This window comes from Bos indicus, chromosome 4 (assembly GCF_029378745.1).
Source record: "Bos indicus isolate NIAB-ARS_2022 breed Sahiwal x Tharparkar chromosome 4, NIAB-ARS_B.indTharparkar_mat_pri_1.0, whole genome shotgun sequence".
Classification (NCBI taxonomy): Eukaryota; Metazoa; Chordata; class Mammalia; order Artiodactyla; family Bovidae; genus Bos; species Bos indicus.
The window spans coordinates 106560079-106621026 of record NC_091763.1 but is presented as its reverse complement, the minus strand read 5'-3'; the positions used below and the strand labels follow the sequence as shown (position 1 = coordinate 106621026).

At 50.0% G+C, this 60948-nt stretch overlaps 2 protein-coding genes across 3 annotated transcripts; one reads left to right on the top strand and one right to left on the bottom strand.

Annotated features, from left to right (window-relative positions):
* Window positions 1-6611: 6611 nt before the first annotated feature.
* TRPV6 (transient receptor potential cation channel subfamily V member 6) lies at window positions 6612-23559 on the top strand. The gene is made up of 15 exons (XM_019959214.2): window positions 6612-6962; window positions 16002-16099; window positions 16262-16384; window positions 17214-17351; window positions 17637-17735; window positions 17902-18077; window positions 18571-18717; window positions 18819-19031; window positions 19348-19434; window positions 19533-19609; window positions 19849-20014; window positions 20537-20603; window positions 20937-21205; window positions 22513-22619; window positions 22921-23559. Exons 1-15 carry the CDS (start codon window positions 6835-6837, stop codon window positions 23189-23191), a joined length of 2166 nt encoding a protein of 721 aa, XP_019814773.1. The 5' UTR covers window positions 6612-6834; the 3' UTR covers window positions 23192-23559.
* An 85-nt stretch (window positions 23560-23644) lies between these two features.
* Window positions 23645-40167, bottom strand: EPHB6 (EPH receptor B6). 2 transcript variants are annotated; one of them, XM_070788291.1, is made up of 17 exons: window positions 39877-40167; window positions 30622-30815; window positions 30287-30351; window positions 29292-30045; window positions 28429-28584; window positions 27811-28152; window positions 27579-27703; window positions 27226-27388; window positions 26875-26989; window positions 26586-26638; window positions 26196-26315; window positions 25829-26076; window positions 25401-25574; window positions 24744-24893; window positions 24331-24524; window positions 24051-24206; window positions 23645-23943 (listed from the first exon to the last, which is right to left on the bottom strand). In XM_070788291.1, the coding sequence occupies exons 2-17, from the start codon at window positions 30719-30721 to the stop codon at window positions 23835-23837; spliced, it is 3024 nt and encodes a 1007-aa protein (XP_070644392.1). In that variant the 5' UTR covers window positions 30722-30815; window positions 39877-40167; the 3' UTR covers window positions 23645-23834. The 2 variants fall into 2 exon arrangements, with proteins under 2 accessions (XP_070644392.1, XP_019814771.2); XM_019959212.2 differs by having other exon boundaries at window positions 30622-30812; window positions 39877-40166.
* Between the last annotated feature and the right edge of the window lie 20781 nt (window positions 40168-60948).

The following is a 60948-nucleotide window of genomic DNA, read 5'->3' as shown; positions in this document are numbered from 1 at the left end:
TGGGTGGGGTCTTCAGCCACTGGTCCCCAGGGCTCCATACCTGTCCCGACTCAGACAACAGAGTGCCCGCCTGCTCCCACTGTTCCTCCCCCGTCTTCAACTGCGGTCCCTACTTTTACAACCAGTCTGGCATTTCGCTTGGTTTTTCTGACAGATGGAGAAGGAAATGGCAACCCACGCCAATCCTCTTGCCTAGAAAATTCCATGGATGGAGGAACCTGGTGGGCCACAGTCCATGGGGTTGCAAAGAGTTGGACATGATGGAACAACTTCACTTTCATGAAAGTGAAAAAGATACAGGTGGTAGGGTGTTTGGGTGCGTGATCACGCTAAAAAAATAGAATCTGAGAGTTCTTATCATCACTGTATTTGCTGTTTCCCTGGGTTTGCTTTTGGGTGGGGAGAGAAAGAGACCAAAAAGTGCAGGTGGGGACAAGTTGGGGGAAGGTTGCCAATAAAATGTGCCCCTGAAGGACTGTGGGAAAAGGCTACTGTTTCTGGTAAAGGAAAGGGTTTTGCTTTAGGCTTGGGTTTTTATTGTCTTTTTAAACAATTTTTATTGAAATATAGTTGATTTACAGTGTTGTGTTTGTTTCTGTTGTACAGCAAAGTGAATCGGCTATACGTGTGTGTGCTCCATTGCTTGTCGTGTACAACTCGGCGACCCTGTGGACTGCACGCTGCCAGGCTCCTCTGTCCATGGGATTTTCCAGGCAAGAATACTGGAGTGTGTCACCATGCCCTTCCCCAGAGGATCTTCCCAACCCAGGGATCCAACTTGCGACTCTTGTGGCTCCTGCATTGAAGGCAGATTCTTTGCCCACTGAACCACCTGGGAAGCCCATAGATATACATATATCCACTGTTTTTTAGCTTCTTTTCCACGTAGGTCATTACAGAGTATTGAGTAGAGTTCCCTGTGCTATACAGTAGGTTCTTATTCATTATCTATTTTATACGTAGTAGCAACTTTCCTGGTGGCTCAGATGGTAAAGCGTCTGCCTACAATGCGGGAGACCTGGGTTCAATCCCTGCGTCGTGAAGATCTCCTGGAGAAGGAAATGGCAATCCACTCTAGTACTCTTGCCTGGAAAATCCCATGGATGGAGGAGCCTGGTAGGCTACAGTCCATGGGGTGACAAAGAGTTGGACATGACTGAGCGACTTCACTCACTCAATGCGTTGTGTCAATCTCAATCACTCATGGGCTTGGGTTTTTAATAGCAATGATCTGATCAGAGATATTGGCTAGATACCACCTTTTGGGCCCCAAACAAGAGCTGTTTCCTCGAAACTTATTGGTTTCGTGGCTCCTTTTCCCATACACCCCGAGCCCAGCATCTCTGGGACTCTGCTCAGAGCAGAGAGGTCAGAAGAACCATACACCTGGCCCCCAGCCCCACCTCTGGCTGTCCACAGCCCTGTGAGTCCTGGAGTTGGGAGAGCTTCACCTTCTCCCCGCTCAAGACCACAGACTCCTGCCACAGATCAGGCTAAGGGTGATCAGAAGCCATGTGTCCCCATGTTCTGCCTCCCTCTCCTCTCTGCTCTCTGCTCAGTGGAGCATCTGGCCCTGGGATTCAGAGTCAGATCTCACCTGAGACACAAGAGCCTTTTCTGAAAAGGGGTCCCTTCTGACTTCTATTCTCTCTGCATGTGGAAGTTGAGAGGGGTTTCCTGGGGTAGCAGAGAGGGTTGAAAGGAACAGGAGATCTTAAAAACTCAAGTGCTTAGTTTTGCAGATCAGGACACTAAGAAGGTTAAGTGACTTGGCCGAGGTCCCACCGTGATTTCTGGTCGAACAGGAGCTGGAGCACAGCTGTTCTGATTACACATCAGCTTCTCTTCCAGAAGCCAGGCGTTCTCGGGCACATTTGGAAGGTCCTTTGCGAGAGGCACACACTTCAGTGGCTTCGTTCCTGGGTGACTTCTGGGTCTGCAGGCAGGGTAACCCTGATCAGGTAAGGTGGGTGAGAACAGATAGAGGGAGAAGACAGAGCAGAGGGTTCTGGCTGTGGAGGGCAGAGGCCTTGGGGTCTGGATAAGAAGAGAGGGAGGAAAAAAAGGCTCCAGGAAACCAGGCCAGCAGGACCAGAGGCATTGCCGCAGGAAGGCTCTGGACACACTTCTGCATCCTTCTCAATTTCCAGAGGAGCCACACTGGGACTATGAGTCCTGACTCCAGCCTGCAGAGACCTCCAGAGAGAGCTGGGTTTGGGTCAGAGCTCTGCAGGGCTCCCTCTAAAGCTCCAGACCTCTTACAAACCATGAGAGCTAGAACCTACTTCTCCCCAAACTAGCACCCACTTCCTGGATGGGTGGTTTAGGAAACAAGACATTCAGAATCACTGAGGGGCAGGAGGAGGTTGCAAATCAGGTGAGAACTTTCAAGACTGAACAATCTTCCTGCAGAGGTGGGCAGGAAGGAAGAGAACTGACCCATGCTGGAGGGAAATAGAAAGGAGAGGAGAGCAGGCTTATGTCCATGTCGCCACCTATGCTTTTTGGGCACCTTCTGCAAAGGGGTGGGAGTCCAGGAGGATCAATGCCTGTGAATTTTTAAATCTACAATTTCAAGGAAGCCAGGAAACAGACATATCAGTTCAGTTCAGTCCAGTCACTCAGTTGCGTCCGACTCTTTGCTACCCCATGGACTGCAGCACGCCAGGCCTCCCTGTTCATCATCAACTCCTGGAGCTTGCTCAAAATCATGTCCATTGAGTCAGTGATGCCACCCAACCACTTCATCCTCTGCCGTCCCCTTCTCCTCCTGCCCTAAATCTTTCCCAGCATCAGGGTCTTTTCCAATGAGTCAGTTCTTCGCAGCAGGTGGCCAAAGTATTGGAGTTTCAGCTTCAGCATCCGGGACATGTGCACATGTGCACACATGAATGACTGTTGTGAAACATGCTGTGACATACTGATTTAGTTAATGTATGACACGGGCTTCCCGGGTGGTGCTAGTGGTAAAGGATCTGCCTGCCAATGCAGGAGACCTGGGTTTGATCCCTGGAAGAGGGCATGCAACCCACTCCAGTGTTCTTGCCTGGAGAATCCCCATGGACAGAGAGGCCTGGCGGGGTACTGTCCATAGGATTGCAAAGAGTCAGACATGACTGAAGAGACTTAGTACACATGCACACACGCACGCACGCAAGCATGTAAAACATGTCCTGCAGAAACGTGTCAAATAATGTGCACATGCCTATCCGGGAAGGTGGGACCAGCTGCAAAAGAGCAGATGGTCAGCAGGTCCTACATGATGACCCCATGGTATGAGCACGCAGGTGGCTCTGAGGAGGGAGGGGTTGTGAGAGGGACACGCAAAGAGATGGAGCCACAATCAGCAACTTGAATGAAAAGAGAGCACCAGGGATTAAGGTCACTAAGTGGGGAAAAGTGCATAAGGGCTCTGCCGCAATTCAGACCCCTTAACCTGTGGAGGCCAAAGTGGCCGTGTGTACACGCCGAAGCCCTCTTGATTCACTTTTCTTCAGAATCACAGGATGTTTGAATTGAAAAGGACCTTGGAGGGTTATTAGCACAAACTACCATCCAGGCGGCCAGAGAGGTTCAGCACTAGAGCCCAGCTCACCTGGTTCTCAGTTAAGACATTGGATCTGAACACCATCCTGGCCTGGGTGGAGTTTCTGACGTGTGTGCGTATGTGTGTGTGTATGTGTTCACCTGCTGACATGTCATCTGCTGCCGGTTTTATGAGCTGGCACACAGCGGGGGCTTGTGAACCCAGTGACTGGAACAAACTCCAAGCTGAGCGAGCGGTGGCTTTGATCTCCATGCCCCAGCCGGGCTCCATCCTCGCAGCCTCTTGGTCTGCCCTGCCAGCCTCCCGCTGGACAACTCAGCTAAGGAGACGCCCCTGAAAGGACTCAGGGGGCAAGGATGCGCTGACGCAGTAAGCTGGACGGGGAAACAAACACAGGAGCAGAGGTTGAGAGAAAGAGAAAGAAACCAAGGGTCCCACAGAGAGATCACTCAGGGTCACGGCCACAGACACACACACCCCGTAGCATCCACCACAACCCCCCTACCCCCCCCCCCCCACACACACACAAGCACACAACCCCCACACTCACCAGCACAGAGATGGAGGGAGCAGAGCCAATTGCAGAAAGAACAAGAGCAGCAAGAGAGGGAAAACCAGACGGAAACACAGAAAATAAAATGCTATGTAGACATTTTGGGGCCCTAAATCAGCTGTTCTCAAGGGAACATGACTTTGCTTCCCGCCGGGGGGGCCTCAGGCAACACCTAGAGACGCTCTTGAGGGTCACAGCTCAGCAGAGCCGTTCTGCTATCGGCCCGTGCACGGACCCTATGACAGGCGGGACAGCCCCCACACGAAAGGATTAGTTGTTCCAAAATATCAGTCGTGCCAGTCTGAGGACCTGTGTGCCCAAGAGAGAGCCCCTCACCCACATTGCCCATGCTCCCACTCAGGTCAGGTCAGGGCTGGGCCACAGCCTTCCACACCTGTTTAGAGTCTGTGCTGGAGTCCCATTGGCCCTGGTGACCCTACAGAGTTGGCACTGGGTGGCGGGAGGTGAGAAAGGAAAGGAAAGTTGGTAACTGCAGCCACGTCTTCCTGCAACCCCCCCAACCCCGCCCCCGCTCCATCCTATGAGACAAATACCTCAATGCCTTATCGTGAATGAGGGTCTCTGCTTGGAGCCTGGTGGGACAGAGAAGGTGGGTGGGTCAGCAGGCAGGCAAACACTGGCTTAATGGGCACAAAGGTCCAGGGTTCAAGGTTTGGGTTCCAGCGTCTTCCCCCGCCACCCAGCCTGAAACTGCTGACCCCGGGGTGGGTGGGGAACTCAACTAATCAGCTGTACTGTTTGCTCAGGCACGGCCGCCTGGCGCAACTGCTTTCTCTCGAGATTTGAGGGTGGCCCTCCTCCACTCCTCTCCATGGAGACACCCCAGACCTGCACCCGAGCTTGCCTTCTCCCCTACACATAGCACGCGTGTGCACACGCAGTGCACAGACAACACACACACACCCCCTCTTTGCTGCTCCCTCCAGCTCTCTGAATCAGAGACAGGTAAGGAAAGACTCCAAAGCCTGGGAGGGATCCACACATACCTCTCCATCTCCGAGCCTGCCACCCATGCCCCAGGCCACTGGGTCCTGGCTCGATGTGGGCTGGGCTGAGGCCAGGGCCTCCGTTCCTCTTCTGTGGGAAGAGGATCTTCCCAGGGCACTCAGCTTGCTCTGGTCAGAGTTCTGGCAGGACCAAGGGGGGCTGGGCTTCCTGTCACCACTCTCCAGTGCGACTGTGCAGCTCCCTTCCTTCTGGAACATTCTTTGCCGGCTGTGGTCGGAAAGAAAGACAGGGGGCTCTGGGGTCAGGGGAGTGGGCTTGAATCTGGCCTTGGCTATAAAGTTGGCTCTATGACCTTGGGGAACTTACTTTACCACTTTGAGCTTTTTTTTTTTTTTTTTTCCTTCCTTTGGTAAAATGCAGATGCTAATGCTTGCCTCACAGGTCTGATGTGAGGTGATGTGGGAAGATTTGGTTAAGGGCCCCTGCCAGGCAGTAGTGGGTAAATAAGTGCTGTCTCCACTGGAGGCTGCCAGGGAAAATATTTGTGACATAATTATCCTAAAAAAATGTTTGCTGTTTATCTGAAACTCAAATTGAATCAAGCATCCTGTCTTCTACTTGGCAATCCACTCCTGGCGAGTGTGCTAAGTAGTTTCAGTCGTGTCCAGCTCTTTGCCACCCCATGGACTGTAGCCCGCCAGGCTCCTCTGTCCATGGGATTCTCCAGGCAAGAGGACTGGAGTGGGTAGCCATTCCCTTCTCGAGGGGATCTTCCCAACACCGGGACTGAACCCGAGTTGCCTGTGTTGCAGGCAGATTCTTTACCGCTGAGCCACCAGTGTGGTGTTGGGGACAGTCTCTAGAATTCTGGAGTAGGGGTCTGAGAACTGTGTTCAGGGGGGCCACACACGGTCCGGGGGTGCCATTTTATGCTCTAGTTTGTGAGTTCAGAATGGATTTTTCACCTCTTAAGGGCTATAAAAGCAAGCAAAGAAGAATGTATATCAGATGCTGTATGCCCGTGTGCAGCTTGCAAAGGCCAGAATATTTGCATTTACTATCTGGCCTTTTATAGGAGAAGTTGCTGACCCACAGTTGCTGAGGGGGCTGAGAGTTTTCAATATTTATGCACCTGTCATGGGCCAGGGGAGAGACGAAGCAAAATCACGCCTGCGGGGCAGAGAGGTCCAGAGACACCCTGCGAGGAAGGTGGGCATCCTGGCCCTTCAGACCCAGCGCCCTGCCCAGCTCCTCCCCCTTCTCCCACACTGACTGGAGTACCTGAAACTCAACTGACCGGTCCAGGCCTTTCTATAAAAGATCACCAGGTGTCCCAAAGTCCAGGGAGTCCTGTCCCTTCTCTCAGAAGGCCTCCCCTCCCTGGACTGGCTGTGGGGAAGCTGAGAGAGGGAGCTTTCCCAGGCCCCCACAGCTGCTGGCCTGTCTCTTTAAATCGCAGGTAATTTGGGAGGAGTAAGGGAGTGTCTTCAGGGCTCCTGCGTCTCCCAGGAGGAGAGATCCTGCCCAGGGAGCTTAGTGGCGGAGTCCCAGCTCTGCCAAGTGTAACGAACTCCTCCGAGGGAGGCCTCTTGTGTCTGGCTGCTTACACCTCGGGGAGACTCCACCGGGCCTGGAAGGCCCTGAGACGGCACCTCTCCGGGAAGAGGGTGGGCTGGCCCTCGGGGCTGCCCATGTGGCCCCCAGGCTGAGTCCAGGTGGGGTCTGGCCTTGGCCCCAGCCCCCCAGGGAGCTGGCCCTCTGCTCCATGGGGTTGCCACTGCCCAAGGAGAAGGGGCACATTCTCTGCCTGTGGAGGAAGCTCTGCAGATGGTTCCAGAGGCAGGAGCCATGGGCCCAGAGGCGGGATGAGCAGAACCTGCTGCAGCAGAGGAGGTAAGCCTCAGAGCTGCTGCCCCTCACCCCTCCCTTCCCGCGCCTCCCCCCACCCCGGGAGCTCCCCTTCCCCTTGAGGGCACCTCTGCTGGGAAGACCTTTCTTCCAGGGCTGGCCCCTCTGGAGCATTTTGTCTCAAGAGTCTGGGCCTGTGGGGTTAGCGCCAGGTGAAAGGGGAGGGGCTGGCATGGGTAACACAGGTGCTCCCTAAGTTTAAGAGCCCATCAATTAGGCAGCCTTTCTCGTAAGTACTTTCCTGGAGCCCAGACAACTTGTCAGGCTGCGGAAGGATTAGGGCATCACAGACCTGCACCCCAGAGGTGCTGCTGCTGTGTGTGTGTGTATTCAGTTGTTCAGTCGTGTCTGACTCTTTGGGACCCCCTGGACTGTAGCCGCCAGGCTCCTCTGTCCACAGGATTCTCCTGGCAAGAATACTGGAGTGGGTTGCTGTGCCCTCCTCTAGGGGATCTTCCCGACCCTGGAAATAGAACCCAAGTCCCCTGTGCCTCCTGCATTACAGGTGGGTTGTTTATAGCTGAGCCACCGGGGAGGCCCAGAGATGCTGCTGGGTTAGGACAATTCTTTACATCTCTACTCCCTGCTCCTAGAACAGTCTCTTGGGCAGAAACACACAGTACATATATGTGCACTTGTGGGAATGAATCAATGAATGGGTCAGGGAGGGAACTGCGGACATCAGTAACCACAAAAAAAGGCAAAATATGATAATCATTCTTGTGCATTTATCGCATCAGCCATTGACGGAGTCTGAGTCTTGGAGTGGGGGAGTCTGAGAGGGGTGCTGTTTGTGAAGACGACAAAGCTGGGACTCAGCCCTGGAATTTATTACCCTCCATTGCAGGAGAGGGCCATGGGCAATGGGCCAAAATACCAGGTGCTTAGAATTCGCTGCCGAAGGCAGGCTGAGGAATTTGAGAGGCTCTAGAGTTTGAGCCCGAAGTACATCTCACTTAAGGCTTCCAGCCCCTGAAAACCGCCCCAGACTCATGCGATGGTCCCCCCCACCTCCATCGGTGCTCAGAGCTGGGAGTTGGGAGGAGGTAGGAGGAAGCTTGAGGCCATCCCTGTGTGTGGTTTCTCCTCCAGAACCTCCGCGGGTCTCCCCACCCAGGGGCCAGCAGGCTAGCAGGAAGTCCTCCTCCTGGGACTTTCCTGGGTCCCTAAGAGGCAGATAATATGTCTATTCACCGGGGAAAGTCCAAAGCGTGTGTGTCTGAGGGTCTCTCTCCATCTCAAAGCACAGGGGCCTGCCTGAGCCTGACCGGGAGGCTGAGGGTTAGCTGGAATTCCTGTTGTTTCCCTTCCTCTTGCTCAAGGATTCAGGGCTGGGGAGTGTGCTCCTTTTTTTCTTTTCTTTTCTTTTTTTTTTTTTTTGAGGTCTGGCTCCCCGACTCTCACAGCTGCCGCCCACCTCTCTCCCCCTGGGCCTGGGAGAGTGGGGGCTGACCACATGTTTGGCTGATGACATCTTGAGGCAACAGAACGTTATTGTTGTTGGAGACTGGGACCGTCAGTGATTCCACTCATCCCCATCCAGTCTCGGGACCCTGGGGCTGGGGGAGCTGGGCAGGAGCACAGAGAGGCCCCTGGGGCTTGGAAGTCATGGCGGAGGCAGAGGGGAGGACCTGGGCTGGAGCCGGGGCTGCTCCCCGGTATCTTCTCTGTCCCTGTGTCTTAGCAACATCTGATGGGCCTTCTCTCACAGCCTTGGGCTAGGAAAGCCTGATTCACCACTCAGAGGGCTACTCTCCCCTCTTCCTGATGTCCCCTGTCAGATTTCACAGTTTTCTGGATCCTCTTTTTCCGGGACACCTGGGCCCTGGAACCTTGATTCCCCCACTGGGTGGCTACTCCCCGGAAGGACCTTAAAGTGTCGGAAGGGGAGTGTCCAAGGCAGTGTGATCACTCAGCTTTAAGGGGAAATCTGTGGGCGGCTGGACATACATGCGCTGACCATGTAAGTGAGGACAACATGACCAGGTGAGCAGGGCTGTTACCAACCCCCCACCCCCGGGAATGAGGCAGACCCAGAGTGGGGGCTCCGGGTGGGGTGGAGGGGACTCCAGGAGAAGGGAGGCGCTCAAGTCTCTCCAGGAACATAGGGGAACCCAGCATTCTTCTCTCTCAGGTTGACTTTTCTTGGGTCTTCGTTGCCTTTGCCTCGGCTTAAACCCATGTTGGTGGGATCCAAGTTGAACCATCATCTTTCTCTCATTTCCTCTGCATCATCTCGGGGCTTTGTGTATGTATGTGCGTACTAAGCTGCTCAGCCGTGTCTGACTCTTTGGGACCCGTAGACTGTAGTCCGCCAGGCTCCTCCGTCCATGGGATTCTATAGGCAAGAACACCAGAGTCGGTTGCCATGCCGTCCTCCAGGGGATCTTCCTGACCCGTCTTAATTCCTGAGATGTGATGTACTAGGTGTGGACTATAAAACGCTCAGCTAAGTTTGCGAAAAATGAACGTGACGCGTTCTCTGCTCTCCAGAAGATCACGTTCTTAGGGGCCAAGCACACTGGTCAACATCGACTTGGGTTAAAAGTGAGTTTGGCGACTGTGCTAAGAAGGCTGTGAACAAGTAGCATGGGAGCCTTGAGGAGGACAGTGCAGGCCCTGATTCTGATTGGTGTGGACTGTGCTGGGCAGCTTCCCGGGTCTGCCTAATGTGATCCTCGCCCTGAGCCCCTTGCTGGCAGGGTCATCCTCCCGGTAGTTGGCAGGAGGCAGTGAGCACCAGGGATTCTTTTCTGTTTATATAGATCCCTGTATTAGTATCTGTGGGCTGGCATGGCATGCCTGTCAGAAGTGAGGGCTGGGACCTTGGATCACCCTGGAACTTCCTGCTTCAGTAAACACGTGCAGGTCCATGCATCTTGTACTTGAAAGATACAGCTTGGGCACTTAGAAGGGCGGCAAGGTCCGGAATTAGCCACTTTCCTGAGCTTTGGCTTCTTCATCCCATTGCCCAGAACTCAAGCTGGAGGGAGGCTGCCCCAGGGAGCCAGTGCACACCTCCTCCCCTCCGTGGTCACCACTCTAGCTGCTCCCTGCAACCTCACCCCAACACAAGAAAAATTGGGAAGAGCCAGAGAACTAGAAGAACCACATAATTGAGTAGTGAGAGCCTTGGGGCTAGGTTCTTGGCCAAGCATTCCATCTTGAACTCTGTCTGATCTTCTGGATCTAGCTTGGCTTCCTTTGCAGAAAAATAAGAGAATTATTCATCCCATGTCACAGGGTTGTAAAGAGCAAGCATGATCGTATGTGAGATGTTGCTTTGGAAGCTGAAAAGCACATTTAACACCTGGGACCACTGTGATTAAAAAGAACACAAGAACAGTCAAAAGGCAGCTTCCATTGACAGCAGGAGTTAGAGGGACTGTGAGCTCCCTGCCATCAGAGCTGGAGCCATCCAAGAACCAGACTCTGAGCCCCAAGGGGTGTGTGGGACATGCTTCTCTGAGAGGGGTTGGTGGAGAAACCAGTGGGACCCACACACACGGATCCACCTTCCATGCCTCCTCTGACTCCTCTTCAGATCCTGATGAACATGGAGAATAGGAACAGGGAAATGACCAGAGGGGTCCCAGTGCTGCCTCCGACTTGTTTGAACAGACCACCCCAGGGCTCCAGGCCTCTTTCTCCATATGGACAGATTAGACTGGGTTTCCAGGGCTTTCTAGCTCTAAAATTCAGATTTGAATTCTTCCCTAGACACGCTTGATCCTGCCCATTTCCCAGCAACCAAATGCAAAACTTCACACGTGCAGGTCCACACACGCGAGTGTACACGCATAGACGTGTACACATCCACAAGAACGTGAAGCGAGAGGAGGGGGCAGAGGAAACAGGGAGAGAAGACAAGTGGCAGATCCTTGGGGCCGGAGGGAACCTCAAGGTGATCAATGACTTGTTTGCTCTGTAAAAAGTGTGCTAGGGTTTATGCCAGAAATCCTATAGCAGTGCTTCTACTAATCCAGTATTGAACTAGACTGTTCAATTTTATAATAGTCAAGCAAAATAAGACATTCTAAATTCTGGAAACAACTTTCATATTTTTATCATTTCAGATCTTCTCATTTCTTTCATTGTCTTTTATTAATTAATCTGCAGGAGCTTAAAAGGCTTCATTTTTTGTTTCTTAGTTGAGCATTTAATGATTTGTAAGAAAACATGGACGGAATTTCTCATTCTATTTAATGTGAAAAATCCCTTCTTAAAAAATAGATTATGAATACTTACACAATGAGGTCCGGAGAAGGCAATGGCACCCCACGCCAGTACTCTTGCCTGGAAAATCCCATGGGCGGAGGAGGCTGCAGTCCATGGGTTCACTAAGAGTTGGACACAACTGAGTGACTTCACTTTCACTTTTCACTTTCTTACATTGGAGAAGGAAATGGCAACCCACTCCAGTGTTCTTGCCTGGAGAATCCCAGGGACGGGGGAGCCCAGTGGGCTGCCGTCTATGGGGTCACACAGAGTCGGACACGACTAAAGTAACTAAGCAGCAGCATACATTGAGTTCAGGGCTTCTCTGCCTTGACCCTTTTGACATGTTGTGCAGATAATTCTCTGTTACAAGAGGCTGCCTTGTTTAAGAAGCTTAGCAGCACCCCTGCCCTCTGCCAAATGTCTCCAGACTCTGCCAAATCCCTTGGAAGGAGGCAGGGAGTTATCTCTGGTTAAGGTGTGTGCGCTCAGTTGTGTCCAGCTCTTTGCGACCTCATGGACTGTAGCCCACCAGGCTCCTCTGTCCATGGGATTATCCAGGCGAGAATACTGGAGTGGGTTACCATTTCCTCCTCTAGGAGATCTTCCCCACCCAAGGACCTAAACCACATCTTTTGCATCTCCTGCACTGGCGGAGGATGCCAAATGGAGATGCATTGGCAGGAGGATTCTTTACCACAGAGCCACCTGGGAAAGACCACTGCTCTAAATCACTGTTTGTAAATAAGAGATTCTGGTAGTAAAGTTACGCCTGCTTCTAAATAAAATGAAACTGTCCCTTGGAACAGAGTGAGTATAATTTAACCATTAAAATCAGAAGACATTTTGGCAGTATCTCCTCTTCTTCGTGCCCTAGGGAGATGTCTGGTGAAGATGTGTAGATTTTACTCCAGATCTAAACTTCTGTGTTGGGTTTCTTTGGAACAAACTATTTATTTACCAGGCACAAGAATCTTTGGATGGGTCTGCTATTTTCACTTTTATGCATTGGAGAAGGAAATGGCAACCCACTCCAGTGTTCTTGCCTGGAGAATTCCAGGGACGGGGGGACCCTGGGTGGGCTGCCGTCTATGGGGTCCCACAGAGTCGGACATGACTGAAGTGACTTAGTAGCAGCAGCAGCTCTTTTTTATGGGGTCCGTCTTTTTTATGGGGTGTAAGTGTAGGCAGCTGTTTGGGAGGAGTTCTCCCTTACAAAAATGGCAACCCACTCCAGTATTCTTGCCTGGAGAACCCCATGGACAGAGGAGCCTGGCGGGCTACAGTTCATGGGATTGCAAGCGTTGGACACGACTTAATGCTCTCTCTTCTGCCTTACTGCCCAGGATATTAGCAAGGGCTTTCTTGGCCTCCCCCTTGTGGCCATGTGGTGCTATTGCAAGTCACACCTCTGCCTGATTCCATGGGAACCATGCAGACTCTACCCTCCCTTCTTGCTGGATCCTAGAGTTTGCCACCAAGAGGAGACCAGGTCTCTACAAACCTCACTGGTTTGGGTCATAAGCCTTTTCTTCATCTAGAGTGTGATCTGATTGAGGTTCCCAAATAAAATACAAGACAGAGTTAAATGTGAATTTCAGATAAACAATGAATAGATTGTTAGTTTCAGTTTGCCCTAAATATTGCACAGACATACTTATCTTAAAAACTTATTTGGGGAGAATTCCCTGGCAGTCCAGGGGTTAGGCCTGTGTGCTTTCACTGCCGAGGGCCCAGGTTTGATCCCTGGTTGGGGAACTAAGATAACAATTGGCCACATGGCACAGCCAAGAAAAAAACAAGAACTTATTTGTTGTGTATCTAAAATTCAACTCTGAGCATCCCCATGTTTTTATTTTGTAAATCTAGCCATCCCAGTTCAAATGGTGGCTTCCTGCCCTTACCAGGCCACTAGGGCAGGCAGCGGAGGCCAGAAACAGAACATGTGGGGACTGGAGTTTTGAGAGGGACATTTATGGTCATCAGAGATATGTCAGAGAACCAAGAGTGGTGTCTTTGGGGCTGCCACTGACTGGCCTCCCCACTTATGTCCTAGGGACTGGCCTCCCCACTTATGTCCTAGGAAGCAGGGAATGGACTGCACTCGGGTTAGAAGCCCCTTTGGACCCATTTCTAGCTTTGCCGTTAACCCTTGGCCAAACAGGGCACAGAACTAGTAGCAAAACAAAGCAGCAACAACAAAAACTAGAAGCTAACTGGAGGAGGGCAGAGAAAGGATAAAATTGGAGAAAGTGGCTGACCTCTGACCTCCAAGTGCCCTTAGAAGAGAAAGAGACAGATACTAATCACAGCACCTGAGGTAAAAGTAAGGCCAGAGAAGAGGGCGGAAAACTTCCTGCCGTGTGTGTGTGTGTGTGTGTGTGTGTGTGTGTGTGTTGGGGAATAGTGCTTACTCTCGAATATCTATAAAAGAGGAATTTGTACAAATTGTTGGAAAAGGTAATGGTGGTGGGAGGGGTGGTGATGGTGGTGGGGGTGATGGGCTGATCATGGTGATGGTGGTGGTGAGGGTCATGGTGGTGGTGGGGGTGATGGGCTGGGGGTGGTGATGGTGGGGGGGGTGATGGTGGTGGCAGGGGTCATGGTGGTGGTGGGGGTGATGGGCTGGGGGTCATGGTGGTGGCGGGGGTCATGGTGGTGGTGGGGGTCATGGGCTGGGGGTGGTGATGGTGGGGGGGGTCATGGTGGTGGCGGGGGTCATGGGCTGGGGGTGGTGATGGTGGTGGGGGTCATGGTGGTGGCGGGGGTCATGGTGGTGGCGGGGGTCATGGGCTGGGGGTGGTGATGGTGGTGAGGGTCATGGTGGTGGTGGGGGTGATGGGCTGGGGGTGGTGATGGTGGGGGGGGTGATGGTGGTGGCAGGGGTCGTGGTGGTGGGGGTGATGGGCTGGGGGTCATGGTGGTGGCGGGGGTCATGGTGGTGGTGGGGGTCATGGTCATGGTCGGGTGATGGGGTAAGGGTGGAGGGTGTGGGGGTGATGGTGGCTGGGGTGATAGGGGGTGATGAGGAAAGTGGTGGGAGGTGCTGCAAACTTGTTTTGCAGCTGTGTGAGCACACCAAGCATGCTATTTTTTACTTAGATTATATGTTTGCCTAAGGTTGGCTTAGGGGGTGGCTGATGGAGCTAATAAAGGGGGGACAGTAAAGCCAAACCGCCTTCTGGCATTGCTACAGTTCATTCCTTCTACAGAGAGTGGTAACGAGCATCTGCTATCACACTGGGCATATTCCCAGGCACTGGGAGCGCAGCATAGAGAGTAACTAGGGTGGGGTGGGGGGCTGGATTCCAGGTGAAAAGGAGAGAGACAGCACAGCCATGGTGCGGGGAATGGTGTGCCCTGGGGTGCCGAGGCTGAACTGCTGGGTGTCAGGGGCCAGCAGGAGGAAGAAAGCATGGAAAAATAGTTGCACAAAGTCCAGAGAGGACTTCTGAGTTTCTTCTCCTTGGGCATTTAAGGACCCACAAGACTTCTGTAAATGATACTTGCATTTGCTGTTTAGAGAGAATGTCTTGGGAGCATCCAGAAGGATGGATTGGGGGTAAACAGGGTATAGGGGAACTAGTCAGAAGAAGATTTTGCTAATTCTGGCCCAGAGAATGAGGACATGGATTAACAGGGATCAGTGGGAATGAGGAGGCAGGGACTGAGTGGGGAGAGCCGTTGAATTGACAGGTGGCTGCCCCTGTGGCTGATGCGGGGGCCTGGGGCCAGCATTTGGGGAGACAGACAAGCCACGCTCTCTCCTCTCCCGATCACCCCTCCACCCCCAGTTCTTGGAGTCAGTTTCCTGCTACTGTGGCCTTTTTGGTGGATGAGCTCCTGTTGACATAACTGACCCTCTGTGGATAAATAGTGTTATTTGATTCACTCCTGTAGAAGGACCAACTAGCTCTGGGCCAGCAGGGAAAAGTAAATAAAGGGACCCCATGTGTCTCAGTTGGAGTCAGTTTTGATCTTTCAAAAAGCGTGCAGTTCATTGTAGGCATAAAACTGTAAAGTCAGAGATGATTTGCCTAAAACAGAGACACAGACAGGAAGCAGGGAGAGACTATAACTTGACACAGGGGCCAGAGGAAAGAAAGGACCCATGGCTGCTTTTGGACTGAGCCCCAAAGATGCCATCATAGGGAAGAAAGTGCCAGAATCAAGGGGCTTTCCTGAGGAAGGGGAGCATCACACAACAGGAGAAATACCCGCCAGCCTCTGCATGTCGGCCGCCTCCGTAAAGATAAGGGAGGCATTTCTTCATACCCTCAGTCCATGAAAATAAGGCTTATCTTGGAGGGTAACCTCAGGACTTCAAGGGAAGCTGCAAAGGGGTTGCTCCAGCGGCCAAATAGGTCAGGAGGTAAACAAGCATTTAGCTGAAACTCCTTCCTCTCCACCTGATGTGCACAGATCACATACACACACACACACACACACACACACACACACACAGAGGAAAGGAAAGCTGTCTTGACACTTAACACACACAAACTATGGAAAGTCGTCTTGGATTTAGCTCATGGAAACTATGGAAAAGTTGTCTTGGATTTAGCTCACACAAACTATGAAAAAGTTGCCTTCGATTTAACTCATGCAAACTATGAAAAAGTTGCCTTGGATTAACCACTCGGTCAGAGAAAGAGAGCTGAGCTCTCAGGCAGCCCCTCCCCTGATAGAGGCCCCACCTCTCTGGATGAGGGACCTCCGGGTTCGGGGTTCATTGCCACTGAGGTGTGAGACTGAGCAAAGCCGCCCACCTTTCTTCCCAACCGGGCCCACTCCCCTCCCTTATAGGATCTGGGAGTCTCCGCTCTTGCTAGCCGCCAAAGAGAACGACATCCAGGCTCTGAGCAAGCTGCTCAAGTATGAGGCCTGTGACGTCCACCAGAAAGGTAAGGAGAATTTCCAGCTGGGTCAGCCCTGTGCCCATGGCCCTCCTCCCACTCCTCCTGCTGGTATAGCCCAGGGCCTTCTGCTGTGGGCCCCCAATTCTCTATGGGCCCCCTTCCCCTGCTCCAGAGAGGCCACGTGACTCTGCTTTTTGTCAATGCCAGGAGCCATGGGGGAGACGGCACTGCACGTGGCCGCCCTCTATGACAACCTGGAGGCTGCCACGGTGCTGATGGAGGCTGCCCCGGAGCTGGTCAAGGAGCCCATGACATCTGAACTGTATGAAGGTGAGGGGCTGAGGGTCTGGGATGGAGGGAAGCATGACCTTGGTGGTGGACCTGGAAAATCCCATGGATGGAGGAGCCTGGTAGGCTGAAGTCCATGGGGTTGTTAAGAGTCAGATACTACTGAGTGACTTCACTTTCACTTTTCACTTTCATGCATTGGAGAAGGAAATGGCAACCGACTCCAGTGGTCTTGCCTGGAGAATCCCAGGGACGGGGGAGCCTGGTGGGCTGCCATCTATGGGGTCGCACAGAGTCGGACATGACTGAAGTGACTTAGCAGCAGTAGCAGCAGTCTGGGGAAACCAAGAGGGAATCTGGGCCCCCTTCTCTTCACCTCCCTCTTCTGTCCCTTCTTCCTCGGCATTCTCGGTGCCCCTTGTTTGAGCATTTCAGAGGTTGAGCACCTCTGAAATGGAGAGACCTAGGGTAGGAAGGATTCCCTTGTCGTTCAGTAGGTAAAGAATCTGCCTGCAATGCAGGAGACCCATGTTTGATTCCTGGATTGGGAAGCTCCCCTAGAGGAGGAAATGGCAACCCACTCCAGTCTTCTTGCCTGGAGAATCCCATGGACAGAGGAGCCTGGTGCGCTACAGTGCATGGGGTTGCAAGAGTCAGACACGACTTGGCGACTAAACCACTAGAGTAGGAAAAGGCAGGCAGCACTGGGGGCCCCTGGGAGCCCCACCAGGCCCCCACCCCTGTCTCATCCTCCCCGAGAAAGACTGACCTGGTGGAGACAGGAGGGTCCCCCTGCAGGATTCTGTGAAGATAGGAGGGACCCCTACCTGGATCCTAGGGCAGAGCCCAAGCCAAGAGCTCTCTTGTCCAGGTCAGACGGCCCTGCACATAGCAGTCATGAACCGGAACGTGAACCTCGTGAAAGCCCTGCTGGCTCATGGGGCCAGCGTCTCTGCGAGGGCTATAGGCTCCGCCTTCCGCCTCACTCCTCACAACCTCATCTACTTTGGTGAGAGCAGGACCGGGGCTGGGTGGATGGGGGTGGGCACCAGTCAAGGGAGGGTGGGCTGAGGAGGCCCCGTGCCTGGGGAGACTAGGAGAGGTCGGCCCTCATAAGGCCAAAGGCCAGAGCCAAGCCTCCACCCACACCTCAGGCCCCCTCCAGCATCCCCGCCTCTGGTCCTGCTGACAAGGGGCCCTAGGCCCAGAGCGGAGACGGGGGAGGGAGAGGCGGTCGCTTGGAGACACCACCCCTCCCCACCTGCATCTCACGCCCGGGCCTCTGCCTCCCCAGGGGAGCACCCTCTGTCCTTTGCCGCCTGCATGGGCAGCGAGGAGATTGTGAGGCTTCTCATTAAGCACGGTGCTGACATCCGGGCCCAGGACTCCCTGGGTAAGAGCTGGGCTGGAGGGGGCGCTGGGAGGCTGGGGGTGGCAGGGGAGAGGGGAGGGGCTGGGACCGCCCTCAGGCCCCCCCCCCCCCGGGGTGGGGGGTTGTCCTGGGGAACGGCAGGGACTCTGGTCCCAGGGGTCACGTGACACCCCGTGTCCTCTCCCAGGAAACACAGTGTTGCACATCCTCGTCCTCCAGCCCAACAAAACCTTTGCCTGCCAGATGTACAACCTGCTGCTGTCCTACGACAGGCGAGGGGACCACCTGCAGTCCCTGGACCTCATGCTCAATCACCAGGGCCTCACCCCCTTCAAGCTGGCCGGAGTGGAGGGCAACACTGTGGTGAGGGGCCCTCCCCCAGGCCCACGGGGGTCCTTCTCCTGACCCTTCTTCTTACACTTCTGGCCCTTTGAGGAAGTAGATGTGAATGGTCCTCCCCAATGCTGAGGCCCTATTTTCAGCTTCGATTGGAATTTCCTTCTCTGCCCCTGTGTCGCATCTTCTTTCTCTCCCACTTTCTCTGCCCCGAGTTGTTAGGGGCTGCAAGGGTCTAGATCCCGTCCCCAGGGTGGTCTGTAACGCCCATGTTCCCCTGCCCTGCCCCCTCGCACCTCCTCTTTCCAAGCTCTAGAGGGAGTTATGGGGGAAGAGGATGAACTAGGAGGCTGATATGGAGAAGGGTTCTTTTGTCCACAAGGCTGCGGTCTTTGAGTGAAGAGTGAGCCCCCTTTCAAGGGTGCAGCGGTCCTTCTGGGCAAGCGTCCCATCCACACCCCAGGACGGTCCCCTTGGCTTGCTCCTCCTCACTCGCTTGCTCCCCCATCCCCAACTTTAGATGTTCCAGAACCTGGTGCAGAAGCAGAAGTACATCCAGTGGACATGTGGACCGCTGACCTCTACTCTCTATGACCTCACGGAAATCGACTCCTCAGGGGAGGAGCTATCCCTGCTGGAACTTATCGTCACCTCCAAGAAGCGGGAGGTACGGTGGGTGGGTGGGGGGGCTGGTCTTCAGGCTAGGGAGCCACTAGGGACGGGAAGCAGGGGCTCTGAGCCGCTTGCTGCCTTCTCTTTCTGCTGCAGGCTCGCCAGATCCTAGACCAGACGCCAGTGAAGGAGCTGGTGACCCTCAAGTGGAAGAGATATGGGCGGCCGTACTTCTGCGTGCTAGCAGCCATGTACCTGCTGTACATCGTCTGCTTCACCATGTGCTGTGTGTACCGCCCCCTCAAGCCCAGGACTGACAATGAAACTGACCCCCGGGACAACACCATCTGGGAGCAGAAGCCACTTCAGGTGACCCCCAAGGACTAGCAGAGCTTTGGGGTGGCGGGTATCCAGCCCTCTGCCATTTTTCAGACATGTGTCACGTTCCTAGCTCACCACCATTTCTCTCCTTGCCCAGATCTCAACTACACAGGCACAAACTCAAAGACATGCACACAGAAACATACCGGTGCTCTAAGCGCAGAGTTTGAGAGAGCCACACCTCACAGGTTGAAAAGAATCCGAGCGACTGGTGTCCCTAGACAAGGAGGCGGACTTGCACCCAAGGGTGGGCAGGGCAGATGGAGGGAAGCCCTGAGTCCTCTGACCATGCCTTTCCTTTCAGGAGGCCTATGTGACCCACCAGGACCACCTCCGACTGGTGGGGGAGCTGGTGAGCATCTTTGGAGCTGTCATCATCCTGTTCATAGAGGTGAGTGCAGCGGGGATCTGGGGGTGAGCTGTGTGCCCCAGGGATACAGTCAGAGCTTCAGTTTACAAGTGCTTGGTGTCTTCCCGGCCTCTCCCCAGATTACAGACATTTTCCGAGTGGGGCTCAGTCGCGTCTTCGGACAGACCATACTCGGAGGACCATTCCACGTCCTCTTGTGAGTCTGTTTTCCTCTCACCCCCTACCCCTTTCTCACTAAGACTCCAGTTTAACTCCCTGGATCCCTGGCCTCTGGAGAACCCCAGCTCCAGAGGCCTCGCTGTGATGTGTGTGTGACCCTGTGTATGGAGCTTGAAGCTGAGTATGTGGGTAGCACTTCCAACACGCCCTCGCTCTTGGATCCTCAGGATCACCCCAGGCTCCCTCTCATGGCCCCCTCCCCACTCTCCCCCCCAGCATCACCTATTCCTGCATGGTGCTGGTGACCATGGTGATGCGGCTCACCAACACCAGCGGGGAGGTGGTACCCATGTCCTTCGCCCTGGTGCTGGGCTGGTGCAGCGTCATGTACTTTGCGCGAGGATTCCAGATGCTGGGCCCCTTCACCATCATGATCCAGAAGGTCGGTGCCTCCTCCCAAACTTTCTATAGAAAGGTCCCAGAGCAGGGGCTGCAAACATTTCTGAAAAGCATCAGATCAGAGAGACCTCAGGCTTGCAGTGGTGGTTTAGTCTATAAGTCATGTCTGACTCTTTGCGACCCCATGGACTATAGCCTGCCAGGCTCCTCTGACCATGGGATTTCCCAGGCAAGAACACTGGAGTGGGTTGCCATTTCCTTCTCCAGGGAATCTTCCCTACCAGGCTTGCAAGGCCAACATATATATAATCTCTTTGATTTTCTTCTTCTCTTCCCCCTTTAAAATTTTTTTTCAATCATCTAAAAAATGTAAAATTCTCACTCAAGGGCCATACCAAAATTGATCCAGTAGATTTGGTCGGCAGGCCATAGTTGGCCAGCCCCTCCCCTATGCTAGAGGGCAGAGCTGTTGGACTTCTCAGGGTTAGACCTCTTAGAGGCTATAAGGGGCGGTTGCTCAAAAGACTGGTGTGCAGCTGGTTTCCCTTCTCTTCCTTCCCTCTAGATGATTTTTGGCGATCTGATGAGATTCTGCTGGCTGATGGCCGTGGTCATCCTGGGCTTTGCCTCGGGTAAATCATCTGAGATAGGGGCCCTGGGCTGGAGGAAACCAGAAAGCACAGGATGCCTCTAGATAAACCTGGGGGGAGAGGGGGGCAGGAGGGAAGGCAGAGGCAGGAGGAGGCCACGGTGTCTGAGGATGGGATGTGTTAAGGGGGAGAGCTGCTCTTGGGATCAGGAGGGTGAATCATATGGAAAATAGGGGAACGTAAGAACCCACAGGACGGAGTGATGGAGGACTGGGACGGTGACACTGGAGAGGAAGCAGACAGTACTGAAGTGGGCAGCAGAGAGCGGGCTAAGGTTTAATCACATGGAACTCTCACCCCCTTGGGTGAGAGCAGCCTTCTTTATCATCTTCCAGACAGAGGACCCCAATGAGCTGGGCCATTTCTACAGTTACCCCATGGCACTGTTCAGCACCTTTGAGCTGTTCCTCACCATCATCGACGGCCCCGCCAACTACGACGTGGATCTGCCCTTCATGTACAGCATCACCTACGCTGCCTTCGCCATCATCGCTGCTTTGCTCATGCTCAACCTCCTCATCGCTATGATGGGTGACACTCACTGGCGTGTAGCCCACGAGCGGGATGAGCTCTGGAGAGCGCAGGTGAGCGCCCTCGTGGCCGGGAGGGTTAGTGCAAGTCATTCTCTTCCTGCCAAGGGCCAGGCCAAACTCAGAAGCAGGATATTTCGCCTCCCCTGCCTCCCCCCACCCCGCCCCAGTATATCTGGAGGGTTACTGCACAGGCGAAATGGACGCAAAGTGTACAGAACTGGATCAGCAATACAACCAAGCAATCCTGGAACAGCTGGAAAGAATTCCTGTTTTCTCAAAAGAGTCAAATCTGTCTTTTATAGAATCATCAGTAAGAAATGAACCTCAGAAGTAGCGACAGTGGGCTTCCCAGGTGGTGCTAGTGGTAAAGAACCTGACTGCCAATGCAGGAGACACACGAGATGCGGGTTGGGTTTCTGGGTCAGGAAGATCCCCTGGAGGAGGCAATGCAACCCACTCCAGTATTCTTGCCTGGAGAACCCCATGGACAGAGGAGCCTGAAGGGCTATACAGTCCATGGGGTTGCAAACAGGAGAACACAACTGAACCAACTTAGCACACAAGCACAGTAGCTACAACTGCATTCACGAACTTTTGTTACTGAATAAAAACTGAAGTATCAACTTTTGGGCAATATTTAAGTCTTCAAAATTTGACCCAGAAAAACTGGACGTGTTAAAAATAACGCCAAACTCCCTATAGTCACAGAAACTATCTTCAGTCAGATAATTGTGATGGGGTCAAAAGCACGAATTAACTGGATCAAATCATCATTTTAAAATGTTCTTACAAAAGAATTTATCTCAACAAAAATAATTTCAGCAACATAAATGGGAAATCCTCCAACTAGATGGCATTTAACTGTGTTGTGTAGAAAGTAGAGTTAAAAAAAAAAAACCCTAAGCTGGTGACATAGGGTTTGCTCGTGAAAATATTTTTTCAATGTAAATGTATTGGTAGGAAATTTCTCCGCAGGATGTTTGTGTTTCTAAGTAGCCTTTACATCTGTAGGGTCAAAATATTCCGTAGCCCCGAGGACCCTTGCTCTTTGCTCTGCCCACCTTCCTGATTCTCAGAGCGAGGTCTCCCCACCTGCTGCTGGACTGGCCTGGCCTGGACGCCAGGTCATTGGGTGAAGCATCGTGGGGCTCAAGACCCACCACTCTCTCCTGCAGAAAAGCAGTGACGAAGCTGACGCCACCAACCTCTGCTCAGCAGTGTGGTCCCCTCTGGGAAACCATGAGTTTCCCAGCTGTTGCTACACTGTGGTCCCTCTGCCCGGAGTCTTCTCCACTCTTCCAGTGGTCTGCACTCCATCTCTGGTTTCATCCTCTTCTGCCCACCCCCCACCCCCACAGGTTGTAGCCACCACTGTGATGCTAGAGAAGAAGCTGCCACGTTGCCTGTGGCCTCGCTCGGGGATCTGTGGGCACAAGTTTGGGCTGGGGGACCGCTGGTTCCTGCGGTGAGTGACAGCATGGGCTGGCAGGCTTGTTGTACAGGCCTGTGCGCTCCCTGGGCTTCCAGTCTCACTGGGGGAAGGGAAATTGCTAGGCATCAGGGGTGGAGAGCGGCCCTGAAAGCATCCACGTTGTCCCTGGACCCAGCTCTGTGTTGCTTCCCAAAGCCTGGCATCCCCTGTGCCCACTCAGGTTGCAGACAAGGAGGAAGGCCACTGGCAGGAGGGCTGGATGAGGCCCAGAGACGAGGGCTGGTCCAAGGTCAGCCATTCCATCACCTCCTCTGTACTCCCCCTCCCCCAACAGGGTGGAAGAGAAACAGGATATCAACCAGCAGCGTGTCCGGCGCTATGCCCAGGCCTTCTGCCACCCAGGCTCGGAGGACGACACGGAAAGACTGTGGCTGGGCGGCCCCTTTGGCACCCACCTGTCGCTTCTTACCCCCTCAGTGTCTCGAAGTACCTCCCGCAGCAGCATCAACTGGGAGAGGCTGCGGCAAGGGACCCTGAAGAGAGAGCTGAGGGGGGTGGTCAACAAGGCTCTGGAGGACGGGGAGGGCTGGGAGTACCAGATCTGAGCTTTCCTCCTGCCTCCTGCCTCCCACCAAAGTCCAGATCTCTCACCTGCCAGGTCAGGGGTGGGGTGGTTGGGGTTTAGAACAGAATACAGGGAAACCGAGGAGCAGGCTCACACCTCGCCCCAAGCACAGGGCCCAGCGCGAATAGGGACCCTGCTTCACCCACCCTGGCCTTACCGCCCTGTCTGAGCAAAGCACTTTACAAAAGGCCGGGATGCCACCTTGGGCACCAGCCTCCATCCAGGGTCACAGCTGCAGACAGCCGCAGAGGTTCGGGAGGTGTACCGAGCAGATGGGTACCGCTGGGAGGGTGTGGGGTGTGATACCGCCTTCCACCTTCCAATAAAGTCACTTCCTGTTCGCCTCTCCTCTCCTCTCCTCCTGCAGCCTTCTCTGTGGTGGGGTCTCCCACCCCTTCCATTCAGACCACAGGGCCTCACCACCACTCCGATGTGCAAAATCCCTTCTTTCCCTTTAATGTGGGGAGGGCAGTATAAGACCCGGCAGGGCGGTGCCCCAAGGGTTGGGTTTAGTGTGTGGCTGGCGGGCGTGGAGCCGGGCTCACATCTCCCTTGGCCCCCCTGGGACCCTCATCCAGGACTTGGTTACAGGCATCCTCACGTCGTAGCTTCCCGCCCAGACCTCAGACCTCCACGGGGCCCGGCGGCCTCAAGTGCTGCTGCAGGAGCTGAATGTGGTGTAACAGCTTCTTCTGGTGGCCAGCCAGGGTGACCCCCAGGGCGGGCAGGTCTCTAGAGGGGGACAGAAGGGAAAAAAAATCGGGGCCCGTGTCTCCAAGACCCCAGGACCCACCCCTGGCCCTGGGCCAAGGCTCCCCTCCCAGACCCTCCCGGCTTACTCCAGGCTGAGCTGAGCCACATCACCGAAGGTGCAGAGGCCAGACTGGGAGAAGTTGTCCTGGTAGCACTCCAGGCCGATGGCCGAGAGCCAGGCCTGAGGGGAGTCCAGAGACGGAAAGTCCAGGGCTACAGGATTCAGCAGGGCCTGGGAAGGTCTGGGAGGGCGGGGCAGGCAGGTCAAAGTCTCCTCTTCATCCTTGTCCCCTCTCCTCAGTTTCCTTTGTGGGTCTGCATCAACCCTCCCTGGCTCTCCCGGGCTCTAACGCCAAAGCTCCAGACCTGTCCCCGGGGCTCCCGCCAGCCTGCAGAGTGTCTGGCTTGCGGATCATCTTGTCAAATGCAGCCACCAGCTGGTCAAAGTGAGGTCGCTGGGTACGATCCTTCTGCCAAGTGTCCAGCATAAGCAGGTGCAGTCCAGGTGGACAGCCTGGAGGCGGGGGCAGCCGGAATTCCTGCTCGATTGCATTTAGCACCTGGGGATTAGAGGAAGAAGATGGTGCTTAGAGGCCATTGCTAGTGGAAAGGAATGTATCGTTAGGTAAGCATGAGGTTGGAAAGGAACTATGAGACCCATGAGATCTTAGAACGTGAATGTATTCCAGGATGGAGGGCTTCGAATGTTTGAGTCTGTGAGGCTGGTGGGTTGGACGGACAGGGGTGGGGAATCATCACTGTCCAGGTCATGAGCTCACCTCCTGGTCACTCATGTCCCAGTAGGGCCGCTCTCCATAGCTCATCACTTCCCACATCACTATCCCGAAGCTCCAGACATCACTGGATGTTGTATGTTTCCCGTGTGTGATGACCTCTGGGGCCGCCCAGCGAAGCAGACAACTTGGGCCCTGAGGGGTAGGGTTGAAAGTAACAATAGCAATAATCAGAGCCATGGTCCTAGTTACTGATCAACTACTAAGTGCTCAGATGTGCATCAAGGGTTTCACAGCAAGCATCTCGTTTAATCCTGTAATGACCCTGTATCACGGACGGCATTGTCTCCATTTTGCAGGTACAGAGGCTGAGACGTAGAGAAATACAAACTTGTGCAAAGTCACAGAGCTTGAAGGTGGTGTGTGGATTGGTACCCAGGGATTCTGACACTGGTCAGCATTAGGGAAGGGCAGGAGGTGGTCCTAGGAGGACTCCCCTCTCTCCCTCAGTGTCCTTAGTCCATTCCTGACGTCCCGCTGTGCCCCTTCGCCCGGGGTTCGCTCCACCACCCAGGTGAGCTCCGCCCCTTCAGACTCTAAGGTCTGCCACCTGAGGCACCCACCGCCCTTGGTCCCAGCTTGTCCTCCGGCAACCCCCTCCCCCGCCCCTGAGAGGCCGGGCCCCCGAGGCTGTGCTCTCACCTGAGGACTGCGGCCGAGACGAGCCACTTTGCACTCCAGGTGGCTGTTCACCAGCACGCTGTGGGCAGAGAGTGCGCGGTGCACGAAGCCGAAGCTGGATAGGTACTGCATAGCAGCGGCCACACCCCGCTGCATGGCCACCAACTGCAGGCTGCTGAACTGGCCCTCCCGCTGCTAGGGGACGGTGGGGGGGACAGAGGTCAGGAAAAGCAGGGGGGTACCTAGACACATCACACAGACACACTGGCACCCAAGGGCAAGGGCCATTTGGAATCAGAATGGCCTGAGAATGAAGGCTGAAGACCCCAGAGGCAGGGGCAGGAGGGAGCTGAGGGATGGGGCTGTGGGTCCCGGACAGCTAAGAACTGCCCACTTTCCCGGCCCAAGCCTCCCCTCTCCAGCACCGCCTCACCACCAGCCTGACTGACCCTCAAGAAGCTGTCCAGGGGGCCCAGCTCCATGAGTTCCGTCAGCACCATGAAGGGCCGACTCCTGGTGACCACACCTTCCAGCCGCAAGATGTTGGGGTGCTGAAACTGGCCCAGCATGGCAGCCTGACCAAGAAAGGCCATCTGCAAACTCTCAGCACCTCCGGTCCACAGGGCCTGGATGGCCACGGCCTGCTCCCGCCGTCCCCGGGGCTGCAGACGGCCCCGGCGCACCTCCCCGAAGGACCCTGCGGGAGCAGGTGCAGGCTGAGGGGGATCCCCAGGAAGGACTCGAGGTGTCCTACCCTGTTCAGAAGGGACCCTCCTGGGACCCCCTTCCATGCCCTCCTCTGCCCCCATGCGGTACCTGCCCCAATGACCTCCTCGATCTTGATGTACGTGGGGTCGACCTCCCGGGCAAATTCTCGGATGGCCTGACAGGGGTCCTCGTAGGTGGAGGGATCGATGTAGTACTTCACCCCGAGCCCTGTAGGCATAGGGGGTGGTCCATGAAGAGGGGACGTGTTCACACACCCCAGGCTTGCTCTCTCACTTCCAAAGACAGTGCCAAGGAGCTGCCCGCAAACCGGGGGGCCGGGCCCTGCCTGGGGGTACCCCTGGACAGTTCTCAGCTGTCCCAGACTCACTGCCCCATTCCTCCGCCCCCTCCTGCCCCATTTCTGGGGTCTTCATCCTTCCTTCTCAGGCCGTTCTGATTCCAACTCCCCCGCCCCCCACTTCCCGGCCCCACCCCAACCTGGGCTGCTGTACTGCTGCAGTTGTTCCATGTAGCCGGTTCCACGCCGCTTCCTGGGGGACAAAAACCACAGTCCTGCAGTCACACTCCCATCTGTCCCCTCCCCAGTCTACCCCGCAGAGGCCAAGGTCCTGCCAGGGCTCGGGGGTGGGAGACAGCCAGACCCAGGGGCCGGGGGCTGCTGGGGGTAGAGGATGCTGGTGGGGGTTTCCCTGGGGAACTCCAGGGCTGTCAGGACTCGGGGCCGTGTGGAGGGAATGGTACCTGGCCATGGCGGGGAGGGGCTCACCTCTGGAAGACGAGAGCCAGCACGGTGATGGCCGCCAGCAGAAGGAAGGCCAGCGCCCCCAGGATGGACCCAACCACCAAGGAAAGCCTCTCAGGAAGTTGAGCGGACAGCTCACCTGGAGAACCAGCCGCCCAGGGGCACAGGTGAGTAAGATCTCACATGCCGGAGCATCCTTCCCTCATGCAACCACCTACCTGCACCGCCCCCCACCCCACCATGGAACTGAAGATCAAGGGGCAGATACTCTCCTGGTCTGGAGGGTCGGGGTGAAGGTTCAAGGTCTGGATGGGCCCCAAGCCCTTCCTCACCATCCCTTCGGGCTGCCCCCACCCCACCCAGGCCTCCCCTCACCTTGAGGCAGCGTCTGGAAGTAGACCTTGCCCCCATAGGGGCCGTGGCCCGCGGCTGTCCGCGCCCGCACCTGGAAGCCGTAGATGTGGCCGGGGCTCAGCTTGGTCACCGTGGCTGTGTTGGTCTCGCTGGTCAGGGTGAAGGAGTGGGATTCATCTTCTGCCTGGAGAGGGGCGACAGCCACTCACTCCCTGCCGGCCGTGGGGTCCTGGTCCCCCCTGTCTGCCTCCCACATTCCTCACTCCCCTGCTGCAGGGTCCTGAGGCACCCCTCCGGTCCCCCCACCTCTCGCCCCACTGTGGGGCCCCTGGAACCTCCCACCAGCCCCACCAGGGGTGCCCTCTGCTCCCTACCTGGTCATAGTAGCGGAGCTGATAGTCCAGGATGTTTCCGTTGGTCTGGTCAGGCTGTGGCCAGGACACAGTGATGCTGTTGGAGGCGCGACTCACCTGGTGCACGGCAGGGACTGCGGAGGGAACTGGCGTGGGGGTGACATTAGTGGGGTTTCCACGGGCTGGAGAGCAGGAGTGGGGCACGGGGGCATTCTAAGGAGGAGACTGGAAGCTTGGGGTGGCTGAGGCTCACCTGCGTGGCTGGTGCTTACATTGATGGCTGCAGCCTGGGGAGGGTCAGGGCTGAGCTCCGACACCCCGTTGACAGCTTGCACCTCCAGGATGTAGGGTACGTGTGGCCGCAGCCCCCCGATGAGCACGCGGCTCTCGGTCAAGCCCCTCTGGCGGGGGTCGAAATGCACCTCGTCCCTACAGCGGCGACAAGGGCCCTGGCCCCCGGCCCCTCCGCACTCCTTGCACACCACGTTGAAAAGCAGGTCCCCGCGGCCCCCAAGCTCCCGAGGCAGGCGCCAGTGCAGCATGAGGGCGGAGCCCTGCACCTCGAACCACAGCTCCTGGGGGGCTGACGGTGGGCCTGGGGAGACCGCGCGCATGAGGCGGACAAGGGCCAGGGAGTAGGGAGTTGTGGGGTGGAGGTGATGGGGAAAATAAAAAGGAAGGAGACAGTGGAGGGAGGAACCAAGATGGGCCGGGAGGGGAGCAGCAGGGAAAAGTGGTGGGGAAGGAAAGCAAGGACAGAGGAGGAAAAAGTCACTGCAAATGCCAACTAGCCACCCCACTGCCCTCAGGCTCACCCTCTCCTGGCCCCACTGCATCCCGATTCCATCCCTGGGGTGGGTTGGGAACTCACCAGTGCAGGGAGCCTCTGGGGGGTCTGAACTGGCCCGGAAGAAGCCCTCCAGGCAGGGGCACACAGGGGCCGCAGGGGCCAGGGCGTGGCTGCGGGCAGGGCATGGTGAGCAGGGGGCATTCCCAGCCAAGGCTTTGTAGGACCCCCGAGGGCAGGCTAAGGGGCAGAGGAGGGAGTGGCCTCAGGTCCACTCTCCATCCTGAGCCCCCCCAACACTGGCACTGCCATTCCCCCAGGCCTGGGGTTCCTCCCGAGATCTGCCTCTCCTCCTCACCCCTCTCCTCCCTCTCTGCCTCCTTCGGGCAGACCCTGACACGACTTCTGCCATTTTTCTGGGGGCAGAATTACATTTCCATTGATGGAAAAAGCCCTGTGTGGTGGGGGCTGCAGCAGGCCAGGCACTAGAGGCAGAGCGTGGCCTGCCTTCATAACCTCCGTCTGCAGAGGCCGCCTGCAGCCTGCACTTACAGCAGAATCACCCTGTTCAGTTGTACCCAATGCCTCCCAGGAGGATCCTGGCCATGGGATGATCCATCCCTAGCTAGACAGCAAATACAGACAAAGGGCCCCATCCCACCACAGCCCAGGACTTCAATGCCTTTCATCGCCATCCCTTCAGAGGCCTGTAGCCCTGGGAGCCCCAGCAAGTGCTGTGGAATTCTCCAGAATGTTCCAGAAGTTTCAGATGAGTGGACGAAAGCAAGCCTGGGTGCTTTAGGAAATAAATCCGGAGAAAACAAGGGTCCTTTCCTAAAACAGCTTATTGTTGACCTTTGTGTGTGGGGGGTGCGGGGGGGGGGGGTACAAAATGAAGTGTGGACCCGTTCAGGAGTGATCTCAAGTACAAGGGAGTGGGGTCTCACCTTGGCAGGCCTTGTCTCCCCGCGCAGGCTGGTGCCCTGGCTGGCAGCGGCAGCCCCCGACGGCAACCATCCACTTGCCCTCCCCGTTGCAGTGCAGCCTGGGGGAGCTGCCCGCTGCCTGGCCCCCTGCTCCATCCTCCTCCGGCTCCGCGTGTGCCACACAGGTGCCCACGGCCGCCACCAGGGAGGCGCCCCCGGCCCCACTGGCCTGCGTCTCAGGAAAGGAGGCGAAGGCGCGGAGCACAGAGGGGCAGGCATAGGAGAAGAGCTTGACCGCCACGAGGGCCAGGCAGGCCCCCGTGTCCTGGAAAGCCACGTAGAAGCCGCGCTGGGTTAAGGGCCCGAAGCTCCGCTCCTTGACGTTCAGCTGCAGCCCCGCTCTCTGCCCGGCCCGCGGGGGGCCCACCGCCCAGGCCGAGGAGGCAGGAAAACTCTCATCCGCCGCGATCGTGTCCACCTTGGTCCAGCGTTTGAGGTGCCAGGAGGAGATGCTGTCGGGGCCGTCGGGCTCCTCGGCCTGGCGGTAGTAAAGCGTGAAGGTCTCCCGGCAGGTGCCCCCCGCCACGCCCAGGCTGGAGCAGGCCCGCACCGAGAAGTGCAGTCGGATGTGCGCCCGCTGGGCCCCTCGCCGCTCCACAAAGTGTGTCTGCAGCCAGTTGTCCTGCCCCAGGCCTGGAGCGGCCCCGGCCACGTGGCATGCCTCGAAGGTCCGAGTCAGGCGTCGCTGGTCGTCCAGAACGCTCACTTCATCCCACTGCAGGGAAGAACCACAGAGGTGGGTCCGTAGGGGGCAGGGAGGCGGGGCATATCCCTTCCAGCCCATCTTAGAATTAAGCACATGCAAAGCCACTGAGGATGCCTAAAAGTCCTCTTCCTCTGGAGGGCAGACCTCTTAACCCAGCCATCTCCACTGAGGGTTTCCTCCCCAGAATCACGGAGCTTCTGATTGGAGCATTGGGAGGGGCGCCGGCTCAGAATGCAAGAGTGATACTCACCCCACCTGGTGGGTAGGTGAGCCAGCCAATCTCAGATGTCTCTCCAGTGGTGTCCAGCAACACCTCTGCCCAGAGACAAGAAGGGATACTCAGCGGCCAGGCCTTCAGCTGGCAGGGCTAAGCCCACCCCAGCCCCACTGGGAAGAGAATTTTCCTCCCAGATTCATTTAACTGACCAACAGGAGCCTGATTGTCTCCTGGGAGCCCTTCTCTGAAACTTTCCCCATCCCTTTTCCTCTCTTGATGTCTCACTCTTTTCTGAATCTTTCCTACTTCCCACATGTGCTGGGTCTCTACTGGCAGGTGGACTTCTTCCGTCTCCCCTCCCGGCTTACCTTCCAGAGCCAGGACTGAGGACACCAGGGCTAGAACCCACAGGCTGCCGACCATGCCCGCCGCTCTGCTCCCTGATGGGGCAGCCCCCTCAGCAGCCATGAGGCATCTTCAGGGCTCCCACCATGGCCCTGCCACCACCCTGCTCCCAAGTGGGGCTGCTGCTTTGCAAGGCTGGAGTCTGCAGCCAAGCCTGCTTCCAGATACAAAGGAAAGAAGAGGCCAGTGAGAAGTAACCACATTGCTTCACAGTTGGTACAGCCTCCAAAACCTGGCCCTGGGTCTCCCCCTGAAGCTATCAAAGTGCCCCAGCACCAACCATGGGTGGGGCCAACAGGAAGCCGAATCTCTCCTGACCTGTGTCGAGTCCACCATTTTGGGGGACCACGTGCCCAGTCGGTCTACCTCCTACACTGTGCAGGTGACCCATCTCTGAGCATCTGTTGCTCATGGCCCTCCCTGATCCAGGTGGCACAGTGATAAAGAATCTGCCTGCAAGGCAGGAGACGCGGGTTTGATTCCTGGGTCAGCAAGATCCCCCGGAGAAGGAAATGGCAACCCACACCAGTATTCTTGCCTAGGAAATCTCCATGGACAGAGGAGCCTGGTGGGCTACAGTCCATGGGGTTGCAAAAGAGTTGGACATGACTGAGCTAGACAACAAAAGAACTTAGAGCACAGGGTAGCTCTGAGCCAGTTGTACCCCTTTTCTTCTGGAAGGAGCTATTCAAGTTCTTTCTCTTCATTTATTCTCCTCTCTTCCTCCTAAGGCTGCCCTGTATAGAAAGTCAGAAGATGCTTCTCATTAAAAGCAGGGGGGTTACAAGCTACTCCTTCCCTGGGGGGACACACGGTCCCCTCTCCCCAACACTTCCCAACCCCCATCAGACTTGGACACTCTAGGACATTTCAGAGAGGCAGTGAAGCGAGAGGGACAGCAGAAGGAGAGCTGTGGGTATGAAGTGAGGGAGGGTGCAAGAGCAGACACGAAAATGAACAAAGGCAGAAAGATTCTGCCTGTTAAAGCAGCCAGGATGAAGAAGGGACAGAGCTATTTAGGTCCTCTCTCTCCAAGCGGTATGTTTTTTCTCTGGCTTACAGAAAAATAAATGCATGCCCTTATATGTATATAAAGATGCTCCCTAGCTTACTCACAATGAAAGGGAGGCATGTCATTTGTTCTATGAAATTAACAATGCCTGAGTAGGAGGTGGTGTGAGAAACAGGCTCTCTTGTATTCGCTGTGGGTTCGAGTTGGTGTATACTCTTGTGGGCTTGAGTTGGTGTATACTCTTAGAAGGACCATTGGTGATGTTTATCTAGCAGGTTCACGTCTAAGAATTTGTCCTTCAGGTATATATACCTGGATTCCTTTGCACAGATGTTCGAACAAGAATATTTATTGCATCATTGTTGGTAAGGGAAAATACAGCAAAGTAACTGTTCATCAATAGAAAGATGACTAAAAAAATTATGGCACAGCCTCCAGAAAGAATAAGGGCTAGTGTTTATGTATTGATATGGAAATAATGTCCAAGTGAAAGTACATAGTCCATTGCAGAGTCATATACAGTATGCTCCTGATTGGTAACCTAAGAAGGCCTTACATATATAATACGTAGGTTTGTAAAGGGGTTTCCCAGATGGCACAAGTGGTAAAGAACCCATCTGCTAATATAGGAGATGTAGGTTCAGTCCCTGGGTTGGGAAGATCCCCTGGAGGAGGGCATGGCAACCCACTCCAGTAGTCTTGCCTAGAGAATCCAATGGACAGGGAAGGCAAGTGGGCTATGGTCCATGGGGTTGCAAAGAGTTAGACATGACTGAAGTGACTTAGCATACACACATGTATGTAAGGATCTTAAAGAAAGGCAGACAAAAGCTGGGAAGAAAGGGAGAGGGAAAGCATGAGGAATAATGCAAGAAGCATTTACTCTCATATCCTCTTTATTTTTTTTTCTTGTCCTTCTTCAGTTTTTAGAAATTTATTTTTAATTGGAGGATAATTCCTTTACAATATTGTGTTGATTTCTGCCTGAATGAATCAGCCATAAGTATACACATGTACTCTCCCTCTAGAAACCACCCCATCCCACCCTTCTAGCTTGACACAGAGTACCATGTCAAAAAATGATACTGATGAACCTGTTTGCAGGGCAGGAATAGAGATGCAGACATAGAGAACAGACTTTGGACACACAGGGGTAAGGAGACGGTGGGCGGAAGCACTGAAGCATACACATTACCATATGTAAAATAGATAGGGAAGTTGCTATATAAAGCTTTAGTTTTTACAGTTTAAAATCTTGGGACGTCCCTGGAGGTCCAGTGCTTAAGACTCCTTGGTCCCAATTCAGGGGGTGTGAGTTTGATCCCTGGTGGGGGAACTAAGATCCCACATGCCAAAGGAAATGGCCATAAATAAATTGATTAATTAAGATAAAACTATTAATGATAAAAATCTTGCATGCATATTATTTTTCAGTGAAATCTTCAAAATTTCAAATCTGTAAATAATAACTGTTGAATGAAAAGTGGAAATGTTAGTTGCTCAATTGAGTCCGACTCTTTGCGACCCCATAGCCTATAGCCTGCCAGGCTCCTCTGCCCGTGGAATTCTCCAGGCAAGAATACTGGAGTAGGTTGCCATTCCCTTCTCCAAGGCATCTTCCCTGACCCAAAGATTGAACCCTGGTCTCCCATATTGCACAGAGATTCTTTACCATCTGAGCCACCAGGGAAGCCCTGCTGCTGCTGCTGCTGCTAAGTCGCTTCAGTCGTGTCTGACTCTGTGCGACCCCATAGACAGCAGCCAACCAGGCTCCCCTGTCCCTGGTATTCTCCAGGCAAGAACACTGGAGTGGGTTGCCATTTCCTTCTCCAATTATTACCTAAAAATAATAACTATTCAGTAAAATGAATCAAAATAGTGTTCATGCCCTCAAAATGGTTTGTCAGGACTATGTGATAAGCTATGTTTTTATATAAAACATTCTCCAGCCTTTAGAAGCACAACACTGCAGCTCACAAACACAGGACTAAGAGTCGTGGCTGCCTCCAGGGTCACGGTGAAGGAAAACGGGCTCAAACCTTTCTTTGCTCGTTGGTCTAAGGTCAGCTGGTCTAAGACGAGCTCTCTCTCTCCCTATGACTGAGTCTCAAAAGCCTGTGAGTTGCATGGACAAGAGAAGTAGAGGCCATTGATTTCTCTTGAGAAGAAAACAAGAGGCATGTTGCTCAAAAGACTGAAAAGATTGAAAGCAAAAATAAAAGCCAATTGGAAGTTGGAACCAAAAAAATTACACATTTCACAACGAAACTGAGACCAAACTACTAAACGACATTTTACTTTGACAAAGGTGAAAATCATGATTTGATTCTTACCAGTCTCATTTTTTTTCAGTTAATGCTGGGTATGCCTAGGCTGAAGCCTTCAGTGTTATCTCCAGGTGATTTTCATGAAAAGACACCATTTGTGCATCTGCATGGCCTGACATGAGTGGATGTCTGCCAAGTGGCCACTAAAATTTACCTTTCAGGCCTCTAGAACACCATATGAGAAATGAAGAGTTCAGTTTATGGCATATGGAAACAAGTAAGGAGCATCTGGAAATTTCCACCTTGTATACCTTGAACTTACACAATATTATATGTCAATTGTATCTCAGTATGGCTCAGATGGTAAAGTGTCTGCCTGCAATGCAGGAGACCCGGGTTTGATCCCTGGGTCAGAAAGATCCCCTGGAGAAGGAAATGGCAACCCACTCCAGTACTCTTGCCTAGAAAATTCCATGGATGGAGAAGCCTGGTGGGCTACAGTCCATGGGGTCGCAAAGAGTCAGACACGACTGAGTGACTTCACTTTTTTAAAGCTGGGGTGGGGGTGGGGAAGAATCATTTCCATATGGGAGAAGGCAATGGCACCCTACTCCAGTACTCTTGCCTGGAGAATCCCATGGATGGAGGAGCCTGGTGGGTTGCAGTCCATGGGGTCTCGAAGAGTCGGACACGACTGAGCGACTTCCCTTTCCCTTTTCACTTTCCTGCATTGGAGAAGGAAATGGCAACCCACTCCAGTGGTCTTGCCTGGAGAATCCCAGGGACGGGGGAGCCTGGTGGGCTGCCATCTATGGGGTTGCACAGAGTCAGACACGACTGAAGTGACTTAGCAGCAGTAGCAGCAAATTATTACTAAGAAGCAGAAGTTCTTTGCCAATACTGTCCCAAATGCTACAAAAATCATTCACAGATTATATTAATGTTTCAAAGAAGAACCAGGAGATGGTAAAGTAAAAAGCATGGTCCCATCAACAATGGCTGTTTAATGATAGTTTCCGTATTTCAGTCCTCTTACACAATCCAAACATAAAACTAATAACTGACAATTTTGCACACACACACAAAAAAAGAATTTAAAAAACACAATGCCTGCTTAAGAAATGTCCTAAAGTAATTTAATTCATGTTGTGGGTATACCACCACCCCACCCCCAATCTTAATGGCTTAATTTGAAGACATGCTTCACACAGTAGAGCAGACCAGATTCTGTCCCACTCTCTGTCACAGAGTCTTTAGGAAAGCTGTTATCAAGAACTGAAAATGCCAGCAAGACATCTTTAAACAGTGAAGGCTATTATACCATTCGGCCAGCAGATATTCTTTAAAATAGCCTCTTTCAGTCAGAACACGGATAGAATCTGGAGTCTGTACAAAGAAGAAACTATAAGCAGTGTGCCTTCTTAAACTTATAGCTAGACAAATAATCATGGAGAAGGAATAATGAACACTTTGGATATGTCCCAGGGAATTTTTGGAGAGACAGCGAAACATGAGAGAAAAAGATGCACACTGCCAATCACATCAGCTGTGAAACATGGAACATACTAGAAGATGAATGGCCAAGCATTTGCTTTGATGACCCACAATACAAGTAAATGGCTTGTGGCTACAATAGGGTGTCTACATAGCTTTAGTATGCATCTAGATGACAACATGAAGCTGGCCTCTCTCCAGAAGATCCAGAAAAGAACAGAAGCAATTATAAAACAAGCTAAAGCCACTCAGTTGCTAATGTCAAGAGGAATCAGGAAAAAAAAAAAAACAATGAAGTAGAGACATCACATGTAGATTGCCGCAAGTAATTTTTTGAAATGTTACAAAGAACAAAGGTATTCATTAAAAAGAAATGGTTGAGGACTTTCAAGTACCCAGAAGTGTACTTTTGCTGTTTGATGAGGACCTCGGTTAGATTCGGATCCAGAAGACGGATGGTTATAAATAAGTTTCTTCAGAAAAAAATTGTTGCTGAGTGAGACTAGGAAGTTAGGTCGGCTCTTATGTATCCAACCAACCAGATAAATCCAAGTCTTTTATTTTTTAATGTATAAAAAGAAACTGAGTCTATCTCTATGGCAAGGATAAAAATAAGGATAGAGGTAACATTATCAAGATATGGAGAAACTGCTGTCAACTAATTCCTGCCACTGCAGATTCTTTTGAAACAAGATTCAAAGGCAGAAATGTAAGTGACAAGAACACGCAGCTCCATCACATGCCTGGAATACAAAACAGGCAAGACTTAGAACTTGATGTTCAAAGGTGCCTTCAATGGCTGAGGACTAGGACATCTTTCAGCATTTGGTCCAGGAGGGTGCCCTGGGAGCAGCCGATCACATCCGGGCTGCCACACAGAGGGAGACAGGCCTCCGTAAGGTCAGGTCCCGTCATTCTCTTCCCTTCAACCTGTTTGAGATTTCTCTGTCTTCTCCAGCTCAGGAGAGGAATCGGTCAGGGTTTAGAAATCCTCTAACCTCTGAAAAAGCAGAAGACTTATCTCCATCAGGAAAACATTCACATTTCAGATGTGTACTGGCTTTAAAAATAAAAACAGCAGGAGCAGCAGAAATGTAGATGTAAAATGATAGTTCAGAAAATGAAACTGATTAGACCAAGTTTCTTGTGATAAAAACTGCATTCCATGACCAGATCCTTTTTTTTGTCTCAGCTCCTTTTCTGGTTATACCATTTTCTATCTTTTGGATACAGTAGGAACACTATAGCCACAAGCTTGCTACGTTTTTTTTAGTTTACAAAAAACACGGCAGTTTCGTAACATTGGGATTGTATTTTGTTTTCACAAACTGGCAAAGATTAAAGATGTGTAGAGTCTTAGCTTATAAATCATAGCTTACGAGAGTTGTTTTCTATAAAAATGAAAGATTTAAAAATACATGAGTAAACCTGTAAGAATTTAAAAAGTTAACTGTGCTCACATTAAAATGATAAATGTGAAAATTTATGAACAAACCAAGCTGACTTAAATATAATTTATGCACCTGGATTCATAAAGCAAATTTGTAAAAATTAAGTAATATAAGGCCAATGAACTTGGAGGAAGGTATGGCAAATGATATATCGGGCCATTAAAACTGGTTACTGTAGGAGGCAGAAATGGAGGATGGGGGTGGGGGGGGCTCTTATGAACTGTCTCTTATACATACTTGAATTGTTTTTCTTGTTACAATGAGCATATCTTATTTCGATAATTAAAGCAAAATCTCACAGAATCTAAACAAAAAAGGAAAATATTTATAAAACCTCGATTAGTATAACATCTTTACAATTTATCTCCCCGCCTTTGGCCTTTAGGTTTCAAAATATCTAGAAATTTTCAGATATCTGGTGAAAGCAGATCTAGAGAGGCAGTAGGATCTGGGAACGAATGAGTGAAAGGATGTCAACAATAAAAGCAAAATAACTTCTATCCCTTTAAGCTCCTCTCCCAAGAAATTGAAATTGTCCCATGATAATGCCATGTTTGTCAGTGATGCCAAGCACTGATGACATCAGCGATGTCTCAGTGATGTCAAGGCCTGCAACTTCAAAGAGAAAGAGAGGCTCAGAACACACGCGGGGCATGAACAGTGAACCCAGGGAGGCAGAGCAGCCTGCCTGCCAGCAGGGTGAGACGAGGTCCCGAGGGCAAAGAAGCCAATGGTTTTAAGTGGCTGGTGTGTCTTCTGCGGTTGCTGAGCTGGTCTGCACACCTGTTAGTCGCAGGGCCGGTGTGGGAGGGCTCAGGACCACGGGCCCTGTCCTCTGTCCTGTTCTGCAGCTGTTAAACGCCCAGGAAATTCCAGGATAATCCTTGCTCAGCTTACTGCTGCAGCCTTTGCCCTTAATCTCCACCTTGGATATGGGCTCGGTAGCTGTCTCTCCGAGCTCCGGCCACCCGCCTTGAAAAGGATCCCGGTGGCCTTCAAAGAGACATCTAGAGCCCACAGTGAGGAGGTGGCTTTCCTCCGGTGCCTCTAGCCCCTGCCGCCCGGGGCTGGAGAGGCTGATGCGTGGATTACCTAGCAAAGGACAGTGCTGGGTCCCCGGAGGACTGCAGCCCCAGAGAATGTCCCCCAGAGCACGTAGATGCAGAGAAATGTGCCTCCCACTCCCTGGCTGGCTGTGGAGCTGGGAGAGGATTTTAAGATGCAGGCAGTGTCTGGGTCTAGCCAGACAGCCACTTAGAATGAGCCACTCAGGCTTGTACCATGCCGGGGGCGGGGCGGGGGGCAGGGGGCTAGGGGACACGCGTGGCCCCAGAAAAAGGGCATGAAGGAGGGTGTTGGGGCCATTGGTACATATACAGGAGAGATGAGTAAGTGGAAGATGGTGGAAGAAAGCCCATGAGTGCCAGGACCAGTGCCTGTGAGCTCAAGTATGAGAGTGTGTAATGGAGTGTATATGAGGTGAGACGGGTGTGGAGCAGGAGAGTATGTGCTAGGTGTGTGTGTGTGTGTGTGTGTGTGTGTGACAGCAAGCACATCCCTGCAGATCCCAAGTGGTCCTCATACTGGTGGCAGACACCCATGAGCCCTACCCTCTCACCCTGGGTCTGTCCCTGCTCCGCCCCTAGTCAGGGTCTCAACTGTGTTCTGTCCCAGGAGCTGCTTCTGTGGAAACACCTGGACTAGGAGAGGAAGGTAAAAGGGGAGCAAGGAGAAAGAGAAACCTCAGGCTCAAAGCCCCCCCAGACCTCAGCATCCCCTTTCCACCTAGTGAGGAGTGTGCTGGGGGCCCAGGGCCCAGGTCTGGAGACGGTGATCAGCAGGGAGGGGAAGGAGGGGTGGTCCTGTCCTTCCCACACTCAGCCCATCACTGCCTGTTGCTCCCCTACACTCTGATGAGAGCGGCCAGTGCTGGCCATCTTCTTGCGCCCCTTGTGAACCAATAGACTCTGAAGGAGTCCTCTTCCCTAGGCCACTAGGTGGGTACATAGGAGCCCTCACCCTGATCTTTCTGCACCAAAAATGTGCACTGCCCTGAATAAGCCCAGCCACCCTTCTGAACAGTACCTGGCAAATCTGAGCACCCCAGCACCCATGACTTGGGCAGTTGCCCTTCACTGCCCATGTCCCACGGCTCCTTTCCCACCGAACCAGCATCTCCCCTTTCTAGCGCCTGAGTCAAGTTGCCCAGGCGGGCGCAGGGCCCAGGGTTAACTGATTGGCAACAGGCCCAGCCGCTTCTCTCCCTGGGCACTGCCAGGGACATTACAACATCAGCTAGGCTGGGCCCCTGCCAGCTCCCCCAGGGATGGGAGGAGAGAGGGTGCCAGACAGCCAAGATTGGTGGGTGCGGGTGCTGGGCAGGCAGGGCCACGCACCCAGATGTAAAGCGAGGAGGTGGAGTCCGGGAGCAGCGAGCAGTGACTTTGGTTGCAAGTTGGGGTTCAGGGCTGGGGAGCAGGAACCCAGCCTTCCCTCCACTCCAGGGCTCCTGGGTGGTGAGGGCGGTGGGAGGCAGGATAGGCTGCGGGGAGCTGGGGGCAGGTGCCCGTTCAACCTCCATGCTCCTCCCAGCTCCACTAGGATTGGAGAGATGCCATCGGAGTCAGAGGGGGTGGGCAAGCCTCTTCAGAAGGCTGGGAGCCGCCTCCTCCAGGACCCCTAACTCAGGACCCCCGATGTCAGAACCAACCAAGTGTCTCCGGAAACACAGTGGGGGACAGCAGCAGCAGGGTTATGGAGGTGTCACTACGGCTGGGCACAGGCAGGGGTGGGGTGGGGTGGGAGCCAGGTGGGCCAGTTACGCACCCATCACAAACCTCGCTCTCGCGTGGGGTGGGGGATACTCAGCGCGCCCGCCAGGAGGACCCTGGGATCTGCAGAGGCCCTGTCTGGAGGGGCCCTCGACTTCTGCATCCCTGTCCCCCGGGACGCCGGCCCCCGCCCCCCAACGCCGCCTGCGACCCCCAGGCTCACCTTCGCGCCGGCCGCAGGCTCCGCAGATCTGCGCCCTCCCCGAGGCCCCGCACTGGAGCCGCGGCTCTGGGCGCTCTCCCGGCGCCTTCCGGGTCTCCGCTCGGGCGCGGGGACCCCCACCCGTCTCGGCGGCCAGGATCCACACGGCGCCGAGCGTCTCAGGGCTGCGAGGCGGCCGGGGGGCGGCGGCCGGCGGCAGGGGCTGCTCCGGAGGCGGGGCGCCGGGGATGGTGCGGAGCCCGCGTCGCGCTCGTCGTAGCCGCGCTGGGTCGCGGGGCTCGCCGCCCGCTGCTCTGCGCCCGAGCGGCGGCTGGAGCGAGCGCAGCCCGACCCGCCCCCTCCGCGTCCCTCCCAGCCCCGCCCGCCCCTCTCCGGCCCCTCCGGCCGCCCTCCCTCTCCCCTCTTCCGGGGCGCCCAGCCCGCCCTCCCGGGCCTCGGCAACGAGTGCGCGGCCCGGGCGCGCGGGGGAGAGCGGGGTGGCGGCGCGGGGCTCGCCCGGGGCCCGCCCGTGCGACCGGCTGGTGGACGTGGGCGCGGAGGATGAAAACCGGCCGGGCCTGGGGCAGGCGGCCGGGAGCTGGGTGTTAAGACCCCGGGGCGGGCGTGCGGGCTCCGGCTGCCGGAGAGCAACGCGACTGGTACCCAGGGCAGGGCAGGGCAGGGGCCCCCTCGCCCCCTCGCCTCCCCTGCTCTTCTGCTTCAACTCTAGGAACTAAACCCACTGTTTTAGTTCCCACTCAGATTTGAATTAAGGTGGGCGTGAGCTGAGAAAAAAAGAAGAAAGTGGGTGGAGGGAAAGACAAACTGAGAATCTGGAGGGTGCGGGGGCGGGCGCGGGGTGGGGAGCGCTGGATCGGCAGGCAGGGTTGACAGTGGCTCTGATTGAGCCTTCTTCTGGGCGCCGGTGACCCCGGGTCTTGCTCGGCGTTGGAGCTTCTGACTCCACTCTCCCTCCCTCCATCCTCCCCCCAAGGGCAGGGAAGCCTGGCTCTGGAAGGGGAGGTCCTGAAGTCTCTGCCAGGCGCTTACACGACCGGGGCAAGTCGCTGCACCTCTGGGTGCCTCCTCCCTGGTCCGCTCTCTAGAGAGAGCCTCCCCACGCAGTGAGAGGCGGTGGGAGGTCCTCGCTGCGGGTGCCTGGAAACGTTGAGGAACCGAGGAGGGCACCGCGAGGAAAAAAATGTTCGTGCCCATCGGTAGCCTCCTCTCAAACCCGGGATGGGATTGGAGGGAGGGGGGGTCCATTGTTCCTGTCCTCACAAGCCAGAGCCGAGGTCTTCCAGCGAAGTGTTGCTACCACCTGCTGGCTCTTTCAAAGAACACAAGCGTCAGGGGTAGTCTAGCCTCCCCCGCCCCAACTCTTCTTCGTATTACCCTGTCCTTCGCCAGTCGCCTATCTTCCCCGTTTATTCAAGACCCCGTTATTAAAGCAGTAGCTGCAAATGGGCTGGTCAAAACTGGTACTCAAGGAGCCTTCAGAAACGCAGGCAAATTGTGAAAGAGGTCTGTGAGCCAACAAGTACAAAAGGCAGAACAATGAAACTCCTCAGGACGCACCTGGGAGAAACAGGCTTTAATGAACTGGGTGAATGAGTGAGAGAGAGAGAAAGATAAAGGCGGCTGAACAAGTGTTTGCTGGGCAAGGGGCTTGTTCACTGGCAGTATCTGAGTCAATTAACAAGCCCAATGCCGTTGAGGGATTCTGCGTTTGAACATCCAGACAGTAAGTCCCCTCACACTGGTGAGTTTATCTGTTTCCTCTCTTTGCTCTGAAACTCTGTGGCCTTCATTTCCAAATCAGTTCTCTCCAAGGCCTTGAGAGACTTTTGTGAAGAAACTTATCTTCACATGCTGTGCAATATTACATAACTCATGATCCTAGATACAGTAATAATTTGATTGTCAGATAGTTATGGGTATCTTGGAAACTTAAAAAGGCAGATGATTAAATTATGTTAAAAATAAAAGTATCAATCAAACCAAAACATAGAAGTAACTTTAAAAAGCCCAGAAATTCCAGTAGTGATTTGCAATCCATCGTGTATTCACATTATAGCAAAAGTATCTCTATTCTATTCCTTTCTATTGTCTGGCATAGCTCATTGTTTATACTGCCTGTTAGGTGCCTGTAATGTGAAATTAAGTTTTTGTTATTTGAGGTTTATGTAATTAGTTATTTTTCTTTTGTTAATAAAGCATGAGAGGCATTCAGATTTCAAAGAGAGCTTCATTGTACCCTGGAGGCAAAGAGGTTTAATTCTGTGATGACAATTCGCCCTGTATCATAGTCTCCTATGTGTTATCAAGCTGAATTTTAAAAGCAGGTGGATGGCATACAATGTATGGGTAAGTCGTGTGCCACCTGCGGCTATTAAAAAGAAAAGTAATCAATTCTTTAAGTTGGACATACATCCTTTCTAAAATACATTCAGTGCCTTGCCTGGCACACATTAGGTGCTTAGAAGTATTTTAGTATAAGTGAATAAAAAATAATAGTATTTAAATTTGCTCCATCCGGAAGGCCAGGACCTAGTAAAGTCTGTGGCTGACAGAATTCATTATCTTGGGACACAATCATCTACAATGTAAGTGAGGTGAAAGTCACTCAGTTGTGTCTGACTTTGAGACCCCATGCAGTCCATGGAATTCTCCAGGCCAGAGTACTGGAGTGGGTAGCCTGTCCCTTCTCCAGGGGATCTTCCTGACCCAGGAATTGAACCTGGGTCTCCTGCATTGCGGGTGACTTCTTCACCAACTGGAGAAGGAAATGGCAACCCACTCCAGTACTCTTGCCTAGAAAATCCCATGATGGAGAAGCCTGGTGGGCTACATATAGTCCATGGGGTCACAAAGAGTCAGACACGACCGAGTGACTTCACTTTCTATCAGGGAAGCCCTCTACAATGTAAATTTGGAGCCAAAAGAATGTCCTGAGTAGAAGCTTCCAGGTAGTTTGAGATGGTTTTTTGGTCGGTCCTGCTTGCTTGTTTGTTTTTTCCTGTTTTAGCCTCCTTCTTGGGTTTTTCTGTCTCCAACATCTACCACTCCCCAAGGATGTGCAGTTTTCTCCTTTTATATTTCCCTTCAGAATGGCTAGTGTAAGCTGATGTTATTATAAACAAAGAGCTGTGTAAGTCATTTCAGTGATAATAATTCTCGTGAAAAGCAATAAAGGAATTTGCTGAGCCCCTGGACCTCTTATCCAAGACAGGTGTTACATTGCTCCAGACACACAAGCTCACAGGGTCTCTGGCTCCCCTGAACTTCAGGCCTCTGGGGGCAGTCTTCCCAAAAGCTGGAGTCTGATCTCCAAGCATTTTGTCCAATAAAAATGTCAAAAACTCAATTTATACCTTGGGTTTTTTTATGTTTAGAAACTTCTAGAGTAAACCTGCAGGACTGGTTTGTTTGAAAGACAAATCTAGTTTCAATTGATTTGTACACCAATGGTGATTGATAACCAAATGCTCATTGGATGTGAGTGATCTTCAAAGTTTACCCATCAGAGTCTTACACTTTGACATCACTTTAACTGAAAAATAATAAAAAGACATTCAGAGGTGTTAGTGCACAGAAAAAAGAGAAAGGCTCTTCTTTCCTGATAGGCTGGGTGATCAGTTAGAGATTGGTGTCAGCTGCATGTCAGGGGAAGTTGTACAGCTGTGCTTTACAAACTGAGGAATCTGGGGGTGCTATGGAAGCCCCAGGTCAACGAGACTTAGGTTTCTGCTCCTCCATCTTTAGGGGGCTTCCAGGTGGCTCAAGTGGTTAAAGAACCTGCCTACCAATGCAGGAGACACAGGCAGGAGATGTGAGTTCAATCCCCAGGTCGGGAAGATCCCCTGGAGGAGGAAATGGCAACCCACTCCAGTATTCTTGCCTGGAAAATGCCATGAACAGAGGAGCCTGGCATGCTGCAGACTATGGGGTCACAAAGAGTCGGACATGACAGAGCAACTGAATGACCCACACGCATTTGTTCTCAGGTTATTGGCCCCTTAGCCAGAGTTCCAGTTATGTCTATTAGTTTCCGTCAAGAAATAGAAGATGGGCACAGAATAAAGGGCATAGTTTTAGCTGAGTTAAGACCCTTTAAAGATCCTTTCTGGGCATTCTACCCACTGACTTCTCCTTGTGTATTATTGGCTGGGGAATGCATGTGTACCAAATAAAATTAAAGATATGTTAGTGAGGGAGGATAAGGGGAAGCATGGTAGACCAGCAACCAGCAGTCTCCATCACAAATGAGCTGATATGATCACAATTACCTACTTTTCCTGTAATCTATGAAGAGGACAGCTTTCCGTAAGACATTCTTGAAGCCCCATCCTTCCAAAGCACCATTTTTGATACATGCTTTTAATGTTCAAAGATGATTTCTAGGAAGTTAATGGAGTGAATGGAATGCTAGGCTCCTCTTCTTGCTAAAATAAATATGACACCATCTCAAAGGAAATATCCTCTGCAGTTACTCAGATTTACATCCAGTTAAGGGATTTCCCTGGTTGTCCAATGGTTAGATCTCTGTGCTTCCACTGCAGGAGGCATGGGTTCGATTTCTGCTTAGGAAACTAAGATCCCACATCACATATACCGAATGATGTGGCCAAAAAAGATAGTAGTTGAAGTTGAAAACATCTCAGATTTTAATAAGAATTAGGCAGTCCCCATGTGCAGGACAGGGTTACAAGTGTACCACACCACTCTGTCCCTTCCCTTGCATAGGCTGTGTTCTTCTCACTTTGGATCCAGATAAGATGCAGTGATCAGCAACCTGGAGCAGATGGTCCAACTGTTGACTCTTCCAGCCAAACTCAGTCTTGTCCTCTAACTCTGGTCCTAGATTGTTTTCTGAAAACATCCTCATCCCCCCAGATAGGAAGGGTGACCTGTGTTGCTGCAGGACCTGCCTATAGCTCCGGATGTGGCTGGGGCATTTTCTGGTTCTCAAGATGTTCCCTTGTCTTAGACCATAGCTCTCTCTCCATACATGGGCTTCCCTGATACCTCAGTCGGTAAAGAATCCACCTGCAGTGCAGGAGTCCCTGGTTCAGTTCCTGGATCAAGAAGATCCACTGGAGAAGGAATAGGGTACCCTCTCCAGTATTCTGGCCTGGAGAATTTACAGTCCATGGCATCGCAAGGAGTCAGACACAGCTGAACGACTTTCACTTTCTTTCTTTCTCCATACATACGGGATTCTGGAATCATCACACCAGACCTTTAAGCACCAGTAACAGTGGGAGCCGGAGAAGGTGATGGCACCCCACTCCAGTACTCTTGCCTGGAAAATCCCATGGACGGAGGAGCCTGGTAGGCTGCAGTCCATGGAGTCTCGAAGAGTCAGACACGACTGAGCGACTTCACTTTCACTTTTCACTTTCACCCATTGGAGAAGGAAATGGCAACCCACTCCAGTGTTCTTGCCTGGAGAATCCTAGGGATGGGGGAGCCTGGTGGGCTGCCGTCTCTGGGGTGGCACAGAGTCGGACACGACTGAGCGACTTAGGAGCAGTAACAGCAACAATGGGAGCAAGTCAGTGTTAAGAACAAGTAAACAACAAATCTTGAGATATTTTAAAAATCTGAGGCAAAGTGAAAAAGGAGTAATGATGTAAGAGTTTAAAGAAAAAGTTTTCACTTTATATTCTTAGTGAGTTAAAAGCAGATACAGAACCTATTTTTAAAGGTTGGGATGAAAAGGGAGTGTGAAAAAAAAAAAGAAAGAAAGGCACAATAGCTGAAATAACATCTCAGTCATGCAGAAAAAAAAAGAAAAATGACTTAAAACTCCAGAAAACAAGCTAGTGAAATATAACACGAGGCTAGGAAGACATGCCATGTGAAACATAGTTCTCTTTTAAATAACAGAGAAGGTAAGATGTCTGAAAAATACAAGAGGGAATTCTACACTTAAAATGACAATAATGCCAGAATGAGAAGACAAATCAAAAACACAAGAGAAAGAAAAAGACAAATGTAACAAAATTTATTTTAGTATCTGGCACATGCTAAGTTCTTAACGAGTATTTATGACAGAGTTGAATTAACTTCAAAGAGTCATGAGACTGAAAGAGATTTTGCCATCCTTTAAGCAAAACTGATGGGCAGAAGTCAATACCAAGATATATTCTGGTAAAAGTTTTTCAGTGAGTACCTTATAAATTTATACACAGAATTCATTTTTAACAAGAGTCAAAGTCAAGATACATTCATATTTCTTTTCTGGGGCATTGATTAATGAGAAGGTCCATAGTTGTAGCATAATATCTTCAGAGTGTTCAGAAGAAAAGGATAAAACACAATTGATCATCTTCTAAAAAGCCATTTCCAACTCTTCTCCTTAGCTACCTGAAATGTAGAGGCTGAAAATCTTCAGTAATTGCCCTCCTAGTCTTTCTTACAGTTAGGAGCAGATTCCCAAACTGAATTCTGCTTCATGAAAAGGAACTGGGGGCACTTCTGAGAAAGCCTTTGAATTTATGATAAAAAGACACAGATCTGGCCAATGTGGCCCTTTCCCCTCTGTCTTGCTTTGAAATCATCCCTTGGACATTGGCCTGGTTTCCTACCAAATGCCACACACACACACACACAAACTCCCCCAAACAAAAAATAACTTAGTGACTGAAAACAACTCAAAGGTATTATCTTATAGTTCTGGAGGCCAGAGGTCTGAAATAGGTCCAGCTGGGTTTAAAAAAGAAAAAAAAATCAAGATGTAGGCAGGTCTGTGTTCCTTTTGGAGGCACTGTCTCCTTGCCTTTCCTAGTGCCGTTTCTAGATATGACTGCATTCCATAACTTGTATCGTTCTCTATCTTTATAGCCAGCAATGTTGGGCTGTGTTTTCATCGACTCTCTACGCTCTCCCTCTTCCACTTATAATCACAGATTATATTGGATCCACCCAGATAATTCTTTCTATCTCCAGGTAGGAATTAGCAACCTTGATTCCCTGTTGCCAAGGATTAGGATGTGGATATCTTTGGGGACTTTTATTCTGGTACCACAGACATGATGGCTGTAGCTACAGCACCCACACTGGCAGCTGAGCCAAAGTCAAAACCACAAACACTTCTTGTTACACAAAATAAAATAAACGCCTATAATTGTGATTTTTGTTACCTGCAACTTTGTACTTTATTGAATATAGACTCAAGTATTATATCCCCAGCTAGGGAACTCTTCTTTTCAAGAGGCAAGATGAGGTCAATTCTCAAATCTGGAAATTCTTGGAACATTTACTACTCAAGTCTGTTTTCCAGCAAGACATACAGCAAATGTACTCTGAACAATTAAGAGATGAATAAGCAATTGTGTTCTTCATTAGGGAAACTGTGATTGAGGAAAAAGTGGTTATAATCATTGAAACTAAAATTGTAGGATAAATAAGATACAAAAAAAAGTACAAACTTGCAAATCACTAAGCAATAAGAAGAGGAACATTAGGTAATTGAAAGTAATTATGTGGAAAATTCTGAAAGAGATGGGGATACCAGACCACCTGACCTGCCTCTTGAGAAACCTATATGCAGGTCAGGAAGCAACAGTTAGAGCCGGACATGGAACAACAGACTGGTTCCAAATAGGAAAAGGAGTACATCAAAGCTGTATATTGTCACCCTGCTTATTTAACTTATATGCAGAGTACATCATCAGAAACGCTGGGCTGGAAGAAGCACAAGCTGGAATCAAGATTGCCGGGAGAAATATCAATAATCTCAGATATGCAGATGACACCACCCTTAAGGCAGAAAGTGAAGAGGAACTAAAAAGCCTCTTGATGAAGGTGAAAAAGGAGAGTGAAAAAGTTAGCTTAAAGCTCAACATTCAGAAAACTAAGATCATGGCATCTGGTCCCATCAGTTCATGGGAAATAGATGGGGAAACAGTGGAAACAGTGTCAGACTTTATTTTTCTGGGCTCCAAAATCACAGCAGATGGTGACTGCAGCCATGGAATTAAAAGACGCTTGCTCCTTGGAAGGAAAGTTATGACCAACCTAAATAGCATATTGAAAAGCAGACATTACTTTGCCAACAAAGGTCCATCTAGTCAAGGCTATGGTTTTTCCAGTGGTCGTGTACGGATGTGAGAGTTGGACTGTGAAGAAAGCTGAGCACCGAAGAATTGATGCTTTTGAACTGTGGTGTTGGAGAAGACTCTTGAAAGTCCCCTGGACTGCAAGGAGATCCAACCAGTCCATCCTAAAGGAGATCAGTCCTGGGTGTTCATTGGAAGGCCTGATGCTAAAGCTGAAACTCCAATACTTCGGCCACCTCATGAGAAGAGTTGACTCATTGGAAAAGACTCTGATACTGGGAGGGATTGGGGGCAGGAAGAGAAGGGGACGACAGAGGAAGAGATGGCTGGATGGCATCACGGACTCGATGAACATGAGTTTGAGTGAACTCCGGGAGTTGGTGATGGACAGGGAGGCCTGGTGTGTTGTGATTCGTGGGGTCACAAAGAGTTGGACACGACTGAGCGACTGAACTGAACTGAACTGATGGGAACAAAAGTAAAATAGTCAATTTAAACATAAAAAGAAAATTTTCCGAAATGAGATTTTTAAACTCCAAATTAACATAATCCAAAGTATAAAAGGGAAATAGCAAAAATGGGCATGTCATCAGTGTTCACTTCCTTGACGTCATCAAAGGAAGTCAATTATTGTTGACATAATTAAAAAGAATTTTAATATTTTAAGATAACCATGTAAGATTACCTTTAAAATAGGGTGTTAACCTACAAACCATAGATAAAAGATAAAAGTAAATCGACACCAAGTAAATCAATACATCTTTGCAAAGGTGAAATATACAAAAGATAAGAAGGAAGCATTAAAATAGAGAACACATAATTAAAATGACAGATGTCAAACCAAATACAATGTCCTAATAAGCATAATGTTCTAGAACAATCTCTATGGTGAATCAGTGGAATAAGTACATTGTGAAATTTCTTCATGTAGTAAGTAACAAAAAGTCTCTTTCACGTTTTGTAATATACTTCAATGAATTGCTGTCTTTTGCATTTCTAGAAATGTATATATATATAAATAGATGGTACCTGGGGGGCCCTTGGCCCCAGGTTTCGGAGAAGGCAATGGCACCCCACTCCAGTACTCTTGCCTGAAAAATCCCAAGGGTAGAGGAGCCTGGTAGGCTGCAGTCCATGGGGTCTCGAAGAGTCAGACACGACTGAGCAACTTCACTTTCACTTTTCACTTTCATGCATTGGAGAAGGAAATGGCAACCCACTCCAGTGTTCTTGCCTGGAGAATCCCAGGGACGGGGGAGCCTGGTGGGCTGCCGTCTATGGGGTCGCACAGAGTCGGACACGACTGAAGCGACAGGTGGCACTAGTGGTAAAGAATCTGCCTGCAATGTGAGAAACCCAGGTTTGATCCCTGGGTCAGGAAGATCCCCTCGAGTAAGGCAGGGCAACCCACTCCAGTATTTTTGCCTGGAGGATCCCATAGACAGAGGAGCCTGGGATATAGTCCATAGGGTCACAAAGAGTTGGACAAGACTGCAGTGACTTAGCAGGCATGCATGCCCTTTAATTTCTCAAATAGAAATGGAACCATCAGTAACAGTACAAAATAATACTGTTAAAATTAAATACATAATTTTGAAATATTTAAAACTTGGAATTTAAATGTACACAGATTCTTTCCCATCCCAGCCTGCACAGAGAAGGGGAACATTGCTGTCCTTCTTGTTGCCTGCCTCTCCTCTTCCTCTACCCTTCTCTTTCCCTGCACCTTCACAACCCAAAGAGAAATACCAAATGATGTCGACTTGTCTGCAAAATTTATTACAGGCTCTTACAAGCAATAATTTCAAACTTCATCTGAGGCTTTATGTAGCTAAAGCAATAATCATGAAAAAGGATAAAGCTTAGAAATGAGCTCACTTTTTATTTATTATAAACCCAACAGAAAGGGGGAGAGTGAAAAGGGGGAGATGATTTTAAAAATCATGGAGTAGTTATATTCAAATTCAACAAATATAGAGGCTTAAGACTTTAATCACTTTCAATGAAAACATGAGATTGTTTCCATACTCAAAATAGAGTCCATTTCTTAACTGGATTATATTCATTCACTTCATTCAAAATAGATTAATGAAGTAGAGACATTTGACAGATCATGTAAAATGTTTAATAAAACTAATGTAAATTACAGAAATTTATCATGTTAACACTCATTAGCTTCCCCTTCCACCAACTTCCTCTTTCTCCCCTCCCATGAATGTTTCAATTGCCTAGAAGGGCCTTTTCTAACACTGCTCTTCATAATGATGTAATTACTAATTCTATTATGGGCAAGGTGGGCTTTATTAATTGTTAGATAATTAGGTTCTTTCTTCTTATAATTTTGTTCTGTGTTTTTATGAGAATTAATGTTTGGTCTTGTGAGCTGTGCTTTTCTGAATGACTACTACCTATTGGATACTGGAAGAAAAATCGAAGTGGCACATTTATGACTCACTTTGTTTGCAAGATGAAGTGGAGGGTGGATTTAGTGCTACCCTGTATTATTCTGTTGACGACCCCAGAGTAAAGTAAATAACTCAGCATATCTCCCCAAAGAAATGTTAGATATCAGATTAATTTAATGTAGTCTATGTAAGAGGAACAGAAAAATGAGATATCAATGCTACATTCCTTGGGGGGGAAAGGCAATATTTACCGTTGCTCAGACTAATCTTTCAACTTAGAGAGATTTTTTTTCTCTCTCTTTTGTCATCTAGATAACTCCTATTTATTCTTAAAAGTCTCAGTTTTGAGCTGAATGTAAATGTAAAAAATGGAAGAAAATATTTGCAAATTAAATATTTGATGTGTTTATTATCCATATTCTATAAAGGACTCCTCAAACTCAACAACAAAAACCCAACAGTCCAATTCAAAAATGGGCAAAGGACTTGTATAGACATTTATCCAAAGAAGATATACAAATATCCAATAAGCACATGAAAAAAATATTCATTATCATTCGTTATTAGGGAAATGCAAATAAAAATAACAATCAGATACCCCTTCATATTTCCTAAGATGGCTATAATTTTAAAAATGAAAAATAGAAAGTGTTGCTTGAGGAGAAATTGGACTGCTTGTGTATTGCTGGTAGGGAATGTAAAATGATATAGCAGCTGTGGCAAACAATTTTGTGATTTTATAAAAAGTGACATGTAGAACTACCACATGCCCCAGCAATTTAACTTCTAAGAATATATCCCCAAAAATTGAAAGCAGGAACTAGAATAGATATTTGCACACCAATGTTCATAGCAGCATTATTCACAATAGCTAAACAGTTGGAACAATTCCAGTGTCCATCAACTAATGAACAGATAAACAAAACGTGGTATACGCATATAATGAAATATTGCTCAACCAGTGAAGAGAATGACTCTGTGATATGTGCTACACGGATGGACCTTGGAGACATTACCAGCTACAGAAGGACAAATACTGTACAGTTTTTTGTTGTTCAGTGGCTCAGTCGTGTCTGACTCTTTGCAGCCCCATGGACTGCAGCACACCAGGCTTCCCTGTCCTTCCGCATGTCCTGGAACGCGCTCAGACTCTTGCCACTGAGTCAGTGATGCCATCCAACCATCTCATCCTCTGTTGTCCCCTTCTCCTCCAGTTTTTTTGAGGTAGCTAGAAAAAGCAAATTCATAGAGACAGAAAATAGAACAGAGGCTGCCGGGGGCTCGGAGAGAGGGAGGGAGAATTATTGCTTAATGGGTAGGGAGTTTTGTTGGGGAAAATGAACAAGTTTTAGATATAGATAGCGGTGATGGTTACGCAGCACGGTGCGTGTATTTAATGCTACTGAATTGTGATTAAAACGATAAATGTGAAGTTACATATATTGTATAACAATATAACAACCTTAGCTCACAGATGGCTGGTTGAGGGAAAACTTCTGAAATCCTATTATTTTCACTCACTGATGACTATGCTTTTTCTTCCATCCCATTATCCTGGTTTGTAAATATGTATTTATTTGTGGGGGTTTTAAGGAATGCCTTTCTCTTCCCTGGGACTGTATGACCCATAATGATTTCCCTGTCAGGTTTGCTTATCTCCAGTGGTGTCTAGCTCATTGAAATAATTTGGTGTAAAAATTTTTATTGAATTATTTTTTCCAGTATTATGGAAGAAAACTAAAATACAATCTTGAGTACCACATGATTTGCAATTATCTAAATCTTTTCTAGCCATGACATTTATAAAGCTGACTAATTTTAATAGGTCATTTAAAAATATAATTTAGCAAATGTGGCATGAGTAGGCCACACAGAAACACCGAGAAACAAGTCCAATTATTCTATTGTTACATCACATAATTATTCATGATCAAATTATAGGTTGTAGAAAGTGTGATTATTCCTAATGCTCTCTGAGACATCATTTTCTTTCATTTGAACTTGATAGGGATTGAGTGATTTAGGAAGGGGTATGGCCACACATTCTGATTTTAGGCGATTCATCTGAAGACTGAGAACCATGATAAATAAACAAAGTTTACTCTGAAAATACACATATTTTGTTGTTGTTGTTCAGTCGCTAAGTTGTGTCCGACTCTGCGACTCCATGAACTGCAGCACGCCAGGCTTCCCTGTCCTTCACTATCTCCCTGAGTTTGCTTAAACTCACGTCCATTGAGTCTGTGATGGCATCCAACCATCTCATCCTCTTTCACCCTCTTCTCTTGCCCTCAATCTTTCCCAGCATCAGGGTTTTTTCCAGTGAGTCGGTTCTGCATCAGGTGGTCAAAGTATTGAAGCTTCAGTTTCAGCACCAGTCCTTCCAATGAATATTCAGGACTAATTTCCTTTAGAATTGACTGGTTTGATCACTTTGCTGTGCAAGAGAGTCTCACGAGTCTTCTCCAGCACCACAGTTTGAAAGCATCGATTCTTTGGTGCTCAGCCTTCTTTATGGTCTAACTCTCACATCCATACATGGCTACTGGAAAAACCATAGCTTTGACTATACAGACCTTTGTTGGCAAAGGGATGTCTCTGCTTTTTAATACACTGTCTAGGTTTAAATTAACAGCGTGGGAAGTATTATGGATATATACACCTAATAACTTGCAAAAAACTTTTCAAGCAGTTTTTAACAGTTCAAGGGATAAACAACAAAGAAAAGTGAGACTTGTTCCGATTTTTTTTTCTTTTCTCTTTTGACTAGAGTTTAAGATTTAAAAATAGTTTCTTTGCTGGATGCTTTAGATTCTGAATACCTGGCAGAATATTGACAAACATTATTCTGTAAGCATACTTAAAAATCAAATCTCCTTCTAGTCAAATGCTTTTTTCTCTTTTTTTAGTAGTAATGATAATGCTGGTGAGGCTGGTAGATTCAGTGCTGCTTAAAATGGGAAATTTCTCTAGTTCACATTAACTATATTAAAGTTATTTTACTGTGTGCCTATTCTTTCTTAATCTGCTTTGTTATTAAGAAGTGCATTCTCTGGTTGTGCCGCTTAGTCTGTTTTTCCAAATAGAAACAATTTAATGTTTTTGTAAATAAATGATTAAGACTGTTTCTGTTGGGGCTCTAATAAGTTTGTGTATGCTTATGATGTATGTCTTTCTCCGTGATCTAGGGTTTTCCCATCTGCTAAATGCCATTGAATAGTTTCACAAAAAGGCTGCTGAGAAACTGGTTGGCAGAGAAACAACATTCAAGCAATAGAAGTTAGTATAATATGATAGAGAATGTTTGGGGTTTTTTTTCCTCTTGGCAGCTGGTTTGAAAATTCTCTTTGGGGAAAGTTTTGTTTTGTTGTGTTTGGAGGAAATGTGTTGGTGAGCTACTTGGGGGAAGAGCAACTGCATCGTGTATACTCAGATACAGCAAATTGCTCCCAAGCTGCGTTCTGAATCCAATTCTTACATCAGGGCGGCTGTCACTTCGAATTTTTTGGCTGAAGGCTAAGCGTCAAAGAATTGATGCTTTCAAACTGTGGTGCTAGAGAAGACTCTTGAGAGTCCTTTGGATAGCAAGGAAATCCAACCAGTCAATTCTAAAGGAAATCAACCCTGACTATTCATTTGAAGGACTGATGCTGAAGCTCCAAGACTTTGGCCACTTGATGCGAAGAGCCGACTCACTGGAAAAGACCCTGGTGCTGGGAAAGACTGAGGGCAGGAGGAGAAGGGGGCGACAGAGGATGAGATGATAGGATGGCGTCATTGACTCAATGGACATGAGTTTGAGCAAACTCCTGGAAGTAGTGAAGGGCAGGGAAGTATGGCATGCTGCTGTCCCTGAGATTGCAGAGTTGGACATGACTTAACAACTGAACAACAGCAACAATTATATGCTTATGTAAATTCGGGTATAGCAGCAGGAGCAGGGCTAAATTGCTTTACATAATAAAGGGGTGAGTGTTTAGGGGGTTGTATTTAATTACTTCTAAAATAGCAATTAGGTGGAAATTTCATGATACCACATTTTCTTCTCAATAAAATGTACTGGTCAAGGATGCAGCTGTCAGCAACGCTACTTCCTGTTTCTGGGGTTATCGGTCTGAGGCAGGGCAGGGGGCGCCAGTGGGTGGATAATGACAGCAGAGGTGTTGGTGGTGGCCTCACAGCTCTATCTCCTCAGATTCCTGTTCTACCAAAAGGGGGTTGTATCCTGGTAATAAAGGCTACTCTCCCTGGGGCAGGACACTTACATTTTTTCCCCAGGAGTCTTGTGGGGAAATCCATTAACATTTTTTTTTTTTTTTAATTTTAATGCCCTGAGGCACGTGGGCTCTTAGTTCCTGGGCCAGGGATTGAACCAGCACCCTCTCCATCGGAAGCACAGAGTCTTAACCACTGGACGGCCCTGGGATGTCCTAACAATTATTTTTGTCTTGTTTAAGATATTAAAGAATAATTTTATTTCTAATTTACTAATGAAGCAAAAGTGTAAGCAAACCAGGTCCCTTAAGAAAGCATTGGCAGATAAGGCTTATTGCTTTCAGTACAAGCAGACATGTATCTTTAAAAAAGGATGCAAAGACCCCTGAGTTACCTTTCTTTAGATAATGGTCATATCTGTTAATACCCGTGTTCCTTTTCCCTAAAATGTAAAAATCACCATATAACTTTGCCTGGAAGGCCACTTGAAGACTTTAATGTGCACTCTGAGATAAAATGAGGAGGATCTGGGGAAATAAAAAAGAGATGGTAAAACCGAAGGGAGAGAATTCAGAGGGGAGGGGCCATGTGCTGAGTTTGCAACTCATCATAATGTTTGCAACTAGATATAACCTGTGTCACCTCCTGTGAAGAAGCTTAATAGGCAGGTATGTGGCACAGTGGTAAAAATCTGCCTGCCAATGCAGGAGATTCAGGAGACCTGGGTCAGGAAGATTCCCTGGAGGAGGCAATGGCAACCCACTGCAATATTCTTGCCTGGAAAATCCCATGGACAGAGGAGCCTGATGGGCTACAGTCCAAAGGGCTGCACTGAGTTAGACACAACTGAGCATGCACACAACAACAAAATTCTTTATCTGTGGTCTCTTTTTTTGTTCAGTCACTAAGTCATGTCTGACTCTTTGTGACGGTATGGACTGCAACAAGCCAGGCTTCTCTGTCCTTCACTATCTCCTGGAATTTGTTCAAATTCATGTCCATTGAGTTGGTGATGCCATTTTACTGACCTGATATAAATGAATAGAAGGATCTTGGGAATCACATTTTTTAAAAGAGGAAGATGAGAAAAATAACAACACCCCAGTCTCTGAATTATTCCTTTGAGCGGTGCTAGCCATCAACCATGAATACCCATTTAAGGCTTTTGTTGTTTAGTCACTAAGTCATATCCAACTCTTTTGCAATGCCATGGACTGTAGCCTACTGGATTCCTCTGTCCATGGGATTTCCCATTGGAATGGGTTGCCATTTCCATTTCCAGGGGATCTTCCCAACCCAGGAACTGAACCCACATCTTCTGCATTGCAGGTGGATTCTTTACCACTGAGCCACCTGGAAAGCCCATTTAGGAGTTTCCCTGAGTAAGAAAGAAACTTCTACCAGGGATGTGCCATTATGAAGTTTAGAGTTTGCCTGTTACAGCCAGGAATGTTATCCTAACTGATATACTCTGCTGGTCTATGGAGAAATTAGCAATTGTTCATGTGTATGCCAGAGTCCAAGGATCAGAGAAGACTGTTATCTTATTGTTAGCATATGGAGCAGTGGTTTGAGTGGGACGTGCTTGAAAACCAACATGTCAGCCCCTATTCCAGAGCTCTTCCTATCATGAGTATGTTGCAGGGAAAGAAGGAAAAGAAAGCATTGAATAACCCAAAACGTGGCTGCCTCAGTCCTTGCTTCTATAGCTGGTCATGAGGTCTAAACGAAGTCATTGCACCCTTCTTATACACTCCCCACTCGATTCCACTTTCACTTTACCGTCCACCAGCACTTTAGCAAGACAGAGTTCTTTTTTGGTTGGATGAATCACACCTTAATTCCCAGGGGATCTGAGCCCGTAGGGTCCTGGATGCTGCAGCTTTCACTGTCTATGAGTACTGGACAGAGAAACACGAGAGGCACTCCAGTGTTGCTCTGGGTTCTAGGCACAGTCCTGGTCAATGTCATTACATAACAACCCCCAGACTTCCCTTTGGTCATGGGGACCATTCACAGGGACCACTTTATGAATATATGTCAAAATATGTACCCGTTACTGCTTAACTTTCCCCCTCATGCTTTTCATCTTTTTTTATATGCTTGTTTAGTTTTTGGAGGGCCAACATTTGTCAATTTTTCTCCTGAAATTTTCATTTAAGTAAAAGTTTTTCACTTCTAATGACTCTCTCTTGTTGATTTTTTTTTCTGTTTTATCCTTTTGTTAACCAGTGGACATAATATATGCTCAAATATTTCTGAAAAGAAATAAAAGAGACTTGGATTTCAGTTAAGGTCCTAGTCTTTGCCCTTGATGTAAGAAATTTTGAGATATGGAGACGTCATTGTGGCTTATACATAATTTGGTTTGTAATTTATGCTAACTAAACAGCCTGTCTTGTGGGCTGACAAACATACCTTATGCATCTACTTTAATGTTAAAGGAAAGATTGTCACTCATCCAGTTTTACAAAGAGTTGTGTTGCGATCCACTGCAGTCACTCACCAACAGTGTGCCTTGAGGGAAATTCAGGCTCGGAAAACCAGGATGAAGCATTCTCTGCTTTGAATTTATAGACTCTGGCTCCTACATAGTTAAGATGCATATCTAAGGAAGAATTTCAGTGATCTCAGATTCTTGCTTCTTCCCATACTTGGAAAAACACTAAAATCATTCACTTGAGATATCTATTCTTTGCCATCAGCAATAATCTTTCACCAGGATGTATATTCGACTATGGATTGTTATGGTTTAGTCACTAAGTCGTGTCTGATTCTTTTGCGACGCTATGGACTGTAGCCCACTAGGCTCCTCTGTCCTTAGGATTTCCCAGGCAAGAATACTGGAATGGGTTTCCATTTCCTTCTCCAGGGGACCTTCCTGACCCAGGGATTGGACCCATGCCTCTTGCACTGGCAGGTGGATTCTTTACCTCTGAACAACCTGGGAAGTCCCAGAATATGGGTATTTACAGCCAAAGGATTTCACGTATATACTGGCTCTTTCCCTACCTCTTTGGAGCACCCCTTCAGAGCTGCTAAGAGGCTGTTTCCCAAATTGTAGTCCTCAGTTTAGCTTGAATAAAACTCTCTTTCAGAGAAGGCAATGGCACCCCACTCCAGTACTTTTGCCTAGAAAATCCCATGGACGGAGGAACCTGGTAGGCTGCAGTCAATGGGGTGGCTAGAGTCGGACACAACTGAACGACTTCACTTTCACCTTTCACTTGCATGCATTGGAGAAGGAAATGGCAACCCAATCCAGTGTTCTTGCCTGGAGAATCCCAGGGACGGGGAAGCCTGGTGGGCTGCCGTCTATGGGGTCGCACAGAGTCAAACACGACTGAAGCGACTTAACAGTAGCATTAGCAGCAGCAAAACTCTCTTCTGTTCTTATTATAGAGTGTTTACTAGATGTTTGTGTAAACAGCCTGAATTATCTCTGTCTCCTCTGGAGTTAATATTCTGTTTTGACTTGGTCTTTTCCTTTATGTCCTTCAGTCCATGGGGTCACAAAAAGTCGGACATAACTGACTAACACTTTCCCTTGCCTTTATGTTAGTACATAAGTAAGAGTAATTGATAACACCTGTGACACAATCCCCCAGTTCTTAGTGCTTTAACCCTGTAGATGCTTGTGTGTGTCTGCTTAGTTCCCTCTTCATGTAATGTCCAATGCATATCTTCCCGGTCGGGAAGCTCACCTGGACAGCTCGTCTAATGAAAGGTGATTCTGAGACCCAGGACATGGCCACACAAACCTTCCCACTGATGTCACAACAGTGAGAGAGGAGGACCACATGTGGGAGATTTGGTGTTTGGGGCCAAGCCTGGAAATGGCACGTTTCTGCTCACACTCCATATTCAGAATTAGTTGGCTGGCTGGATCTGGAGGCAAGGGATCTGGGAAACATTATTTTCCTATACTTCCAAGAGGTTAATAAAATGGTATGATAAATCTATAGCATGGTCATCGCCACAGCTGTTTTTCTTGGAAAACCAAATATCTACTGATACTAAGCACACAGACACGCACGCTGGTACTCCATCATCCAATCATGTTCATGAAATAAGCATAAGTGACCTGTAACTGACAACATTTCTCCTGATAGTGTGGTCTTTCCCCTGCACGAGAAGATTGACTGCACATGCTCTTTGTGGGTGTGGTATGTGGACTACCAGGCTTTACTGTAAGATAAGCAAGCTGGCAACCTCTTCTCTTGAAGTCATTGCCCCTCTTAAGTTAAGTTTAATTCCTCTGATAGGTATTGTTCCAGCTTTATGTTACAGACATTTTCCTTAAACACATTCATATGTGCAGAGGTCTGAAAGGAGGCTCTGACTCAGCAGTCATTGAGTATACAGCTTTGACACCAATTGTCTTGTATTAAGTGCTTTCTCAAGCTCTGACTACCTCCATCCCTGTGGACTTAAGGATGGACTTAAGTCCATCCCTGTGGACTCTGTCCACAGCTGCTGTGGTTCTGCCTCAGCTGTGACTTGCTGCTTTACCTGTGCTGAACTGTGTCTCTCTTTACTCTCATATCTCAATTTGGCTGTACCCATCTTTGCTCTTGGGCTTCCCAGTTGTAACTCATGGTAAAGAACCCACCTGCCAATGCAGGAGATGTAATAGACATGGGTTTGATCCCTGAGTTGGGAAGATCCCTTGGAGGAAGGCATGGCAACCAACTCTAGTATTCTTGCTGGGAGAATCCCATGGACAGAGGAACCTGGAGAGCTACAGTCCAGGGAGTCACATAGAGTTGGACAAGACTGAAGCAACTTAGCATGCATGCATATCTTTGATTTTTCACAAACTCGTAAAATCTTGATTTGCTAGTATTTTCCTTATATTTCCAGTATTCAGCAAGCATATTAATTTCTTCTCTTTTATGCTCATTACCAAAACTTATATTTCAATAGCTTGTTGCTCTTTTGGGGGTGTGCAGGGCAAAAAAATATTTTCTTCAAACTGTTATCTTGTGTGCTCATTTCTTAAACTGCAGTTTAGGAAATCCAAAAGTGCTCATTTCCTCAACTGTAAAATGGTCTGGGTATCAGTCTTATAAAGATTAAACATATACCTTGTACATGTCTGGGCTTCCCTGGTGGCACTTGTGGTAAAGAATCCACATGCCAATGCAGGAGATGTAAGAGACACAGGTTTGATCCCTGGGTTGGGAAGATCCCCTGGAGGAGGGCATGGCAACCCACTCCAGTATTATTGCCTGGAGAATCCCATGGACATAGGAGCCTGGTGGGCTACAGTCTGCTGCTGCTGCTGCTGCTAAGTCGCCTCAGTCATGTCCGACTCTGTGCAACCCAATAGACGGCAGCCCACCAGGCTCCCCCGGCCCTGGACTGCGGTCTATAGGATCACAAAGAGTCGGACACGACTGAAGTGACTTAGCATTAACATTGGCATTCATACATGTCCACGACAATCTAAATATGCCGTAAATTTTAAAAATAATGAATTTTTAAAAAAATTAAAAGTACCAGATAGCTGCCTTTCAGAATCATTATGAGGATTAAAGGAGACACTATATGTAAAATTACACAGAGGTGACTTCAGGGGGAGTGGATTATGTGACCCCAAAATATATACTTTGTCATGTAGATTGTTATGAGCTGATGACAAGCAAGGCCTCACAGACTCAGCAAGAGGTATATTTGTTTGTTTTCCTTTCCCCTTATTGCCTAAAAGAATTTAGATAGAGGGCCTGTACCAGGAAGAGAGCTAGTATAAGAGAGAGCTTTTCTATTGGTTGTGTTGGGCTGGGCTTCTCTCTAGCTGCAGTGCACGTGTTTCTCTTTGTGAGGGGCTTCTCTTGTTTCAGAGCACAAGCTCAAGGGTACATGGGCTTCGGAAGTCATCACTCGCAGGCTCTAGAGCACAGGCTTAATAGTTGTGGCCCAAGGACTTAGTTGCTCCACAGCGTGTGGGATCTTCCCAGACCAGGGATCAAACCCGGGTCTCCTGCATCGGCAGGTGGATTCTTTATCACTGAGCCACCAGGGAAGCCCCAGGGCAAACTTTTTAGATCAGAAAGACTTAGCTGCAGAGTATAGCAAACTTCTGCTCTCCCCATTTCCCTAAATTGTCTTCCTCCCCTTTGAAGTCCCCAAACCCTTACTCCCTTCTTCTTTGCTCAGAATGGCATGTAAACTTCAGTTGCCTGTCTTAGAGCCTCCTATCTTTGGGATTCCCATATGTATGAAATTTATTTTTTTCTTCTGTTGATTTGTCTGATGCCAGTTTAATTGCTAGACCAGCTAAAGAACCTAGAATAGAAGAAGGGAAAAGATTTCCTTCCCTATGTGGTATTTATGTAGTATTTAAGTGGTAAGTGTTGTTGCACTCTCTCTTTCTAATCCAGGCCTCTTGAATGCAAGAGTGATCT

Bases quoted from the DNA above. Each gene is read 5' to 3' on its own strand.
- TRPV6 (XM_019959214.2), top strand. From the start codon at position 6,835: ATGGGGTTGCCACTGCCCAAGGAGAAGGGGCACATTCTCTGCCTGTGG. The intron at 18,078-18,570 runs GTGAGGGGCCCT...CCCCAACTTTAG, and splicing joins GAGTGGAGGGCAACACTGTG to ATGTTCCAGAACCTGGTGCA. The intron at 22,620-22,920 runs GTGAGTGACAGC...CTCCCCCAACAG, and splicing joins GGGGACCGCTGGTTCCTGCG to GGTGGAAGAGAAACAGGATA.
- EPHB6 (XM_070788291.1), bottom strand. From the start codon at position 30,721: ATGGCTGCTGAGGGGGCTGCCCCATCAGGGAGCAGAGCGGCGGGCATG. The intron at 27,389-27,578 runs GTAGGGAGCAGA...GCCCCTCTCCAG, and splicing joins AGCTCCGCTACTATGACCAG to GCAGAAGATGAATCCCACTC. The intron at 24,894-25,400 runs GTGAGAGCACAG...CCTACCCCTCAG, and splicing joins GTCTCGGCCGCAGTCCTCAG to GGCCCAAGTTGTCTGCTTCG.